This window comes from Macaca thibetana, chromosome 1 (assembly GCF_024542745.1).
Source record: "Macaca thibetana thibetana isolate TM-01 chromosome 1, ASM2454274v1, whole genome shotgun sequence".
In the NCBI taxonomy this organism is placed as follows: domain Eukaryota; kingdom Metazoa; phylum Chordata; class Mammalia; order Primates; family Cercopithecidae; genus Macaca; species Macaca thibetana.
In genome coordinates, this window is record NC_065578.1 from 93,630,115 (window position 1) to 93,691,062 (window position 60,948).

Consider the following 60,948-nt stretch of genomic DNA (forward strand, 5'->3'; position numbering starts at 1 on the left):
AATATTTGTAAATTATAAAATATAACTTTAAAATAACCAATGGGTCAAATTTCCACAAGGGAAATTTTAATATATTTTGAACTGAATGAAAATGAAAACCCATTTCAAAATGTGGAGATTACACAGTAAAAGTCATGGTTAGATAAATACACAGTTTTAGATGCTTTATTGTAAAAGAGAAATGTCTAAAGTCAATGATCTAAGCTTCCATTTTAAGAAGCTAGAAAACAAAGAGCAAATTATACCTAAAGTAAGCTGAAGTAAATAATGATAAGAACATAAATCAATGATTTAGAAAACAGAAAATAGAAAAAAATCAATGTAACCAAAAATTGGTTCTTTGAAAAAAATCAATTAAATTCTTAAATATCTAGCTAGACTGATCAAGAAATAGAGAAAACACAAATCACTAATATGAATGGAAGAAAGAACATCAGCACAGACCCTACAGACGCAAGGATAAAAGAATACAAGGGAATGTTACAAACAATTTTGCCAATAAACTTAAAAACTGAGATGAAATGGAAAAATCTTTGAAAGACACAAATTACTAACCCTGACACAAGAAATAGAAAATGTGAATAGCCCTACATGTATTAAATAACTGATTTCATTATTGAAAATTTCCCACAAAGAAAACTACACCTACATGGGCTTCACTTAAAAAATTCACTGAACCAGATAAAACAATCCTATACAAACTCTTGGAAAATAGAGGAGACAAGAACACTTCCCAACTCATTCTATGAGGCCAACATTACCCTGATACCAAAATCAGACAAAGATATTACACACACACACACACACACACACAAAAAAAAAAAACAAATTTCTTAACACAGTATTAACAAGTCAAATCCAGGCCGGGCGCGGTGGCTCAAGCCTGTAATCCCAGCACTTTGGGAGGCCGAGACGGGCGGATCACGAGGTCGGGAGATCGAGACCATCCTGGCTAACACGGTGAAACCCCGTCTCTACTAAAAAAATACAAAAAACTAGCCGGGCGAGGTGGCGGGCGCCTGTAGTCCCAGCTACTCGGGAGGCTGAGGCAGGAGAATGGCATAAACCCGGGAGGCGGAGCTTGCAGTGAGCTGAGATCCGGCCACTGCACTCTAGCCTGGGCGACAGAGCGAGACTCCGTCTCAAAAAAAAAAAAAAAAAAAAAAAAAAAAAAACAAGTCAAATCCAACAATATATAAAAAGGATAATACATAATGCCCAAGAAGGGTCTGTCCAAGGAATGCAAGCTTAGTTTAACATTCACTAGAAAAAAACCATGTGATCATCTCAAAAGATGCAGAAAAAGCATCTGACAAAATTCCATGGCCACTCATGATTAAAACAGTCAACAAAGTAGGAATAGAAGATAATTTCTTCAATCTGATAAAATCTGATACAAGGCATCTACAAAAAAACCTACAGGTTTTCTCCTTAAGATCAGGATTAATATTGTTACTGTGGGTCTTAGCCAGTACAGTAAGACAAGAGAAACAAATAAAATGCATTCATATTTAAAAAGAAAGAAGTAAAATACTCAGAGACAATATGTTTGTGTACCTAAAAAAAACCTCAAGAAGCCTATAAATTAGCTACTACGTCTAATTAATGAATATTATCAAGGTCACAGAATACAAAGTTAACACACTATAATCAATTTTATTTCTATACACTAACAAAAAAAAATTGAACAAAAAAATTCAAAACTTCTGCTCTTTGAGAGACAGTGTTGAAATAAAATGCAAGTCACAAACTGGGAGAAAACATCTGACGAAGGATTTGTAACCAAATATATCAGGAAGTCTTACAATTCCATAAAAATAAAATAACAATCCAATAAAATAATGAGTAATGAAGTGAACATACGCTGCACAAAAGAAGATGCACAACTGGGCAATAAGCACATGAAATACTGCTCAATACCATTAGTGTCAGGGAAATGCAAATTTCAACTTCTATGAGATACCACTGACTAGTCGCAAGAAATTTTAATTTCAGCTAGACTGAAATACTAACTGTTGGTGAGGATGTAGGGCAACTGTAACTGTAATACATGCTTCTACACAAGGTATACAATCACTTTGTGAAACAGCCTAGCATTTTCTTACACAGGTAAACATACATTTAACATACAACCCAGTAATTCTCATTTTACATGCATCCAAAAGAAATGAAAACATACATTCACCCCTAAACTTGCACATAAATGCATAGCAATTTTTCATGATAGTCAAAACCAAAACAACCCCATCTCCATCCACAGATAAACTGTGGTACAGCCTTATGATGGAATACTATTTAACATAAATATCCATGACATAGCAAAAAATCATAGATGAATCTCACAAGCATTAAGCTAAATGAAAGAAGCCAGGCACACGCACACACTGTATATCTTTGGCATGATTACATTTACATAAAATTCTAGAGAATATGAACCTAATCTTAAATGACAAAAGAATTTCAGCGGTTGCTTAGGAATGCCTTGGTGGTGTAGGTGTGGGGGAAATTGCAAGAAGCCTTTCATTTCCTCCACTAAATATAAAGCATCCCTCTACTTTCCCATAGGACATTCAACATACTTGGGAAACTCATGATATTATACCTTGGGCCCCATCAGTATTGTCTGTTGCTACCCAAGATGCAAAGGTTCTACAGGACTGTCTACCACAAAATGGGATCAGACTAAATTTTCTTCGTGAATGCTGAATGAGTAAGTGGCACAAGAATGAAAATTCTTTAGGGTGACTTCTGGGCATGAAGTTTGTTCAATGTGGTGCTAACCCCCGGGACCAAGAGCAGTGGCTATAAAATATAAAAGCTCATGTTCCTAGGTCAAGAGCCTTAAAAGGCGAGGAAGTGAAGGTGCTTACAACTGAGGTGGATATTCTATTTTAAGGAGGTGAGGGGAGCAGTAATGACCAACCACTATGCATTCTTGAGCAGCGCTTTTCTACATCTCAGCCAAAGTTCTATTTTTGGGGGGACTGAAACATTTTCTACTCAGGCCTATTCTATTTTCTTCAAGTTCACTCTTAAACTCTTCTCAGAATCATGAGACAAGAACTGTATATACCGTAAAGCTCATGAAGCTTAAGCATCAGGGTTGCTCACTTACACAGTTCCTGTAACAAGGAGGCATTTTGAAATGGCATGTCTGGCAAACTGTGTAAAGAAATCACTACAGAAAGGGACCTAATCTCCAAGACTCCCATAATTTTGTCGTGATTCACTCATTCTGAATATTCACTTTCATATCTAATTTTGAAGTATTTTTCTTGAAAAAGGAATCTCCTCTCCCAAACTGAATGAGAAGGAAGTGAAGCTAATTCCCAAAGAATAATAAAGAAAAAGGTAAATGTAGAACAAAAAGCTACTTGGAACTTTCATAAAACACCTCCTAACATTCCCCTCCCCCCTAACCCCTCCACCCCTTGCCCAAAAAAGATCCATCTTTAGAAAATAGAGAATGTCAAAGATCCAAAAAACACAATGTGGAACGCCACCCTCGGTCTTTAAAGAGGGGTGGTGGTGGTGAAAAGGTGAAATAAACTCTGGACCTATGAGAGGGGCTGAAAGACAAGGGAGGAACGTCCTTGACTGCTCTGTTTAAACCAAGGGAAGACCTTCCCCGGGAACACCAAGTTTCTATCACAGACCCGGTCCTGGGACACCTAGGGAAACAAACGCACCGGGGTCCGCTCTCCAGGTGGTAGCTGCAATCTCCCAGCTTGTCCCTTCCGATTTTGCAGAGCACACGACTTGCCCTAGAGCCATGGCTGGGAAAAGGTGGAAGGGCAGTAATGAGCGGGGAGCGAGAACGGGAGGAGTAGGGTGGGAGGGAACGACAGAGACGCTCCAGAAGGGGCACACAGTCAGAATGCGCAAAACGGTGTTTTACAACCTTAGATCTCCCTCCCCTAATAGCCAGGGCCTAGGTGAGGTGAAGTGCAATAAGAAAAAGTAAATATGGAACATGAAATGTCTGTTGTTTTACTCGGCCTTTACATATGTCAGACTGAAATTTCAGAAAACGTCACCAAACTTCCAAAAAGGATCCCAAGTGAGAAAGACGGACTTGAAGACCCCGTGAAGGAAACCAATGGGGGAAGGGTAAAGGAGCCCGTGAATTCCGCAGTGAGGCGATGAGGGCGGGTGGCTAGCGGGGCTGAGACACGCTCGGGGGGTCCTGGAAGGGGAGGAAAGTCCACCCGGCCAGCTTCTCCCCAGCTGCCCGCCGGCTGCCCAACTCGGAACGCACGCACCCGGGGTCCGCGGCGTACCAGCAGCGCCCGCCCGCGTCCTCCCGCTCATCCGCGCCTGCCTCGCCGGGCGCGCCCCTAGCCCCGGCCGGACCCTGGACGGCAACTCGCCGGCGCCCGCGCGGACTACAGCCAGGAGCCACGACCGCCGCGGCCGAAGTGAGCGCCACCTCCTCACACTCACCACGGCGTTCCATCCCGCGTCCCGGACGCGGACGCCCGCCCCACACCTACGGCCGCCTCCACCGCCGAGGGCTGGAGCTCGCCGCCCCCATCCCCCACGGCCCGCGGACGCCCGGCCAAGCCGCAGCCGCAGCCGCAGCCGCAGACACCACCACCACCACCACCACAGCGGCTGCCGCCCCTGCAGCAACCCCCACAGCCGCGCCGGCCGCCCGCCCCGCCCCCTGGAGCCCAGCCCATTGGCCTGGTCTGCGCTCCCGGGGGCGGGGTCTGCGACCGCGGCAGGTGGGGGCGGCTGTAGCTCGCGCGCTGAAGGCAGCGGTCAGCTGTGCCCGGCCTGAAATTGTCCCAGCATCCCGGGCCGCCTAAAGTTACCCTAAAGAATTTTCATTCTTGTACCACTTACTCATTCGGCCGCCCTTTTGACTTGCAGCGGGGCAGGCGGAGCGACTTAGAGGAAAAGTCACCTTTTGTACCCTCCTGCAGGGAGCAGGTTCTCTGTCCTTGTTAAATTAGACATTTCTCAGGTGGACATTTTGAACTCCTTCCAGTCAGGACTCAGGTCTTCAACTTGTTTTGTCGGCCGTCTTCCTCCACCCTTCTTCTCCCATTCAAAACAAAAGTACATTTTGTGCTTAACTTTAAAACTTCCCCCACTCTTTTCTGTCTTCAACTGATTGTCACTTTCAGCAAACTAAATAAATTACTCAAAACATCAGCTATTATACAGTCCGCGGCACATGGCAGGTGCTCAGTAGATGCTAGTTGATTGCACGTCCCTAACCACGCCACCTGCTTCTTACCATTAGGTGCTCCTTGAGTCATGGGACTGTTCAACACGGTGGGGGAAGGCACAACCAAAATAAAGCATTTATCTAGATGTTGGATCACACATCATATCATGTTTGGAGGAAAACAAAACACTGAATTTATATATAATACATGTTAGTAACACTTACCAACTCTACTAAGAATACCTTTCAAACTGTGCTGACACATAAGCACTCCCTGAATATTAGCTGATTAATGGGTAAAATTATGGAAAGGGAGTTTGGAAAAATCACTTAATGTCATCTTCCCTTTAAATATTTTTCAAAAAGATTACATATCTGTCATATTCTTCACCCTTCTTCGTTAGGAGAAATATATTTGAAAACATTCTCAAAGGAAGATGGTAGTTTTTGTTTTTGCTTTGTTTTTAGAGAGAGACAGGGCCTTTCTCTGTGCTCAGGCTGGAGTGCAGTGGCACAGTCATAGCTCACTGAAGCCTGGAACTCCTGGACTGAAGGAATACTCCCACCTCAGCCTCCTGAGTAGCTGGGACTACAGGCTCGTATCACCACACCCAGCTACTTTTATTTTTATGTTTCATAGAGATGGAGTCTGCTGTGTTGCCCAGGCGTCTCAAACTCCTGGCCTCAAGGGATCCTCCTGCCTCATCCTCCCAAAGTGCTGGGATTAGAGGTGCGAGCCACCACACCTGGGTCATTTTTATAAGTAAATATGATTATTAACTGAGAAAGAGTGAATGTCAAACATCTGCTATGTGGGACAAGTGGCTGTGTTTGGCAAAGAAACTAAAAAATAAAGGGCAATATCTCCACCACATCCTCTAACACTGACTCAGCATGTGCCCTGAATCATCCTTATAAGCCAACTAGGTTTTTTACCTTTAAATGTTTCTTCATTAAAGTGGCTTGTGATCATGGTTTTGGAGGATAAGGACTAACAGACACACAAACAAGAAATCAAAGGCATAACTGGATACTGCATTAATGAAGCATATATGACAGATGATGTGGTATTATTTTATAATTACAGTATATATTAACACATATCCACTCTGCTTATTGAAATATTCTTCATTCCTTCCATGATAGAGAATCCTGCCCCTGCTCTGAAGCCGTTCTGTTCTCTCCAGTGAAAATTAGTCATCCGCCGGGCACAGTGGCTCATGCCTGTAATCCCAGCACTTTGGGAGGCCAAGGTGGGTGGATCACCTGAGGTCAGGAGTTTGAGACCAGCCTGGCCAACTTGGAGAAACCCCATCTCTAGTAAAAATACAAAAAATTAGCCAGGTGTAGTGGCGCTTGCCTGTAGCCCCAGCTCTTGGGAGGCGGAGGCAAGAGAATCGCTTGAACCCCAGAGGTGTGGGCTGTGGTGAGCTGAGATTACGCCATTGCACTCCAGCCTGGGCAACAAGAGTGAAACTCCGTCTCAAAAAAAAAAAAAAAAAAAACAGGAAGGAAAGAAAATTAGTCACCCTATTTGACATCATATTGTACATAGGATACTATTCTTGTGGCACTTGTGGTTTTGGTGCCATGGTTTTTGGCAGTGTTTATGCTAATTAGATTGAAAGTTCCACACTACCACATTAGTTAGGTCTGTATCTAATCCAGAATGGGTCCCCACTAAGAATTTTCTGGAGGGATGCTGAGGGAATGATCAGTAGGTCCAGAAGTAAAAATTCTTCCAGTGTGATTTTTTTTTTAATCACAAACTGTGCTAAATTGGTTGTATCTAGTAGAACCAAATATGATGGTCACAAAAACCTCATGTCTAAAGCAAAGTCTATCCCAGATATCCTGTTCCCTGAGGTGAAGGGGCTGATCACAAACGTGCATGTTGCATGTGGCTGGTGGAGGTAGGAGCCCAGCCCCACAGGGGAGCAGAGTGGACAGGTGATCTTCCCTCTGCCACGCTTGAACAGCAGTCTGTATAAGAGGGACCCACATTGTCCATCATGTCTATTGTATTTTTATTGATTCCACAAATATTTACTGAGTACCTCTAATGTGGCCAGACATTGTTCTGAGCACCGGGGATATATCAGGGAATTTTAAATCCACTCTCAGATTCTTCTCAACCATGATGAATAATGCCTGGAAGAGGGGAAGAAATAATGGAAACCTACAATGGTGGCCCCAAGGCAGGCAGTCCTTGGACTCCCTGGACTGCGGCTGTCCTTGACCTCACTGCTGGGGCACGTAAAAAGAACAACTCAGAGCCTGACAGGCCACAGTGAGTACAAAGCCTCCAGATTCCAAGGTGGACAAAACTCACCAAGCAGGTTATTAATCTTGATTCCATGATGGGTGTAATTGAGAAACAAGGCATCAATTCAGACCTCATGCTGGAAATGAATGTGAAAGACATTACCAACATCCAAGAATTCTGTGCTGTCATGAGAACAGGAAACTAAGACTGACAAAAATAAATAAATATTTGAGTATATAGATAAGGATATCATACTCATGTTATGTCCAGATTAAGTTACTACATTTCAAATTCCAACTTTTAATGTATTTTAAACTTTCTTATAAGACTTTGATGATATAAACCTGTGTGCTTGAGCCATCACATACCATAACCCTATCTGATGTCTTAGTAACATGTATAAGGTAACTCCCTTAATAATTTATGGTCAGTGCCAAAAATAATATTAGCCTTAAAAATGCAATTATTGATACTACTGTGAATAAAAAGATTACAGTGGTAGTAATAATAACTAGCCATTTGTAGTGTACTCCATGCTAGTAAACTATAAATGGCTAGTTATTGTGCTAATGATACACTTTTAATTATACTTTACATTTCATAAATTATTCAGTCCTCACAATAACCTATGAAGTGCCATTATTATTATTGTTATTATTATCATTGAGATGAAGTCTGGCTCTGTCGCCCAGGCTGGAGTGCAGTGGCGCGATCTTGGCTTACTGCAAGCTCCGCCTCCCGGGTTCACACCATTCTCCTGCCTCAGCCTCCTGAGTAGCTGGGACTACAGGTGCCCGCCACCACGCCCAGTTAATTTAATGTATTTTTAGTAGAGACGGGGTTTCACCGTGTTATCCAGGATGGTCTCGATCTCCTGAGCTCGTGAGCCGCCCACCTCAGCCCCCCAAAGTGCTCGGATTACAGGCATGAGCCACCGTGCCTGGCCTATCATGCCCATTTTATAAATGAAAAGCTGAGACACAGAAGAAGTTCAATAAAGAATTTCTGCTGGACTTTATAAAAATTGACATTAACATGAAGTTAAGTTTGACTATACCTCTCTTAGAAAAAGATATTAGGAAATGACTCCTCTTCTTCTACTTCTGACTGTCTGTCCTTCTTTCTTTTCCCCAGGTACCCCAAAGTCCCTCTTGCCTCAGGACTTTTGACTTTGCTGTTTCCTCTGCCTGGAATTGGCTTTTCCCATACATCTGTGTGACTTGTTCCTTGCTCCCTTTTCTTTGCTCCCTTCTGGTCTCTCCTCAAATAGTCCAGATTATTGACATCTTCCCTTGACTCCTCCATAAAAATAGCACCCACCTTTTTGATACTCCCTGTCTTCCTTACTCTGCTTAACTTCTGCACTTATCCCTCTACTGACTTGATATAGATTTATTAGTTTATTTACAGATTTTTTAAATGTCCCCTTACTAGTATGGGTATATTAAGTTCTATGAAAGAAGGGACTCTGCCTGCTTTGTTCACTGCTGTGTTTCCAGCCCTTGGAAAAGTACTTGGAATTCATCAACAAATGAAAGATTTAAAGAAAATAACAATACATATACCCAAACATTAGAGTTATCTTTTGGAAAGATTAATTTGTTAACTTTTTGAGAGTTTTAATCAGATAAGAGAACCACATTACTTTGTTTGAGAATGATTTTACTTTAGCTGCTTGTAACCAATATACTAACATATGACAAGTTTCATGACTTCAGCAAATATTTATCTGAAAGAGCCATAAGTAACTCAAGGATCTTACATTATAAAGTCCTACTCATAGCGTGGTTCCCTTTCTTGGATTTCTGGGCTCTGCTAGTTTAGAGGCCTTCGTAACTTAAGGAAGAATGCTTCTTCCAAGGAACACAATTTTATCATAGAAGTAAAAGTGAAGCCTCTGGTCATTTGCCTCTGTTACTTTCAACGGGTAAATAAAGGATAGTTGCAGCGTTGGCTGGGGTGTTTGTCAAAGATCACCCTGTGCTGTAGAGGCAGGAGAAGTAGTCCAGGGAGTCCTAAGGCAAACCTCCTGACATTCAGGGGCAGGTTAGTAGACAATCACAGCCTGACCCTGCCCATGCTACCAAGGGTGTACTTACATCAGTAATAAATGTTGGAATCACGCCAAACAATCAGAACAACCCAATCAGCCAAAGTTTTAGAGTAAGGGAAAGGGAACAAATCCCCATGGCCTTGTAAGTATTCTAATAAGACGTCTCTAATGAAAAAAAAAAAAAAATCTTAAATTATTTCCTTCCTTCTTTAAAGTAGAGGGGTGAACATTTTCTGTGATTGTTTTTTTCTTTCATCGATTCACCAAATGCTGACTAGATAAGAAAACAAATACTGCTCCCCTTAACCTGTGTATTCTATGAACCTCACAAAATACCTATAACAAAATGAGATCTGTTTTTCTGATAAAATCAATCTCTGCCTCCTGGGTTCAAGTGATTCTCCCACCTCAGCCTCCTGAGTAGCTGGGACTATAGGTGCATGCCACCACGCCCAGCTAATTTTTTGTATTTTTAGTAGAGACGGGGTTTCATCATGTTAACCAGGATGGTATAGATCTCCTGAGCTTGTGATCCGCCCACCTTGGCCTCCCAAAGTGCTGGGATTACAGGTGTGAGCCACCGCGCCCGACCCATTCTCTTTTATTTTATAAGGAAATCCCAGCCCAGCTTTCCCAGGGATTACAGTTAGTCATTGGCCTGACTAGACTGGAACCAAGACCAGGGCCCCTTCTACACTAATGTTTTAAAATCTCAATGTTTCAAAATCTCTGTAAACCTATGAAATTAAACGGGAGCACCTGCCTCAATCATTCTTAGTTTAATGAGTAAATATTTGAGCTATACTAAAGTGTTGAAATATGAAATTTGTTCTACAAATTTACTTGTATAATTTTGGAGGTCCAATTTATTGTTACTAAAAATTAATGGCCCTAAACGATGGATGGTTTAACACAGAACCAATGAGGAGCTTGGGTTGCTCTCGAAGTAGAAAGTTGTCTGCAGGCATCTGGAACACACACACACACACGCACACGCACGTGCACACATTAAGGCTTTTCTCTAAGGGAGAAGGCTGGCTGGCTTTAGGAAGGAGTAGAGCCCATTGGAAACACTACTAATCTTTCTTTATCTACCCACTGAGCAAGTACTGCTGAACTCTCTGAGAAACAATGTTACCACTAGTGACTTAGTGACTTCAATGAGTGTTTATCTTTCCAACTACATATTTATGTAGGGGTGGCTGCCTGTGGCATGCTTGCCAGAGAATTGAGAAGTGATTGCTTGTAAAAGTTGGAAAATATTTGGTTTAGAAACCTGTTTTTAAATTCACTCAAGATAACATTACATTTTATAGCATTATAAGAACTATTATCATCCAACCATTTAGATACTCGAATTTAAATGATTTTATTGTGAAATTATCTCAATAGCTGACAACGTGTGGTTTAAACTAGAAGAAGGAAAACACAAGAGAAAGTAGTACTATGAGTTAATAATTCTATAATATTGGTGTCTAGAAATGTCTATAGATGCTTTTACTTCAAAGAGCTTCAAAAATATTGATTGTCACTGATGTATTGACACCCTTTACCTTATTCTTCTTGATGACATATTCAGTTTAGGATACTCATGAATGCAATTAAATTTTGTCTGGAAGCTACATGGTACTAGAATATATGAGGTCACAGACATAACCATATATCCTACTAGCCAAAAAACTGATGAAATACCTGTTACATAATGTCATTGAAACCATCAGCTTAGTAGACTCAGGGTGGAGAACAGATAGAAAGGCAAACAAGGCATGAAGACAGTAAGTTGCCTTGCTTAGGAGTTAGCGCGAATTGGCTGCAAGGTGAGAAGTGCTTTACATCTCTTCTGTGAGTTGATGAAGACAATACTGCTTAGCAATCTGACTTCTAGTAACTTCCTCCTGGGTAATGACTAAGAACCAAGAAGAGGGGAAAAAGATCTCCATTCAGGAAAAATGACTAAAAGGTAAAACAAGCCTACTAAAAAAACAGAATCCAAGGAAATGAGTAGACCAGTAGGCAAGTGGTCTTATCCAGACCTTGGAGTTGCTTAGTGAGTCAAAAAATATAAGCATAGGATGTGGATCGAGGGACAGTGGATTCCAGAAGTACCCTGTGAAGATGTTTCACAGAGAGCTGGCATTTTAATTTACACAGCTTTTCTTGAACACCAACAAGTCAGTGAAACGGAGCTGCCAGATGCCAATAACAATGTTGTATTCATGAATCAGTATCTGAAGTGCTATGAAAACTGAAGGTAGTTTTTGGTAGTGGAGACAGGGCTTTGGGGAAGAGGAAAAGATAAAGGACACAAAGATCACAGCTTACGGAAAATTTCTTGAGAACAAAGTAGACTACTGATTTATCTAACAATGCGTTATAGGTTGAACTGTGTTTGCCACCTCCATTCTACCAAACTCGTATGTTAAAGTCCTAACACCCAGTACCTCAGAATGTGACTATATTGGAAATAGGGGCTTCAAATGGGGTACTTCAATTAAAATGAGGTCATTAGCGCATGCAGCCCCTCGCCAATGACCGGTGTCTTTAAAAGAAGAGGTGATTAGGACGCCAACACACACAGAGGGAAGACCATGTGAAGACACAGGGAGAGATGGCCATCTATCTACAAGTTGAGAGAGTCCTCAGAAGAAACCAACCACGGTGACACCTTGATGTCAGACTTTTAGCCTCTGGAACTGTAAGAATATGAATTTCTGTTGTTTAAGCCACCCAGTCTGCAGTACTGTGTTATGGCAGTCCTAGCAAAGTAACACATAAGGCAACACCATTCAAATTATAGGAATTAAATAATAACAGCACTGATGGGTTCTAGTTGGAACCAAGACCATCCTCTTCCCTTCCCTGTAGAAGTGTTAGTCCAACTGTGGCTGAAAATTGCCATTATCTACCTTGTTAAGTGGGGCATTTCTTCCTAATATTCACAAGTCACAATGAGTCAATATCACTCCTACTCTGGGGTGTGGCCCAGGATAAGGCATCACATCCATTGTAATATTGTCATTAAAATGAGAAGGCAGGATGTTTACAAGCCTAGTGCTCTGTAAGTAAAGAATTTTCAGTGGGAGGAGATTGATTCATTTCTGCTCAGAGTTGAAGGGAGAGGAAGAGTTAGTATGGCAGTTTTAGGGATACTGTTGCTGCCATTGCAATTAGTATTGGTGGCTAGTTAATAATACTAATTCCATCACCCTGCTTAGTTTATAATATGAGCTCAATAAGCATTATTTTTTTTTGGTTCTATAGCATTTCACAGCATACAAAGCTCTGCTACACACATTATCTCAGTCTTCAAAACAAGTCTGTGAAATATGAATTATTGTTATCATCCTTATTCAGCTACTAAGAAACCTGTATTTCAAGGAAGGTGAACTATTTTCTCAAAATTACACAACAAGTTAATAGAAGAGATTGAACTCAAAGCAGGGTCACCTGTCTCCTCACGCAGGACTCTCTCCAACATAACCACCAACTGTAGGTCGTTAGTTCTATTCCTCCCAATACGTTTTAAATAATCCATTTTAATCAAGGAATGACATTTTCTGTATTCATCAAATATTCTTGATAATGAAGAGCTTCGATATTTATTACACAGATTGTGCCTACCCTACAAATATTACATGATAAACACTTTGCACATACAAATGGGCAGAGAAGGAGAATCCCCCAGAACCCCTTCATAAGTTACTTCCCTTCTACTGAACTTGGGTCAGAATTTCTTAAGAATAATTGCTTAGGAGATACTTTCTCTTACATAAATACAGAGTTCCAATTTAACCAATACCCAGAAACAGATTTAACAATATTAATCTTCATATATTCTATGGTTTACTTTTTATTTTACTTTGTGTGTGTTTGTGTGTGGAATAGGGAAGCAACATTGCTTCTATAGGAATATACTTTTCAGGTTTTTTATGCTAGACTTAAAAGCAGACTTTTTGAAACATAATTCATTCATTGGATGGAGACTGAAAATTAAGAATTTTCAAAGAATTGATTTATGATCCTCTCAAACCAATCCTTTTATGATTCAGAAGGCACTTCAAGAATCTTGGCTGGGCCGGGCACAGTGGCTCACACCTGTAATCTCAGCACTTTGGAGGCTGAGGCAGGCAGATCACGAGGTCAGGAGATGGAGATTATCCTTGCCAACATGGTGAAACCCCATCTCTACTAAAAATGCAAAAATTAGCTGGGCGTGGTGGTATGCGCCACCAACTACTCAGGAGGCTGAGGCAGGAAAATCACTTGAACCCTGGAGGCGGAAGTTGCAGTGAGCCGAGATCGCACCACTGCACTCCAGCCTGGCAACAGAGCGAGACTCCATCTCAAAAAAAAAAAAAAAAAAAAAAGAATCCTGGCTGGGCGCAGTAGCTTATGCCTGTAATCTCAGCACTTTGGGAAGCTAAGATGGGAGGAGTGCTTGAACCTAGGATTTTGAGACCAGCCTGGGCAACATAGGGCAACCCTGTCTCCACAAAAGTAAAAAAAAATTAGCTGAGCATAGTGGCACATGCCTGTGGTCCCACCTACTTGGGAAGCTGAAGTAGGAGGATTGCTTGGGCTTGGGAGTTCAAGCTTGCAGTGAGCTGTGATTGTTTCACTGCACTCGTTTCACTGCACTCAAACCTGGGTGACAGAGGGAGATTCCGTCTCAAGAAGAAGGAGAAGAAGGAGAAGGAGATGAAAAGCTTGCAATGTATCTATGACACATGCGACATTATCCCAATGATATATGCCCTATAAGAGCAGCAAGGACTAGTTAATAGGCACTGGATGATGACAGAGTGTTGCCAACATTGCATAGGTAGTCTTGCCCTGTTGGAAATCTCATCAGAACCCCTGAGAGCACCGGAATGAAGTTCAGTATATGCACTGATTTGATAACTCACGCCATACCTTTTCTTTTTTAGAGAAGGAAGATGATGATATAAGCTCCGATCAGGGATGTTGGATTCTGGTGATGGACAACCAAGTGTTAGGTATGATATGACAAAGTATTAAAATAGCAGCTGAAAACTCAAAACCTTAGACAAACAGAGAGACAAGACCTCCTGCAGGAAGCATCCATTCCTACTTAGCTCCATACCACTGTGGTCATGGTTAAAGTGACTGTTCCTAATTTGCCCTGGACAATTTCAGTTAACACTAATCGTTCAGGTAAAATTATTAATAGACCCTCCTCTCAGTCTCAAAAGTGTGCCAATTTGCACAATACAGTAAATGTGTACTCTAGTCATAGGAGAACTTATGCTCAATATTGCCTGGTCTCTCCATTTTTTAAGCCAGAAATTTGGATTTTTATAGAACATTTCTGAATTTTTTAATGTGGTCAATAAATTCCAAATTTTTAAAGTTGTCCAGGCCAAAAAAAAAAAAAAAAAAAATGAGAGGTGGAATCTGGCTTGAGAGCTGCTAGTCTGTCACCTGTAAGTTAGAAACTCTAGCTGATACTACAGTGTTCTTTGCCTTCCCTCTTTGGAGACCTTCTCTCTCATGGGCTAGTGAGAGAGGGTCTTAGGGGGAATCCCACAGGGGAAAGCCTTCTGCTTTAGGCAGTTCCACTGGTAATCACGGCAAGGCCTAGGTGACAACAGGCCTGATAGGGGCAGTTTAGGCCAGTTGTTCAAGGCCTTAGTAATGATTATAGCTAGCACTTCCCATGTGGTAAGGTCTTACATAGATTATCTTATTTACTCTTCACAATTGCCTATAAGGAAGATATTACAATCTCCATTGCTCTGATGAGGAAACTGAGACTTAAAGAGACTAATTAGTTTGAATGAGGTCACCCAGCTAGTAAGTGGCAAAACCAAGGATCTGAACTCATGTCAGATTTGACTCAAAAAACCCACATCTTTATCCTCTGTGTCTGCTGCTTCCCACTGTAGACAGATCAAGTTTTTCTTTCCATTGGGGTGTTTTTCATTTGGGTGAGTCATTTTTGAGCTCTTGTCACCATGGAAAATCATAAAGTCTTGACTCTGAGTCTGCAAGAAGATATTTTCTTGTTTTCATTCAGGTATGTAGAACACAGGCCAAGTGGTTCAGCACAAATCTCTAGAACAAGGCGGGGTGGGGGCAGTCAGTGGGGTTTAGGGCCAAACTCCCAAGTAGTCATAAGCAGTGTTCTTTTACTAGGTGTCTGTTCCTTTGGCCTAGATTCTTTGGAACTCTGCCAGTAATGGGCAGCTGGTCAAAGATTTGAGGTTTCACAGTTTCAGTCATCTCTGTGACCTGTATCCATTTTAGAAATACAATTAATGAATATAACTCATCCAACAGAGACTAGGAAAAGCATAGAATTTTTGTTCTAGTATTAATTTGACCAAAGATTGGACATGTTATAGTGGATCAAGTAATGTCCCCCTAAAATGCATGTCTACCCAGAACTTTAGGATGTGATCTCGTTTGGAAATAGGGTCTTTGCAGATGTAATTAGTTCTAATGAGGTCATAGTGGATTAGGGTGGGACTTAATCCAATGACTGTTGTCCATACAAGAAGAGAAAACAGAGACACAAGGGGAAGTTAGCTGTATAAAGAAAGAGGTAGAAATGGGAGCAATGTACCTGTAAGCCGAGGAACACCAAGGATTGCCGGCAACCACCAGAAGCTAGGCAGAGGCAAGGAAGGATTCATCTCTAGGGACTACAGAGGGAGCATGGGCCTGCCTTGCCTCCAGAACTGTGAGAGAATCCATTTCTGTTGTTTTAAGTGATGCAAGTTTGTGGTAGTTTGTTAAAGCAGCCACAGGAAACTAATACACATGATAAAGAAAAAAAATTAAATACTAAAATGCCCTTTCAAGATGGAATAGAAATCTGTGTTGGAAGTCTAAATTTGAAAGCTCTCAAGTCAAAAGTTCAGAAAGCATTTTCTGACTCACTGTTTGTTGACTGAAGAATAAACTTTCCAGAGAGGAAAAGTGTTCTCCCTGCATAATGCAAAAGTCTCTATGGCGTTTCTGTAGAGGACTAGAGGCATTCCATGTGTTGATTCAAAATGGCTTAGTTCTGATCTAGTCCTGAGTAAGACTTGCTTGTGTTTAGTAAGTCCATCTACCAATATCTACCACCACTTGCCATGTCATCACAAGCCTAAAATCTGTTATGCCTGGGGCGAGCCATGGACATTCAAGTGTGCATTATATGGTAGGCTTTTCCCATTCTCTGCCGTGTTTGCCCTGTCTATCTGAGTGGTTTCTGACTCAGTTTCCCTTTTGAGACTATGATTCTGACAACCAAACCAGCTTTCATTTCTCTAAAAACAGATCCCTTCCTTACTCTTACCCCTGGAGGGGCCCTGCCTCAAATCTGATGGACTCTCTGCATTGGAGAGGGATTTCTTACACTTTCAATTTTGGAATGCCCAGAGCAACTCTGAAGACAGCTAGTCACAAGCTCCTATATCCCAACCTCAGCTGATTCAACCAAATTTGGGTGTCTTGTCCAAAAGCAGCTCATCCGTAAGCCTGTCAGTGTTCTATGGAGTAATCTGGCAAGGAAGCTTTACTTAATGAAGGAAAGAATAATCAATAGCATCAATAGGACCTTCTGTCTTGGAAAGTTTAAATAGAATGCTTTGTTGGGGTATGGGTGCCCAGCTGTTGGTAATAGTTAGAGAGATTGGAAAGACACACAGAGAAAGAAATCATGTGGTAGCACGTGCCATTAGTGAGCTGAGGCCATGAGACAAAAATGAAGGAAGTTGGCTGGTAGTGGCAGGAATAGTAAAACAGAGACAAGAACAGCTGCATCATCATAAAAGTGGCAGAGCATTAGGGCAGCTGATGCTGGTGTCTGAGGGCCACAGGATAACTCAAACTGCATTGTGTTCTAAAGCAGCTTCTATCTTGTAAATGATGTTCTGGTCTCTGTGAGGCATAGCTGTGCAGCTGTTGAGTGCTTCCTGACTTCCTTACATCCTCCTGTGTATCCCTGCAATACCAGCTTCCTAGTTCTGCACCCCCATTAACTAAGGTAAATGCATCTCTGTTCTTGAAACATTGAAAAACCAGGCCATGAAACCACCATCTGCCGCTACCGAATTCCATCCAACTGGACTTCCTGGAAACAATCCAGAGATTCTGAATGTACACTCTCCTCTTAGACATTAACACTTGGAAAGTCCCTTACTATTGCTTGGCCAGACCTTCTTACCTCAGCTCTGTCGCTTCCCCTTTTCCAGTTTGCCTGCTGCAGAAGCTCGGACATGCTTTATAAATCAAGGCACATAGGTTATTATAACACTGATCTCATTTAATGTAATTTTGTCTCCATAATTGAACATAATGAAGTAATAAACACTTATTTGTGTTTACTATAACAAGTTTGGGTCTCATTTGGCTTTACTGTGTTATGCGTGCAGGTCAAGTATAGCTACATCTCAACAAAATTAAGAAGATTTTGTAGTTTAGAAGTAAGGTTAAGATTTGGGATCTTGACATGATCCTATGCCTAGAAAACCCCATAGTCTTGACCTGAAAGCTCCTTAAGCTGATAAACAATTTCAGCAGTCTCAGGATACAAAATCAACATACAAAAATTACTAGCATTCCTATTCGCCAACAACAGTCAAGCTGAGAACCAAATCAGGAATGCAATTCCATTCACAATTGCCACAAAAATAATAAAATACCTAAGAATACAGCTAACAAGGGCGGTGAAAGATCTCTATAAGGAGAACTACACAACATTGCTCAAAGCAATCAGAGATGACAAAAACAAATGGAAAAACGTCCCATGCTCATGGATAAGAAGAATCAAAATAATTTAAAAGGCGATATTGCCTAAAGCAATTTATAGATTCAATTCTATTCTTACCAAACTACTAATGATGTTCTTCACAGAACTAGAAAAAAACTATTTTAAACTTCATATGGAACCATAAAAAAAGCCTTATTAAGCAAGGCAATCCCAAGCAAAAAGAAGAATGCTGGAGGCATCACACTAGCCAACTTCAAACTATACTACAGGGTTACAGTAACCAAAACAGCATGGAACGCGTACAAAAACTGACACATAGACCAATGGAATAAAACAGATTGCTGAGAAAAAAGGCCACACACCTATAACCATCTGATCTTTGACAAAGCAAGCTGACGAAAACAAGCAATGAGGAAAGGACTCCCTAGTGAATAAATGATTCTGGGATAACTGGCTAGCCATATGCAGAAGATTGAAACTGGACCCCTTCTTTATACCATATATAAAAATCAACTAAGGATGGATTAAAGACTTAAATGTAAAACCCAAAACTATGAAAACCCTGGAAGACAATGTAGGCAATACCATTCTAGATATAGGAAAGGGAAAATATTTCATGACGAAGATGACAAAAGCTATTGCAACAAAAGCAAAACTTGACAAATGGAAATTAAACTAAAGAGCTTCTATACAGCAAAACAAACTATCAATAGAGTAAACAGATAACCTACAGAATGGAAGAAAATGTTTGCAAACTATGCATCTGACAAAGGTCTGATATCCAGCATCTATACGGAACTTAAGCAAATTTACAACAAAAAAACCAACAACCCACTTAAAAAGTGAGCAAAGAACATGAACAGACATTTCAGAAGAAGACATATATGCAGCCAATAAGTATATGAAAAAAACTTAACATCACTGATCACTAGAGAAATGCAAATCAAAACCACAATGAGATACCATCTCACACCAGCCAGAATGGCTATTACAAAAAAGTCAAAAAAATGACAGTTGCTGGCAAGGTTGTGGAGAAAAAGAGACACTTACACATTGTTCAGCCATTTTGGAAAACAATTCTATAAGATCTAAAAACAGAACTACCATTCAACCCAGCAATTCCATTACTGGATATACACCCAAAGGAATATAAATCGTTTTACCGTAAAGACACATGCACACATATATTCATATGCAGCACTAATCACAGTAGCAAAGACATGGAATCAACCTAAATGGCCATCAATGGTAATCTGGATAAAGAAAATGTGGTACATATACACCAAGAATACTATGCAGCCATAAAAAAGAACAAGATCATGTCCTTTGTGGGAACATGGATGAAGCTGAAGGCCATTATCCTTAGCAAAGTAACATAGGAACAGAAAATCAAATCCTGCATGTTCTCAGTTATAAGTGGGAACTAAATGATGAGAACACATGGACACATAGAGGAAAACAACAGACACAGGGGCCTATTGGAGGGTGGAGGTTGAGAAGAGGGACAAGATCAGGAAAAATAAATAGGTAGTAGGCTTAATACCTGGGTGACGAAATAATCTGTAAAACAAACCGCTGTGACACAAATTTACCTATATAACAAACCTGCACATGTACTCCTGAACTTAAAAGTTAAAAAAAAAAAAGGTTTGGGGTCTTGTGCATCTGGTTTTTATCTGCAATCAGAAAATGCAGTGCTCTAACAATGTTAGACATCATGCAGACCATGTACTCATGCATAATTATGAAATACCAAATGAGGCAGCAGAGCCCTTCAGTGTAATAAATTACATTCCCTTCCCTATTTCCCCTTGGGTTTTACATAATATGTTTATGTTTTCTGCTTATAATAATACAAGATTCATTTTAGAAAATTGGTTAGAATTCTAAAATAATATATAATATCACTATCTGTGATAGTGACTATTAATACCTTGATATTTTTCCTTTCAGTCAATGTTTCCTCCTGTGTGGATATATGTAAATTTTTCACAAAATTGAAATTATTCCATATATACCACTGTGTACTTTGGTTTGTTCTGTCATTTTTCACTTAGCATTTTATAATATAAACATTTTCCCATGCCATTCAAGAGCATGATTTAACGTGGCCACATAATAGTTCATTTTGTAGAAGTTCCTTACTTTAGCCAGTTAAAAGTTCTCTATCATTGAGTGCTTGTATAGTTCCCAATGTTCTTTGGGTAGAAATAACACAGTGGTGAGCATCCTTATAATAAAGCTGAGCTTGCATCAATCCTATTTCCCTAGTTGAGATCCCTAGAAGTATAAGTTTTGGGTCAAAGGCTGGGTATATTCTTATAACTCTTCGTACGTAATGCCAAATTGATCTCCAGAAAGAACAAACTTATTCACAATCTTGGCAGTAGCATATTGGCAGTAGCTGTAGTGAGATGGCGGTAGAATGGCCATCTGACTACGGCAGCCCTTGATTTCTTCCATGATTTAGCACAATTCTCGTTGAGGCTCAGGAGTTCTTTGGTTCCTCACTGAGTCTTTCTGCATTAGATTCTGTGTTAATTCTCATCTCATCTCCATTATTCATGGTTGGTGCTCAACCATCCAAAGCCTGCACCTTCCGTCCCAAGACTGAGAAGACTCCATTTGGGAAGAACATCAACAGCCCTCCCCTACTAGTCAGTTGGGGTCTGGAAATGGTCTTTGGCTCACAGGCCAAAACTTAAGACAGAGATGCTTCAGTGTGTTCAGGCAGTGGTTCTCCCTAATGCCCCTGGATGCCCATTTATGGCAGCCTTCCACTTGCCTCTTTTGGGCTCTTGAGTTCACTCAGGGGACTTCCATCCTATATTCTGCCATCAAGCTGATATCTGCTTTCTCTGCATCATCTCGGCCTGCCTTATTACCTGGGGCTGGGTCACCTGCTCATCTCTTGCTCTTCTCCATCTCCTACTAGATAGACTTCCCTGGATGATTTAGCTTTGCATGTCACAATCCTCCATCTCACCCCATCTCCGGTCTTTGCCAAGGCCACTGAGGCCATTCCCTTATGCTACTCTCCTGTATTAGTTGTTGCTTTGACTTTGACATCTGTGAAATGGAGCTATATTTTCTATGCATTTGCTTACTCTTGGTCCCTTATTGCCACCCCCTCCTTTAGGTTGCCACTTCTGCCCTAGCTTTGCCCCTGACTCTGGTGACTCCCCTTCACTTTGGTGCAAAGCTTTACTATTCCCAGCATGTCCTGGCCTGTATGTTACAAGCCTGGTGAGAAACTGATACTTCAAGACTTTGCTTCAGAATACAAAAGGAGTGTATTAATTATGCATAGAAGGGCCGTGGCAGTTTGCCAGTTACATCTTAACGAACTCTATGCCACTCCCCAGACATCCCAGCCCTGCCCTACTTCTGTTAGGTCCTTCCTGACTCGCTTCGTTGAAGCTCCATCTCTGGCTTCAGAATCTTAACTTGCCTTCTGACCTCTGGCCCACCATATGGTATCTCAGTGCCCAGTTTGGCTCCCCTTCTGCCTTGGCATTGCTGACCGGGTCTGGCTTCCCTGTGAGCTGAATCTGTAAGCTGCCCTGGCAGGCATGACCTCGCATTCCTGATGGGCTTGCTTCCTCCTTGGCTCTGGCCCTGCTCCAGAAGCCATGTGGATAGGATATTTTAACCCCTCCAATTTCAATTTTCTCTTGAGAACATGGGGCCTAACACGTGAGTATGGGCAGTCCAGTCTCAGACCATCCTTCTTCCAGCAAATCCTTTCCAGGGACATGCCTTGGGAAGGAAAGTGGATAATAGGGGCAGCCACTCAGAACTGAAGAAACTCTAAGAAATAAACCAGCAGTTATTGCCTGGAATGCCCTGATCATCCCTCTATAGTGTGTTCTTACCCAGTTCTACGTTACCAATTTTGAAAAGCTACCAAGGTGCTTTTATCTATCAGTTGCGGGGGGTCTCCCGCCTTGCTACTGCTTCTGCTCCCCAGACTCCAGTGACTTTTTCCTTAGACCTATTGCTGAATGTCTGAATCACCCTGCTTCAAGGGTGGGGGTGCTGGTCACCTTAGTGGGTTCTACAAGGTGAGGGGCTGTGGGGGCTATTTCACCAGAGGGAACGCGGGAGCACAAAATCAGGAGGGTGAGGAAATGTTTCTTGGTTCATGGGAGCCAAAGTCCAAAAATCCATGAGCATCTGGTGCCCCTCCGCTCTAGCAGCTGCTATAGACTTGGCATAGAACAAGCATGTGAATGCAGGGAGACTAGGAAGAAACATTGCTTTTGTTTCTGGCCTATTGTATGAGCCAGCAGGGCAAGGCACATGGTGGTGTTCTTTCTGGTCAAGCTGCATTTGATTAAAGGAAACCAAAACCTACTTAGGGTTCAGACAACTGCAATAAGAGGAAGAACTGGCCCTTCTCTAGCAATGCTGGCAGGAAAATAGAAAATGATAGGTAAATGGACTGTCATGTCCAGAGCAGTGAGTCAGCCAGGCTCAAAAGCCAGGTATTGAATGAACACTGGTCACTGTCATTCTGTTCCTTCTATGGCATGCTTATTCCTTGGTTTCCTCCTGATTACAAAAAGACTAGGAACTCCTGGGGCCCATGCTGGTCCAGAAACTCCTCTCAACAAATGAATATTCTCTCACCTCCAAATCATGTTGGGGAGTTATCAGAGCTTTGAATGAAGTTCTGAGTCTCTCTTCATGATAGACAGGGGCTAACTTTTCCTGAATAGTGTGCTCACTGTGCTAACTGAAGAGCTAACTCCTTACCTCTTCCATCCCTTCTCTCCTTCCCCCTTCATGAACTGAGCCCCTTCAAACTATGGCCTTTGCTTCTTTTCACCTGCATTATTTTGGGGTTCAGGGTGCAGAACACAGAGAGAGGCTGGGAGAACTAACTCATTGCCATAACTCTGGTTCTAAAGAAAACTGTTCAGGTGGAGTACCTGTTAATCCATCCTTATTAAATTCATGGTAACTTACCTCTTAGTATTCATAGCCTCTCTAGCACTGAAGTTTTCCATCCTAAGTGCCTTGAATCAAACTTTCTGATTGCCCTCACGTTCCAGAGACACATACACAAATCAACTATTTGCGAAAACCAATCATTATCTCCTAGAGGAAGCACACCCATTGGCATTCTTAAAGCTTTACAACTTCGGACATCTTACATGTGAGGAAACCAAGACTCAACGAGGCGAAGTGACTTACTTGCCCAAGGTCACATGAGTTAGAGCCAGGACAAGAAGTCAGATCTGCCCTCAATCCAGGGATCTTTCTGTTATGCTATCATGCCTTCCTCAGGATTTTGCTCATCTTTGGCTTATGCAACTCTGTATCTTAAGTTGAAATTACTCCCATAGCTTAGAAATAGGACAATTGCCTCATTAGCATTTTCTTTCTGCCTTTCTACATAGGAGTCTCAAAACACTATGGACTGTTAAAGTAGAAAACTGGGGCCTCTTGGAGCCATCTTAGATCCTCAACAGGTGTGTTAGTAATCCCAAATTCTGGAAAGTCATTGCTGGTGTGTTCTCAGTTAAGATGTGGCCTACAGTTTTGGTTTCCAAAGGCTACAGTGTCACAAGTCTTGCATATGGATTGTGGCCATGAATATACTTGAGTGACCTATGTTAAGTACTGGGATCAGGTAAAAGTGCAATGTGATTGTCAAATCCTATTTTCATTTTTCTTTCTCTCACTCAGTTTTCTCATTCATCAAATGAGTATTATTTGAGATCACTGTATGAAATAATCCAGGAAAAAGGCTTAACACTGAGCATATCTAATAGCCAATGCCTTCCAAATAATAGTTGTGAGTGAAAATTTAACTCACCTATGTTTAATCTTCCATTGTATACATGAATGTAGCAATGAAACATTGTGGAGAGGTAGCATAACATAAATAATGAAATAGTGGACTCCAGTGCCAAACAAATCTGGAATCATATCCTGACCTGGTCACTTGCTAACTGTGTGATCATGGGTAAATTACATAACCTTTCCAAGACTCAGTTTTCTCATTCATAAAATGAGTATTACTTGAGATCACTACATGAAATAATCCAGGAAAAAGGCTTAACACTGAGCATATCTAATAGCCAATGCTTCCCAAATAATAGTTGTATTATTGCATTCCTTTGAACTACCTCAGTCTTCACTACATAGTAAGAGACCTTGGATGGTCAAGCTGCTAGATGAAATAACTACATTTTTTGGCATATTGGTGGTGCTAATATTTATTCTATTACTTTTTTCCCCTTTCTGTAGCTCTCTTCATTACTTTCACACGGTAAACATAAACTTCTTCTGATAAACAAAAAAAAGAACTAGTAAATTTCATTATAGTTCTGTGTAATACATGTATTTTTAAAATTAAGTGTGTCTGTCTTAATTCAGATATCATTTTGAATATAGCTGTTGAAACTCTTAGTTTAATTTAAATATTTGTATTACATGGCAAGACCCATAGACAATATTCAATACATGGTTTTCAAAATATCCACTTTACTAAGTCCCTTCTCTTCTTTAAGTTTTTGTTCAAATCTTACCTTCTTAATGAAGCTTAATTGATCATCCTATTCCGCAAGCTTCTACCTTCTCCTACACCTACCATTCCAGGAACTTTCACCCTCCCCTACTCCTGCCACATCCCCTCAGCACACACACACATTGGCATCTCTGAACCCACTTTATTCTGCTCAATTTTTTTTTCCACAGCACTTATCACTGTCTAATATACTGCATAATTTTTACTGTTTATTGTATTTTTCCACATGGGTAAGGGTTTTTGCCTCTCTCTGTTTCTCTCTCATTAATACTTTCAAGTGCCTAGAGTAGTGCCAGGGACATAGTAAGAGTTCAGTAAGTACAATAAGTATTGGTTGAATGTTTTTTGAATGAATATACTGGCATATTTATTAAACTAGATCTTCTTAAATTATCAAATAACTATCTTCTTCTTCTTTTTAGAAACAGGGTTTTGCTCTGTCATCCAGGCTGATCATAGCTCACTGTAACCTTGAACTTCTGGGCTCAAGAACAGAGAGAGATATATATATATACACACACACACACACACACACACACACACACACACGATATATGATATATATAGAGAGAGACAAATCCCTGAGCCATTAACTTCTATTTGTCTTCCTGCTAAGCCTAACTAAACTTTAGTAATGACTATTTATGTATGCATGTATATATATATACATACATATACATATATAATATGCATATAAAGGTACATCCATATACATATGTAAGAAGGTTATATTTTTTAATGGTGCAATAACTTTTAAATCTCTCAAACTGTATAGTATTTTTTCTTCTTTTCTATTTTGAGGGAAAGTTTATTTCTAAAGAAATAGCTATTTCATCACATATCCTACAGAGTAATGAGTGACCTAGGATTTCTCCATTTTTACCTAAATTAAACTTGTTAGTTGCTGCTTAGCCCTGACTGGATTCATTTGATTGATTGATTTGTGAGCATTCATGTAATTAACTTATTCACATTCCATTATTTGTCAGGCATTGTGCTAGGTTCTGTTTATGTATGATGAAAGGACAAAACTCCTTCCTTTAAAGAATACAATCTAGGGGAAGTAATAGACAAGTTTAAACCGCGATTATAATGTAGTGTAAGTGCCTCATTATAGCTGATGACAGGATGCTAAAGGAACACAAGCAGTTAGGAGATACTGAGAGTCTGTAAGTAATCAAGACCACTGCCAAGTTCACTCTGAGACAGTCAGGTTTTCAGGATAGGACCAGCCATTTTGTCTGCTCTGAGATAGGACCAGCCATTTTGTCTGCTCTGAGATGGTAATTGCTTGTGGTCAGAAACAGAAGGAGCAAAATATATTATTATTATTACTATTAATATATTTGTAATAACAATGATGGTAAGGAAAAGGCAGTTTATAGAATAAGAAATTCAATCTTACTCATAATTGAAGTAATGCAAATTAAAATAATAATGAAATAGAATCATTCAATTATTGAGCACCTACTGGGTGCCAGGCATTGTTAAAGGTGCTGGGGGTATAGTAGAGACTAAAGCTGACAAAATCATGGTTCTCAAAGAGCTGGTATTCTAGTTGGGGAGACATAAAATAAATAAATGAATAAATAATAGGTAAGTGCATGAGCTTATAATTAGAGTCCTGATTGAAGCTCCGTTTACTGGGGGGTCCACTGAGCCCATGAATCCAGATAGAGGTCATTTTCATAGTCCCCAATTATAAAATTGAGATCAACATACATGAAACTTGGAGAAAATCAATGGGATGGACAACAATATTACAGTTTTGCTCCAGGCTATGTTAACTATCCTAATCGTTTATCATAAAATATTCTGAAAAAGAGCTGCACAATCCAGACTTCCCTCAAAACACTATGACATTGATAACTTCATGCTGATCAGGCGAAAAAACAAGAGGCAGTCAGCATGCTGGAGACCTTGGTCAGATACATGCACTCTGGAATGTGGTAAATAAACTCTATCAAGATTCAGGGATCTGACACTTCAATAAAGTTCTTGGAGTCCAGTGATCATATGTGTCCTGGGATTGCCTCCAAAGCAAGAGATAGAGCACTGCATCTTACCTTCTCTACTCATTAGGAAGCACAGAGCCTGATGAGCCTTTTGGGCTCTAGAAGTCACACATTTCACACCTAGGAATATTGCACCACCCATATTCCAGTGTCATAGAAGGCTGCCAGCTTTTACTGGGGTCCAGAGCAGAAAAAAATGCTCTGCAACAGGTCCAGTACAAGCAGCCCTACTGCTTGGCCCATAACTTCTGGCAGAGCTGTAGTGGTGGACATGTTGGTGCTGGGAAAGTGGAGTTGATGGTAAGTCCCAGGAACAGACTCACAATGAAGGCCCCTGAAGTTGCAGAGCATTGCTATGCCATCTGCAGTGAAACATTATGCACTTTTTGAGAAATAACTCTTGATGTGTGTAACTGTGCCCTGGAAGACATAGAATGTGTGACCATGGGATACCAGGTACCCAAAACTACCCATTATGAGTTGGATTATTTTGGTGCTGCCATATCATAAAGTCAGACATTCCCAGCGATAGTCCATTAAAACATGAAACTGGTACATCCAGTATCCAGCCCAAGCAGCACTAGAGGGCCAAATAAACTTCATGAGCAGGTGGCCCAGGACCTCATGGCCACAGCTACATCAGCACCTCTCCCTCAGTTGGCACCCATGCCATACAGGGATCCCTATATGATCAACTTAAACAGAAGGAAAAAGCCTAAGCTTAGGTTATGGACAGATGAGCTTGGCATGTGGGAGCAAGTAAAAAATGGACAGTAGCTTCCTTACTGCTACCCTCAGAGATGAACTAGAAAGACAGCAAAGAAAGCAAATTTCCCCAGTGGGCAGAGCTGCCATGCAGTGTACTTGAATACCCACTTTGCGAAGAAAAGAGAATGGCCCCAAATAGGAATTATCTATTAGTCATCTGTTGCTGCATTACAAATTACTTTAAAATGTAGGGAGTTGAAATAACACAAAACTCACAGTTCCTGTGGGTTAGAAATCCAGGTGTTGCTTGGCTGGACCCCCCAACTCAGGGGCTTTCACAAGGCTGCAACCAAGATGCTGGTTGAGCTGGAGCCACCTCCAGGCTCAACTGAGGGAGAGGATCTGCAACCAAGCTCTCTCATGTGATTGTTAACGGGATTCAGTGTCGCACATGATGTTAGACTGAGAGACTTGGTTCCTTGCTGTCTGTTGGCCAGAGGCCTCCCTCAATTGCTTACCACATGGGTCTCTATAGGACAGTTTGCTATGTGGCAGCTGGTTTCTATGACAGTGAGCAAGAGAATAAGAGAGGGCAAGCAAGATGGAACCAGAGCTATTTTGTAACTAATCTCAGAAGTGATGTCCCATTACCTTTGCTTTGTTCTATTTGTTAGAAGTATGTCACTAAGTCCAGTCCACACTCAAGGGTAGGGGATTACATAAGGACACCAATACTAGTAAGAGAAGATTATTAGGAGCCAGCTTAGAAACTGTGTACCACAAAACAGACTCATAGGCAATGACCAGTAACAGCGGCTTGTTAGAACATTGGAATGGCCTACTGAACATGCAGCTCAAGTGCCAATTGGGTGGCAATATCCTACAGATGGAGTGTCATCATTCAGGACAGAGGACCTCTTTATGAGACTGAATCTCCTCTATTAAGAATATAAAAGGTGGAAGCAGCAGTAGTGTCACTCACCATTACTCCCGATGACTCACTCTGGTAATTTTGGACTCTGCAGGATTCGAAGTTCTGGTCCCCAAAGGAAGTACTCTCTTACTTCCTTTGAAGTAAGGGGACAGAGCAAAGAATTCCATTGAAGTACAAGGTACAGCTTCTACCTGGACACTTTGGAACCTTTGTGTCCAGAGGCAAGTAGGCAAGAAGTGCCACCATTTTGGCAGGAGTAATAAATCCTGATCAGCAAGAGAAATGGAGCTGCTTTTAGACAATGGGGTCAGGGATGAGCCCGGGTTATCTACTTGGGAATCTCTTGATAATCCCTCACTCAACTATAACTGTGAAAGAACACAGACAGCAGTCCTGGTGTAGGAAGGCTATGAATGCCAAAGGCTCAGATCCCTCGGAGAAGAGAGTTAAGGTTAAACCACCAGGAGAGCCACCAACACCTGCTGAAGTAAAGGTTGAGGGTAAGGGAGACTTAGCCTGGATAGTAGAGGAAGGAGAGGGTGAGTGTCACTTTGGCTCTAAGACTAACTGCAGACACGTATGTTTATTGCGGCACTATTCACAATAGCAAAGACTTGGAATCAACCCAAATGTCCATCAGTGACAGATTGGATTAAGAAAATGTGGCACATATATACCATGGAATACTATGCAGCCATAAAAAAGGATGAGTTTGCGTCCTTTGTAGGGACATGGATGCAGCTGGAAACCATCATTCTCAGCAAACTATCACAAGAACAGAAAACCAAACACTGCATGTTCTCACTCATAGGTGGGAATTGAACAATGAGATCACTTGGACACGGGAAGGGGAACATCACACACCGGGGCCTATTGTGGGGAGGGAGGAGGGGGGAGGGATTGCATTGGGAGTTATACCTGATGTAAATGACGAGTTGATGGGTGCTGACGAGTTGATGGGTGCAGCACACCACCATGGCACATGTATACATATGTAACAAACCTGCACATTGTGCACATGTACCCTAGAACTTAAAGTATAATAATTTAAAAAAAGACTAACTGCAGAGATGGGATTATAGTTTGTCCCACTAACCTCCTTTTTCTAAGATTCTTTTCAGGAAGAGAGGACTATGGGAACCATGGTGGAGCTGCTCCTTGAACTTGTGTGGAGAAGGGGATCTGTGAGGTAAAGGCTAGACTGTGGTGACCATGAAAGTGTATTGCTCAGATCTCCCTTCTAGAGAACCAGGTGCAAGGAGGTAGGCAGCCAACAGTCTCCAGCTGCTGCATCTTTGAATACATCCAAGCATTCACTTCAAGGTCACAGTCTACCTAGGCTGGTCCAAGCCAATGATTGAAATGGGAAGTACTACAGCTGGGTCATTTATGGCTAACATGACATTCCTCTGATGAATAATCTCAGCTCTGGAACTCTCCACTGGCCTGGCTGAGACTTGCGGCGAGTTGCATTGCAGTCTGAGGTTCCTTCTTCACAATTCTCCTTCCCCTTCTCTCCTTCCATGGAGGTCAGACCTGCGTCACAGTCTGAAGGCTTTTCCTACCTGCTCCCTTGCCCCTATATCCTTCATGGGCTTTGTTCCCCAGTAAATCTCATGTGTGTCTAATTCCTTTTTGGGGACTGCTTCTTGGAGGACACAAAATGACCCAGAGCAGAGTGACCTTATTTCTTGGAGTTGAAGGTAAAATTCCAGAAAAAAGTATCTTCAATGTAGATAGATTCTAACTCAACATGTAAATGTCCCAATTATACAAATCCAGACTGCAGTGTAACTTTTGGACAATAGATTTATACATTAACGAACACTGTAAATACCTGTTGCTATGGTCAGTTGGACACTGTGACCAAGCAGGTAGCTCCTCAGATGGATATATGAGTGCTTGAAGGAGTGAAAGTAGGAGTTGCCTACTGCTGTCCTTTCCTGTAAGACAGAGTCTTGATTAATGCCAAGACTTTGGAAATCCTGAATACTAAAGGGTAAACTGTAATTCCATTTAAGCTCCATGATCAGAATGAGAAATAAGTAAATAAAATATTAAATGAGTCAGAATGCTCTCCTCCTTTGCATGAGCTACTCTGCAGGACGTTTTTCTGATTAAAGGGCTTAAGCAATTTATTTTAACAGAAGTGATCAGTAAGCTTTCCAGCAATCAAAGTTGCAAGTTAATTAAAAGATCCCTTGGAAATTCTTGGCTTGGTCTCTTATTTATCACTCAGAACTTTCTTGATACAAAAAACCATTTGATATTTTCAGTGTTTCCTCCCACACTACTCCACCCTCTGCATTTTTCAAAGAAATTTAATAGAACTGCTGTGGCTTTTTGGTTTCAGAGGCAATTGAAATAATATGTAAGATAGATACACAATTAGGGGATAAATGTGTAAGAAGTCAAGTCCTACTTATGTCTATTATGACTGAAACTTGTGCAAAACAAACATCTCATATCACAGCATGTTTATTAAACATCTAAAAGATCTTGTCTTGGATTTTTTTTTATAGAACTAGAGAAGTTTTTAGTCTTTTTTTTCTAAGAAACTGAATAGTCACCAAAACCTGATTGAACCCTAAGTTCTTTCAAATGTCAGTGCCTCCATTAAGGCTAGGGAATGCTCTGGCTTTATTTTGATTAAAAATTTGAAGAGCAGATGAGCAGTAGCATTAAAAAAAAAGAGAGACAAGAAAGAATGTAGGCAAAATTTTTAAAGCTATAAAAATAACAGTTAATAGTTACTGAACACTATGGGCAGGTTTATAGAGATTATCCTATTTATTCCAAAAAAGAACCCTGTAAGACAGGATGCCATTATTATCCCCACTATCCAAATAAGAAAACCAAGATTTAGAGAGGCTAAGCAACGTGCCCAACGTGTCACACAGTCAGGTCCACATGATTCTAGGGCAGGAGTTGGTAAACCCTTCTGTAAAAAACCAGATGTAATATTTTCAGCTGTGCAGGTCTTACAGTCTCTGGGTCTTCATTGCAACTACCAACTTTGTTGTCGTATTGTGATAGAAGCTATCAATGATAACATAAATGAATGAGCATGACTGTGTTCCAGTAGGGCTTAATTTACAAAAACAGGCCAGCTAGATTTGGTTAGTGGGCCTAATCACTGTGAATGTTTCTTGTTCTTAGGTGGGACTCTGTTTTAAATTGCAAAGCACATGAGTTGCTTTCAAAGTAAATGTATTTTAAATCCTACAGAGAAAATTCTAACCAAGTTGAATCTAACTAAGCTACAAAACTTATTCATTCGGCAAATACCAGCTGAGTGCTTATTGCTGGGATGTTGGCAATATGGTGGTCACAGAGACCTTAATGGAGTCTAATGTGGAAAAAAGACAAGTAAATAGAGAGTTATTATTTCCATACACTGTGATAAATGCTATTTGATGGGGCAGGGATTGGAATACCAAGAAAACACAGCAAAAGGGCAACAAACCTAGCCTGGGCAATTAGGAAGCCTCTGGCAGAACAGGCCAATGGTCCTTTGCCAACTCTCTGCTCCCACCACCCAGCTCCACTCTCCAGGAGCAAAGGTTATTTAAACAACAACAGCTGGAGCATGGCTTCAGCTAGCTGTCCAGTCTCCATGGGCTTCAAGCTCAGGCCCTTTGTAGTCTCATGAACCAGGGTCTGCCAATGTCACCTGGAGATCTGTTCAAAGAAATCACCAGTTTGTTTTGAAGGGTCTTGGTTTCTCTAGCTTCACCTTGAATCCTGACCCTCTCTAAGAGGCCATAGTGCTCAAACTCAGTTGTCATCTACTCACCCAAAGAGTGGCATTTAGAGCAAGTGGGTAAGCCTGGATTAACCTACCAGGGCTTCTGAAACCTGGCGGTCTATGAACTACTTACTTGAATAGCATTCTAGAACTCTGAGCCTAGCGATTTAGAAAGTACTTGTTAAGTGGATGAGAAGCCAACTTTTAAACAAGCTCCACAAGTATGTCTGGTGTGCATGAACCATGTTTGGAAACTGCTGGCCGGAAGGATTTCTAAAGATGCATTTAACCTTTCCAGCCAACTGTTTATTGCCATGGCTACATTTACAAACATCTTACTAAGAAGGAAGGGAAAATTGAAATGGTTTTAGGGATGTTTACCATGATTTCTACCTTCCCATCACTACCATGTAAGGACAATGGTTTGATAGGCTGATGTGTGGGAGTAAACTTTGTTGCCCTAATATGTTGAAGAATGGTCAGGAGTTCCTCTTTGTTAGGTAACAGAACAAAAATGTGAATCTTGGATGGATGATGCCTGTATGCTTAATTCAGGCATGCTTTACACAGTAAAAGAGCAGTAGCTGTGTATAAATCGAGCCTAGCAAAACACAGGAGAATTCTTCATGCCTTCAGGTTCAGGATGGGTGCTGCTTGGCAGTCTTCTTAGACCCAGAGTTGGTTTAAACTAGTTGGTTTAAACTCAGTAGGGTTACTGAGTTCCAGTTGGCAAATGTCATAAGCAAAGGAAGGAAAAGGGTTAAAAAAGAAAGAAAGAAAGAAGAAAAAAACATACGAGAGAATGTGTTAGAAAGCAACGAGGAAGAAAAGGTATGTTGGAGTGGTAGAAAGTTTCCTATTTCCTGATTATGCTTTAAAAATTAGGTCAATTTTTGGGTTTGGGGTTTTTTGTTACTCCAAAGACCTAGAATTCTCAACTTCTATCACAAATCAGGGCATTTGGGTAGAAACAGAGCTACAAGATTAGCAGGAGGGTTTTCAACTTTAAAAAAAAAGTTTTGGGGCCGGGATGGGTGGCTCATGCCTGTAATCCAACAGTTTGAGAGGGTGAGGCAGGCAGATTACTTGAGGCCAGGAGTTCGAGACCAGCCCAGCCAACATGGCAAAACCCGTCTCTACTAAAAAATACAAAAATTAGCTGGGCATGGTGGCGTGTGTCTGTAGTCCCAGCTACTCAGGAGGCTGAGGTGGGAAGATTGCCTGAGCCCAGGAGTTTGAGGCTACAGTGAGCTATGATGTTGCCACTGCACTCCAGCCTGGGTGACAGAGCCAGATCCTGTCTCAAAAACAAAACAAAACAAAAAAAGTCCTGTGTCCCAATTCTCCATTCACTGTAGTTCCTATTACTAGCATATTGGAAAAAGTTCTCATCCTGTATGTTCCTTAATTTCTTTTTTATAAAATGTGTCACCCGGCTCCTGGGCATTGCAAAGGGCCGGCTTACTTTACCTAACAAATATGACTTAAGTGTCTTCGCACTCTCCAGCCTATGGGTGTAACTCCCCATAGCTATGACCCCCAGATTGTTACTGAGGCCTTTATGAACACTGCAAAGGAAAACAGGCCTGCTTCTAACCAGTTTCGACACAGCAGGAACTTTCCCAAATAGTACATTGGCTCTGGAGCAGAGTGCACTTTTTCATCTTACTTCGGAATGTATTTTTATTCTAACATTTGAATATGGATTCTCTAAAATGCTGGGAATTCAAATGGACTTTAAATAAAATAGTGTTGCCATTCTCGGAAGATCTTGTTCCTAGGAAATTGGAAAGCAGGCCAACTTCTCATTTTTAAAGATGAGTTAAATACGCAGAGGGAGGGAGTAATGTCACAAAGAAACTGAAAGGCAGGTTTGTCATGGATTTGGATGATCAACATTTGGCTGTACTGAATGAGACAGTTCAGACCTTATTTTCCCTCAGATCATGCTCCATTTTAAATATATTATTTTTACCATTTTAAATATATTATGAAAAGTATACGTAAAGAGTGTTTTAAATATATTCCAAAAGTTATTTTTTGAAAGTACCAATTATTTTGTAGGTGGATCAGACTCACCATTAGTGTGGAAGAGAAAAAAAAATAGAGGATTATACTACCCAAGTCTGCCTGGGAATGAGGAAGACCGTTCTATTTTAGCATACGAAGAAGTTAATATTTTAATTTTCCTCTTTCCCTTTCTCTGCAATTCCCTCCTCCTTCTCCATCAAGGTAAATTTTCCATGATGGGATTGGTCTGACACAATGATGGGAGGAAAGAAAGGAAGAAGAATAGGCTAGTGATTTGCTTTTCCCTAAGTCTAAGATCTTTATTGGAGGGAGGCAGATTGGTGAGAGATAGTCTCCATCACTTTCTGATGGGTCCTCCAAGGTATAGCTACTGAAGGGAAAACAATTCAAGCCCTCAGAAGCAAAGGGGCTAAGTAGTTTTTGAAAAATAGACACATCTCAGTAGCTTTGGATTATCTACACATTTTGTTGGTATATTGGCCAGTTAATAAAACCTTTCAAGTAGGTTGGGTGCAGTGGCTCATGGCTGTAATTCCCGAGCTTTGGGAGGCCAAGGTTGGAGAAGTGCTTGAGGCCATGAGTTTGAGACCAGCCTGGACAACATAGCAAAACCCTATCTCTACAAAAATAAAAATTTTAAAAAGCTAAGTGTGGTGGCACACAGTTGTAGTCCTAGCCACCCAGGAGGCTGAGGCATAGAGATAATTTCAGCCTAGGAGATGGAGATTATAGTGGGCTATGATAATGGCGCTGCATTCCAACCTAGGCAACAGAACAAGACCCTTTCTCTAGAAAAAAACAATTATTATTAAATTTTAATTTTAACTTTAAAAAACTCTTTCAAGAAATGTTTCTGCATACTGATAACATACCCAATTCTAATTCTACTACTTGCACAAAGCCATCAGACTGTTTGAGATTCATGAAATGAGATTCATTTAAACATGTTTTTTATGGAGAAGGAAAGAATAACCCAGAGATACTCAGTGATTTTACCAAGGTTACACAGTTAGTACCTGGCAAGCCAAAGATTAAAATCTATAGCTAGTGCACATGCATGCATGTGTGTTTCTCACCACATCTAGGGAAGAAATGTCTTGAGAGACATTCTGAGACTCATTAAAAAATTAACCTAATGGAGGTTAAAGTTGAGGATGTCTTAATTAGTTATTAAATTTATTAAACCAGACTCTCTGCTGAGGTCCCTCAGGATACATTCACATTAAAATATTTCAAGCCATATAAAATCCCGCTTTAATTACTAAGTATGCATGCCAGCCTGGAAAGATGGGGTTTCAACCCGACTGTCAATAAATACAAGCAAATGCTTAACAGCTCCAAGCATTAGGGCTTCTCCCCTGGTATAACTCCTGTTCCTCCTTTGGTTTAGAGAAATGCACAAATGTGATTTCAGTGATGATTAGGAAAAGTACTAACATCTGATGCATAGGAGAATAACCTGGTATTGATCAATTTACACTTGCAAGGAATCAAAGTAGTGACTAACAACTTGTTATTAATCTGGCTAACATTCATCTAGGTGTCAGACGACAGTGTCCTACTTTCTAGCTTCTTTGATCCTTTTGGCTAGATTCACTATAATACTTGTCCATTAACACAGTGGTTCCCAACAAGCAGCTGTGAAGGTCCTCCAGATGGTTAATCTCCAACAGCATTAGTATTTCTGTGCAGATTAGTGGACAGCTGCTTATAGTATGAAGCAATGCTTTACTTGCTGTGCGATTCCATGCCCCTTTGTCTGTGCTAGACCCTCTGCCTGGAATGCCCTGCCTCTCTTCTCTGACTTCTCTGACAAGTTTCTACTTCCAAGAGCAGATTTAAATGTCATCTCCTCTATGAGGTTTCTTCCTGACTCCCAAAAGGTGGAACTAATTTCTCCTTCCAGTATGTTCCATCGCATTTAACACACAATTTCTGTTACAATACTTTTCAGATCATATCAAAATCACTAATTTATCTTTTTACCGTTTCAAGTAGAATGGAGCTCCATGAAGAAGTGACTGCATCTCTTCTTCTATGGCTAAAAGTGGCCTGAGTAGGCCTTTGGCCCATGTTGGTTGAATGCATACTGAAGCTTCATTGTTCTGTGATTCACTAAATAAGTATATTCATAGACTCTCTTCTCTAGCCCAAATTTCTCTGTTTATCCTTGGGCCCCACCTCTACCCCCATTTCCGCTCCAGTGCCCTGAGTAACGCCTTTAGGGGTATGACTTGGGTTTTCACTATGCCTTGAGTTTTTTCCTCAAAGTCTTTCTATTCATTCTGTTGGGACTTTGATGAGCATTGCTCTTTTGGGCCAAGGGTTTCCCTAATCTGGTTCCAACTTTTTTTTTTTTTTACAGCATCTTCCTGAAACAGCCTCCCTTCCTGCTAGTGCCTGCAAGTTATTTGTTCTTTTAGTTTTTTATTTCCCCAACTCCAGAGCAAAATATTTCTGTACTTGTTTTTTCCTGTGATAAAATATACATAACATAATATTTACATTTAACCACTTATAAGTGTACAATTCAGGGGAATTAAATTCTTTACTTCTTAATGGTGAATTCCATGAGTCTGCCACACTCATGATGGCTAGCTTATATGCCCATGGGAGAGATTAACAAGAGGACACAAGTGAGATCCCTGGAAGCCTCCAACCTTTCCATATTCCTCTCCAGGTTCCTTAACAGTTCACTCACTTTTCAATTCAAGAGACTTTTCCAGTGGAAGGTTACCTGCAAAAGGCAGTGCCAGGTTGGGTGGGAGACACAGTGCTTCAGACCATCTTCCTGTCCTCCAAGAACTCCTCTTCAGCGGGAGAAGAAAGCCAGACCAAAAAACTAATTATCAAACAAAATGCAGTAAAAATAAATTAAAAATTTAAAAATCTACCAGAATGCACAAATGCTAAGAGATGGAAGGAGGAGGAAAAATTAGGTCTAACTAGAAGAGACGGACAGATGAATAGAATTTCTAAAGGAGGAGAAGAGTGATCCTGGCAGAACACAGTAAAGAACAGTACCACATGTAGAAAGTGTGCAATAATTTATTGAATGAAATAATAATTTATTGAATGAAATGAAATGCATGGCTGTATAAATGAATACAAGGATGAAAGCCAAATTGTAGCAAAGGCCAGGAATGGTGAGTGCACAAGGGAAATTTGATGTCTGATGTGTAATAGCTGGCTGTGGTCAGGATTTATGGTGGAATGCCCGGAGCTTACCCTGGTTCTTTTCTGCAAATTACAACTCAATTCTCAAACTATTACATGGTCCACATAACTAAGAGGATAGGATGGAGTTGTCAAATGACCTCACAAATGGAATAATGGTGGTGTAAGCAGAAAAGACTGACATCCTCCCTTCTATTCTCTTGTGCCACCTCTGCCATCAATCTTGAATTTCTAGGAGTCACTTCCCAATGGTGGATAATCACTTCCAGTGACACAGAGCCATTTCAACCCTTTCAAGAGCTAATTATATCTCCACAAGTGACAACTGTGATTATTAGATATAGAAATGGTCATAATGCACTTTGGGAGGCCGAGACGGGTGGATCACGAGGTCAGGAGATCAAGACATCCTGGCTAACACGGTGAAACCCCGTCTCTACTAAAAAATACAAAAAACTAGCCGGGCGAGGTGATGGGCACCTGTAGTCCCAGCTACTCCGGAGGCTGAGGCAGGAGAATGCCGTGAACCCGGGAGGCGGAGCTTGCAGTGAGCTGAGATCCGGCCACTGCACTCCCGCCTGGGCGACAGAGTGAGACTCCGTCTCAAAAAAAAAAAAAAAAAAGAAATGGTCATAATGTTGCTCTTTGAGACACAAAAAGCAGTGGAATATTTGCATCTTAAGGTATGTTGGTGTATACATGCACCTTAGTATCACACACACTCCTATAGACATATACCTGTATTCACACATATGTGTTTGTAAAATACTCACATTGGTACAGGTATATAGACATGTAAACTCCCTTTCTAAAACAAAGATTCATAATTTTCTAAGATTTCACTAAGTCTCTGTGTTTGCCAAACATGACAGCATGATAGGGAAGGAATTAAGGCCCTTGTGCTATCATAACTTGCTGGGCAAGCACAAGGCAGGGATGTGCGCTAGAGGCTTCTTTTGCTGGGAACAGCCCAGCACGTAAAGTTAACCCTGAGATCAACACCGTCAGTGAGATGAGTTATAGGACTTCATGGCAGAGCATCACAGAAACTCAGGAACATATCAAAGCATTCGTTACTCTGGTGGCAGGAAATAAGCTGAAAGAATTTAGAGAATTGCAATCACACATAATAGCGTTATCACTGGTGACTAGAATTTGAATTATGTGCACACAGACTTCTCCCCCAGTAGGTACTGCTTACAAGCACTTAAGGAAAATGGGGTTCTGGATAAAATCAATTAGAGAGCAGTTACACGAAGCTGGGCAAATGCTATAAAGTGTAAACAGTAGGACAGAGTGCAGCCAGGGTGGGTGAAATTCAATTCTGAGTAAAAAGTGCAGTTTTGACAGCATTGCTGGTGAATATTTGTTTCCCTTGGGGATGTGATAGTTTAGGACTGTCATTATGATGGACATGCAATCACTGAGACTCCTGCACGGGACATTCTTTGTTTGCACTCCTCAGCATCTACCATAGCATGCTGTAGGTGTGATGGGGCAGTGCAGAGGGGTGGTGGGGAGAGCTACAGTTCTGACCAGATCTCTCTAATTGCCAAAATGACTCAACCTATATAGGTTGAGCCCTTTTATCAAGGGCAGAGATCAAGGCAGCCCACAGCTGGAAATTCTCTCCATAGTCCTTGAAGTTGGCAGACAATCAGAATCACGAAGGAACTTTTTTAAAAACATAGATTCCTGGGCCCTATCACCCAGAATCTGACCTTGTAAGTCTGGGCTGCAGCCCACAACCTTGTCTTTTTTCAAAAAAGTTCCATGGTGGTTCTGTAATCCAATCGTTTGGGGACCACTGGTTTACGTGATAGTGCTTTATTATTCATTTATTTATTTATTTATTTTTGAGACGAAGTCTCCCTCAGTCACCCAGGCCAGAGTGCAGTGGTGCAATTTGGCTTACTGCAACTTTGGCCTCCTGGGCTCAAGTGATCCTTCCACCTCAGCCTCCCAGGCAGCTAGGACTAAAGGTGCATGTCATCAAGCCCAGCTAATGTTTGTAGTTTTTGTAGAGAGAGGATTTTGCCATGTTGCCCAAACTGGTCTCAAACTCCTAGCCTCAAGCAATCCTCTTATCTAGGCCTCTGAAAGGGCTGGGATTACAGACATGAGCCATAGCACATGGTCGAAGTGTATTTTTGCCAGTAAGTAGCAAAAATGGAAGATAAGTAGAAAAGGAGGGAATGAGATTTGAGAGTCCCATAGTATCTGTCAGGGCCTCTAACCCTCTTCTCTTCTGCCTAGAGGTCCACGGCCCTGAGGTTTTCTTCTGGATGATGAGAGGGTAAGCCTGGCAGCTTAGGGAGCTATGGACTGCTTCATACTGCAGAAGAAGGACTAAGAATGGGCTATGCCTAAGCTGATTAAGATGATTCCCCTCTCTATGTGGTTTGTCTGCAGGCAAAAATGAGGACTTTAGATCTCAGTGAATCTAAATAACTCAAGTCTAGTTCAAATTAGTGTTTCTCCCTCTGTTAGTAAGGAAGGATGTCTTTCCCTCCTACTCTCTCGACAGTCTTGGCCCTAGTATTTAGAGCTTTATAGATAAATACCAAGTTATAAAGTTTAGTAAAGACATAGACCAACAGTCAGCAACCTTTTTTTAACCTTAAGGAAAAAAAATACATAAACGCATTATTCTAAACTGCCAACGCCAACTCTGTAAGATTTTTTATTGTTATTGAGTATATTTTAATGAACTTATAAACAGGGTGGCTCTCTCTTTTTGTAGCAAGTAGCCAGCCATTAGTTTGAATGGCCACCTGGGTACCATTGCTTTCTATCTTCTAAACACTGCACAGTCATTAAGGATATTCTGCATGAAATGACATTGCTGAGGGAAAACCTGGTTGCCATACACACGTGGCTACAGGGCTGCTGAGTGGTTTAGAGAAGTCTTGGAAGGTGCTACCCACGTTCCCAAGCACCACTCCTGTCCCTCACTTCAAATGAGGTATACAATAGATTTCAAAGACTTATTTTAAAATGCCCCCAATTGCATAATTATTTTTTAGATAATTATGCATTTGATATTTGATAACTCGAATGGTTACCAAATAGTTAAAAAAAACTAGAATCGATTATCTCACGGAAAGAATGTTCAACTCTGCATCTAGAATTTCTTTTAGTCATTCCAGGGAGAGTAATGAAAAAGCAGTAAATTATTATTGCACTGAGTTTTCAGTGGATGAATCTGGAAGCAATATTACCAGGATCTGTGTAACTCTGTATGTTAAGTCATACCATCATGCTCTTTGCTCTTGCATAATTTGGTAGAAAATGGTATGAAGTTTAACAAACAAATAAGGTGCATTTAAAAATAAATACTGCTAAAATGTAACCATAAATTTAGAAAATCAGTGGATACTATAAAATTATAGCATAAAGTCCCAGTCCCATTTCCAAACATCCTTATTGGTACCCAGAACTTTTCTGGATGGTGAATAGAGCTAGTTTCTAGTGATGCAATAAAGTGTGAAAAATGGTCTTGTACTCAGTTGCTTAGTTGTTTGAAAAACAGATCTTGAACATGAAAAAAATGAATAATAAATCACAGAATTTTCACCCAATCAATTTCTTCATAGGTTATGTTGATTCTGGCAAAAAGTTGAAAGGCAGAAATGGGAAAAAAACATCAAACCAGGGCTAGAAACATAAATCAGACAGTTTAAGTGGGCTTTCAGAGAAAAAATTCAAAGGAAGGGAGAACTAATTTACTTGACTGTTAAGTGCTTAGAGAGCTTTACTTACAGTAATTTCTTATGCTGAATATCAGAATTTTTAAACTTTTAAATAGAATTTAAATTGAAATAGCTACAATTTCCTGACAGATTACAACGTGCCAAACACTTTATATACATTAGTTTGCATCCTTACCTCAGTCTTCATTGCAGAGATTATTATTATCATTTCACAAATGATAAAATGGGGACTTGAACAGGTTAGGTCACATAGTATAGTTGATTATATTACTGTTCACCCTATTTGCCCCTCTTTGTGTGAATCCAGGCATGGTCATAGCACTGACTTCGGCCAATGAAATGTGAGCAGAAATGATGTGTGTTACTTCTGGACAGAAGTTTTAAGAGCCAATGCATGGTTGGCTATGCCTTCTGTCTGCTGTGAAATCAGCAGTGCTCCAGATGGAAGAAGCTTGGGTCCTGGAGTGAAGACTGTGTGGAGTAAAGTCGCATTCAGCCCATGATGGGCATAAAGCATGAATGAGAAACAAAACTAGGAGGTGGTAAGCCACTGATAGTTTGAGATTGCTCATTTCTGTAACAAAATCTAGCCAATCCTGTCTGGTACACACAGTTTAAGTGGCAAAACCCAAGTTTCTTTGATTTCTAAGCCTTGGGCACAGAAGAAAGGTAGTGACATAGATTAGGCACTCCATAAACATTTGTTGAAGGAAGGAATTTTTGGTTGTTGCCCAGCATTGAACACAATACTTCAGATGTGATCTGATCCACGTAAGAGTCATTAGGAGTACAAACACTCTTTTTACACTGAACATCTGTTAATGAAGGTTTAGAGTACATTAGCTTTTTTGTCAACTGTACTTATTTCTTTAACAAAAAAATTATTGTCTACATAACATGTACAAGGCACAGAGTGAGGTGTCATGGCTGATACAAAAACAAAACATAAAAATGATTGTCTTCCAGCTGTTCATAATTTCATGAGTGAGAGTCGCACATTCACAACCAGCTGTGTCAAAAGGCAATGAATAGAGTTGGACAGTGTGTTTTGTTAACTGTAGATTGAGTATGGAACGAGGCGGTCATGAATTTCAGTCATTCATTCCACAAATACATGTTGAGCATCAACAATGAGTTGAGTGCTGTGTTCACTCCTGCAGATACAGGTTAAAAAAAAATACAGTCCCAGTCTCAAAGGTCTCGCAAGCTAGTGCGAGAGACAAATTAGTTAATAGGGAATTATACTAGAGCATGATAAGAGCTGTAATAAAGTTAAGCTCAGGAAGCTATGGATATATGGAGGGAGAATATCAGCCTGGAAGAGTCAAAGAAGGCATTCTGGAGGAAGTGAGTCATAAGTTGATTCCTAAAAGATGAGTGAGTGTTTGCAGATGAAGAAGGAGAGGGAATGTACTGGTGCAGAGAAGAAGTACATTTGCCTGTAATCCCAGCATTTTGGGAGGCCAAGGAGGGTGGATCACAAGGTCAGGAGATGGAGACCATCCTGGCCAACACGGAGAAACCCAGTCTCTGCTAAAAATACAAAAATTAGCTGGGCGTGGTGGCGTGTGCCTGTAATCCCAGCTACTTCAGAGGCTGAGGCAGGAGAATCATTTGAACCCGGGAGACAGAGGTTGCAGTGAGCTAAGATTGCACCACTACACTCCAGCCTGACGACAGAAAAATATTCTGAAAAAAAAAAAAAAAAAAAAAACTACAGTCAAGCCCCAGTGAGCAGTTGGTGGAAAGGCGAGGACACAGAGACAAAATAGTTTGAAAGAACATGACTTGTTCTAGGAGACAGCAAGTAATACACTGTCTTAGTCAGCATGGGCTACCCTAATAAAATATTATGGACTGAGTAGTTTAGAATAGAAATTTAGTTCTTCACAGTTATGAGGGCTGGAAGTCTTACATTAGGGTGCCAGCCTGGTCAGGGTCTGTTGAGGGTCCTCTTCCTGGCTTGCAGATGGCTGCCTTCTTGCTGTGCCCTCACATGGCAGAGAAAGATTTCTTCTTCTTTTTATAAGGCCACCAATCCTACCAGCCCCACTCTTATGACCTCATTTAACTGTAATTAAGGCCTAAAAAAACAATCACATTAGGGGTTTAGGGCTTCAACATATAAATTTGGGAAAGGCACAAATATTCAACCCATAACATATACTAAGGATTGAAAATAAGAAAAAATTTAGTCTGAGCATGGTGGCTCATGCCTATAATCCCAGCACTTTGGGAGGCGAAGGCAGGAGGATCACTTGAGACCAGGAGTTCAAGACCAGCCTGGCAACATGGTGAAACCCTATCTCTACAAAAAATACAAAAATTAGCCAGGCGTGGTGATGCACACCTGTAGTCCCAGCTACTCGAGAGGCTGAAGTGGGAGGATCACCTGACACTGGAAGGTTGAAGCTGCAGTGAATTGAGATCATGCACTGCACTCCAGCCTGGGCGACAGAGTGAGACCCTGTCTCAAAAATAAATAAATTTAAAAAGTGAGGTCAGAAGAAACAGAGAGGATGAATAGATTTCAGAAAAATTAAGAAGGAAATAGAATAAACAAGGTCTTTGGTGATCAAATGAATTGGTACGTTAGGAGTCAAAGATGATCTCAAAAGTTGGGTTCCAGTGACTGAGAAAGTGGAATATGATGTGGTAAATGTGGAAAAACAAACTGAATTTTCCTCTGCTCTCACACAACAATCACAATCCTTGGGTGTCCTCCAATTCAATTCCAACACTATTTTTTTTTTTTTTTTTTTTTTTTTTTTTTTTTTTGAGACGGAGTCTCGCTCTGTCGCCCAGGCTGGAGTGCAGTGGCGCGATCTTGCAAGCTGAGATAGCATTAGATCCCACAGGTTAAGGGCTCAGTCCCCAGGACATCCTGCCACACCTATCAGACAACAGTCACAAGTCCAGGCCTCTGGAACTTCTGATTGACTGGCTCAAGTTGAGGTTTCCACTACCCTCTTTGAGTTTGATTAATTTGCTGGAGTGGCTCCTAGAACTCAGGTAAACACTTTCATTTACTGGTTTATTATAAAGGAGATTACAAAGAATACTGTTATGGTTTGGCTCTGTGGCCCCACCCGAATCTCATCTGGAATCATAATCCCCACATGTTGAGGGAGGGTGATGATTGGATCATGGGGGTGGTTTCCCACATTGTGTTCTCACGATAGTGAGTAAATTCTCATGAGATCTGATGGTTTTATAAGGCAGTTTTCCCTGCTCTTTCTAGCTGGGTCATTCCTGCCACCGTATGAAGAAGTTATTTGCTTCCCCTTTTGCTTCTACCCTGATTTTAAGTTTCCTGAGGCCTCCTCAGCCATCTGGAAATGTGAGTCAATTAAACCTTTTTTACTATTATTATTATTATACTTTAAGTTCTAAGGTACATGTGCACAAGTTGCAGGTTTGTTACACAGGTATACATGTGCCATGTTGGTTTGCAGCACCCATCAACTCATCATTTACATTAGGTATTTCTCATAATGCTATCCCTCCCCTAGCACCCCACCCCACAACAGGCCCTGGTGTGTGATGTTCTGCTGCCTGTGTCCATGTGTTCTCATTGTTCGACTCACACTTATGCATGAGAACATGCGGTGTTTGGTTTTCTGTCCTTGTGATACTTTGCTCAGAATGATGGTTTCCAGCTTCATCCATGTCCCTGCAAAGGACATAAACTCATCCTTTTTTTATGGCTGCATAGTGTTCCATGGTGTATATGTGCCACATTTTCTTTATCCAGTCTATTATTGATGGACATTTGGGTTGGTTCCAAGTCTTTGCTATTGTGAATAGTCCTGCAATAAACATACGTGTACATGTGTCTTTAGAGTAGCATGATTTATAATCCTTTGGGTATATACCCAGTAATGGGATCGCTGTGTCAAATGGTACTTCTAGTTCTAGATCATTGATCCACACTGTCTTCCACAATGGTTGAACTAATTTACACTCCCACCAAGAGTGTAAAAGCGTTCCTATTTCTCCACATCCTCTCCCACATCTGTTGTTTCCTGACTTTTTAATGATCCCCTTTCTAACTGGCGTGAGATGGTATCTCATTGTGGTTTTGATTTGCATTTCTGATTACCAGAGATGATGAGCATTTTTTCATATGTATGTTCGCTGCATAAATGTCTTTTTTTGAGAAGTGTCTCTTCATATCCTTTGCCCACTTTTTGATGGGGTTGTTTGTTTGTTTCTTGTAGATTCTGGATATTAGCCCTCTGTCAGATGGGTAGATTGCAAAAATTTTCTCCCATTCTGTAGGCTGCCTGTTCACTCTGATGGTAGTTTCTTTTGCTGTGCAGATGCTCTTTAGTTTAATTAGATCCTATTTGTCTATTTTGGCTTTCGTTGCGGTTGCTTTTGGTGTTTTAGTCATGAAGTCCTTGTCCATGCCTATGTCCTGAATGATATAGCCTAGGTTTTCTTCTAGGGTTTTTATGGTTTTAGGTCTTACATTTAAGTCTTTAATCCATCTTGAGTTAATTTTTGTATAAGGTGTAAGTAAGGGATCCAATTTCAGCTTTCTACATATGGCTAGCCAGTTTTCCCAGCACCATTTATTAAATAGGGAATCCTTTCCCCATTTCTTGTTTTTGTCAGGTTTGTCAAAGATCAGATGGTTGTAGATGTGTGGTGTTATTTCTGAGGCCTCTGTTCTGTTCCATTGGTCTATATCTCTGCTTTGGTACCAGTACCATGCTGTTTTGGTTACTGTAGCCTTGTAGTATAGTTTGAAGTCAGGTAGTGTGATGCCTCCAGCTTTGTTCTTTTGGCTTAGGATTGTCTTGGCTAAGCAGGCTCTTTTTTGTTTCCATATGAAATTTAAAGTAGTTTTTCCAATTATGTGAAGAAAGACACTGGCAGCTTGATGGGGATAGTATTAAATCTATAAATTACCTTGGGCAGTATGGCCATTTTCACGATACTGATTCTTCCTATCCATGAGTATGGAATGTTCTTCCATTTGTTTGTGTCCTCTTTCATTCCACTGAGCTGTGGTTTGTAGTTCTTCTTGAAGAGGTCCTTCACATCCCTTGTAAGTTGGATTCCTAGGTATTTTATTCTCTTTGTAGTAATTGTGAATGGGAGTTCACTCATGATTTGGCTCTCTGTTTGTCTCTTCTTGGTGTATAGGAATGCTTATAATTTTTGCACATTGATTTTGTATCCTGAGACTGCTGAAGTTGCTTATCAGCTTAAGGAGATTTTGGGCTGAGACGATGGGGTTTTCTAAGTATACAATCATGTCATCTACAAACAGAGACAATTTGACTTCCTCTTTTCCTAACTGAATACCCTTTATTTCTTTCTCCTGCCTGAGTGCCCTGGCCAGAACTTCCAATATTATGTTGAATAGGAATGGTGAGAGGGGGCGTCCTTGTCTGCTGTCAGTTTTCAAAGGGAATGTTTCCAGTTTTTGCCCATTCAGTATGATATTGGCTGTGAGTCTGTAATAAATAGCTCTTATTATTTTGAGACACGTTCCATCAATACCTAGTTTATTGAGAGTTTTCAGCATGAAAGGCTGTTGAATTTTGTCGAAGGCCTTTTCTGCATCTGTTGAGATAATCATGTGGTTTTTGTTGTTGGTTCCGTTTATGTAATGGATTATGTTTATTGATTTGCATATGTTGAACCAGACTTGCATCCCAGAGATGAAGCCAACTTAATTGTGGTGGATAAACTTTTTGATGTGCTGCTGGATTCGGTTTGCCAGTATTTTATTGAGGATTTTCACGTCAATGTTCATCAGGAATATTGGCCTAAAATTATCTTTTTTGTTGTTGTTGTGTCTCTGCCAGGCTTTGGTATCAGGATGATGCTGGCCTCATAAAATGATTTAGGGAAGATTCCCTCTTTTTCTATTGATTGGAATAGTTTCAGAAGGAATGCTACCAGTTCCTCTTTGCACCTCTGGTAGAATTCGTCTGTGAATCCATCTGGTCCTGGACATTTTTGGTTGGTAGGCTATTAATTATTGCCTCAATTTCAGAACCTATTGGTCTATTCAGGTGTTTATAGTATTCTCTGATGGTAGTTTGTATTTCTGTGGGATCAGTGGTGATGTCCCCTTTATTATTTTTTATTGTATCTATTTTATTCTTCCTTCTTTTCTTCTTCATTAGTCTTGCTAGTGGACTATCTATTGTGTTGATCATTTCAAAAAACGAGCTCCTAGATTCATTGATTTTTTGAAGGGTGTTTTGTGTCTCTATCTCCTTCAGTCCTGCTCTGATCTTTGTTATTTCTTGTCTTCTGCTAGCTTTTGAATTTGTTTGCTCTTATTTTTCTAGTTCTTTTAATTGTGATGTCAAGGTGTCAATTTTAGATCCTTCCTCCTTTCTCTTGTGGGCATTTAGTGCTATAAATTTCTCTCTACACACTGCTTTAAATGTGTCCCAGAGATTCTGGTACATTGTGTCTTTGTTCTCATTGGTTTCAAAGAACATCTTTATTTCTGCCTTCATTTTGTCACTTACCCAGTAGTCATTCAGGAGCAGGTTGTTGAGTTTCCATGTAGTTGTGTGGTTTTGAGTGAGTTTCTTAATCCTGAATTCTAATTTGATTGCACTGTGGTCTGAGAGACAGTTTGTTGTGATTTCCATTCTTTTACATTTGCTGAGGAGTGTTTTACTTCCAATTATGTGGTCAGTTTTAGAATAAGTGTGATGTGGCGCTGAGAAGAATGTATATTCTGCTGATTTGGGATGAAGAGTCCTGTAGATGTCTGTTAGGTCCACTTGGTCCAGAGCTGAGTTCAAGTCCTGGATATCCTTGTTAATTTTCTGTCTTGTTGATCTGTCTAATATTGACAGTGAGGTGTTAAAGTTTCCCATTATTGTGTGGGAGTCTAAGTCTCTTTGTAGGTCTCTAAGAACTTGCTTTATGAATCTGGATGCTCCTGTATTGGGTGCATATATATTTAGGATAGTTAGCTCTTCCTGTTGAATTGATCCCTTTGCCATTATGTAGTGGCCTTCTTTATCTCTTTTGATCTTTGTTGGTTTAAAGTCTGTTTTATCAGAGACCCAGGATTGCAACCCTTGCTTTTTTTTTGCTTTTCATTTGCTTCCTCTTTTCCTAATTGAATACCCTTTACAAAGGGAAGCTGGTATCATTCCTTCTGAAACTATTCCAATCAATAGCTGCTCCATCCCTTTATTTTTAGCCTATGTGTGTCTTTGCACATGAGATGGGTCTCCTGAATACAGCACACTGATGGGTCTTGACTCTTTATCCAACTTGCTAGTCTGTGTCTTTTAATTGGGGTATTTAGCCCATTTACATTTAAGGTTAATATTGTTATGTGTGAATTTGATCCTGTCATTATGATGCTAGCTGGTTATTTTGCCTGTTAGTTGACGCAGTTTCTTCATAGCTTCAGTGTCTTTACAATTTGGCGTGTTTTTGCAGTGGCTGGTACCAGTTGTTCCTTTCCATGTTTAGTGCTTCCTTCAGGAGCTCTTGTAAGGCAGGCCTGGTGGTCATAAAATCTCTCAGCATTTGCTTGTCTGTAAATGATTTTTTTTCTCCTTCACTTATGAAGCTTAATTTGGCTGGATATGAAATTCTGGGTTTAAACTTCTTTTCTTTAAGAATGTTGAATATTGGTCCCCACTCTCATCTGGCATGTAGGGTTTCTGCAGAGAGATCCACTGTTAGTCTGATGGGCTCCCCTTTGTGGGTAACCCGACCTTTCTCTTTGGCTGCCCTTAACATTTTTTTCCCTCATTTCAACCTTGGTGAATCTGACAATTATGTTTCTTGGGGTCGCTCTTCTTGAGGAGTATCTTTGTGGTGTTCTCTGTATTTCCTGAATTTGAATGTTGGCCTGCCTTGCTAGGTTGGGGAAGTTCTCCTGGATAATATCCTGAAGAGTGTTTTCCAGCTTGGTTCCATTTTCCCTGTCACTTTCAGGTACATCAATCAAACGTAGATTTGGTCTTTTCACATAGTCCCATATTTCTTGGAGGCTTTGTACATTTCTTTTCATTCTTTTTTCTCTAATCTTGTCTTCTCACTCTATTTCATTAATTTGATCTTCAATCACTGATATCCTTTCTTCTGCTTGATCAATCGGCTATTGAAGATTGTGTATGCTTCACGAAGTTCTCATACTGTGGTTTTCAGCTCCATCAGGTCATTTAAGCTCTTTTCTACACTAGTTATTCTAGTTAGCCATTCATCTAACCTTTTCTCAAGGTTTTTGGCTTTCTTGCAATGGGTTAGAACATGGTCCTTTAGCTTGGAGAAGTTTGTTATTACTGACCTTCTGAAGCCTACTTCAACTCATCAAACTCATTCTCTATCCAGTTTTGTTCGCTTGCTGGCAAGGAGTTGTGTTCCTTTGGAGGAGAAGAGGCGTTCTGGTTTTTGGAATTTTCAGCCTTTCTGCTCTGGTTTCTCCCTATCTTTGTGGTTTTATCTACCTTTGGTCTTTGATATTGGTGACCTACAGATGCGGTTTTGGTATGGATGTCCTTTTTGCTGATGTTGATGCTGTTCCTTTCTGTTTCTTAGTTTTCCTTCTAACAGACAGGCCCCTCAGCTGCAGGTCTGTTGGAGTTTGCTGGAGGTCCACTGCAGACTCTGTTTGCCTGGGTATCACCAGCGGAGGCTGCAGAGCAGCAAATATTGCTGCCTGATCCTTCCTCTGGAAGCTTCATCCCAGAGGGGCACCTGTCTGTATGAGGTGTCTGTTGGTCCCTACTGGGAGGTGTCTCCAGGGACCTACTTGAGGAGGCAGTCTGTCTGTTATTGGAGCTTGAATGACATGCTGGGAGAACCACTGCTCTCTTCAGAGCTGTCAGGCAGGGACATTTAAGTCTGCAAAAGCTGTCTGCTGCCTTTTGTTCAGATATGCCCTGCCCCCAGAGGTGGAATCTAGAGAGGCAGTAGGCCTCGCTGAGCTGTGGTGGGCTCTGCCCAGTTTGAGCTTCCCTGCTGCTTTATTTACACTGTGAGCATAGAACCACCTACTCAAGCCTTAGCAATGGCAGATGTGCCTTCCCCTGCCAAGCTCTAGTGTCCCAGGTTGATCTCAGACTGCTGTGCTGGCAGCGAGCAAGGCTCCGTGGGCGTGGGACCCACCGAGCCAGGCATGGGAGGGGATCTCCTGGTCTGCCAGTTTCAAAGACCATGGGAAAAGCACAGTATTTGGGCAGAAGCGTACTGTTCCTTCAGGTACAGTCCACTCATTGCTTCCCTTGGCTAGGAAAGGGAAATCCTCCAACTCCTTGTGCTTCCCGGGTGAGGCAACACCCTGCCCTGCTTTGGCTCACCCTCCATGGGCTGCACCCACTGTCCAACCGGTCCCAGTGAGATGAACCAGGTACCTCAGTTGTAAATGCAGAAATCACCTGTCTTCTCTGTCAATCTCACTGGGAGCTGTAGACTGGAGCTGTTCCTATTTGGCCATCTTGGAAGCGACCCACCTCTTTTCTTTATAAATTACCCAGTCTCAAGCAGTTCTTTATAGCAATGTGAGAGCAGATGAATACAGATACAGATGAAGCTATGCATAGCGGGAGGTGTGAGGGAAAGGGTGTACAACTTCCATGCCCTTCATGGGTGTGCCACCCTCCAGGAACTTCCATGTGTTCAACTATCTGGAAGCTCCCAAACTTAGTCCTCCAAGGATTTTATGAAGGCTTCATTACATAGGCATGATTTATTAAACCACTGGCCACTTGTGATCAACTTTGCCTTCAGCCCCTCTCCCCTCTCCCAGTTAGAGCGTTAGGCTGAAAGTCCCAATCCTCTAATCGTAGGTTGGTCTTTCTGGTGACCAGCCCCCAACCAGAAGCTATCTAGGGACTGCCAGCCATTGGTCAATCATTACTGTGTAAAAAGATGTCAATGTAGAGTTTCTAAGGATTTTAGGAGTTGTATGCCAAGAAATAGGCTGAAGACCAAATATGTATTTCACATATCACAGGTGCTGTTCAATAAAGGAGAAGGATTTGGGCAGAGTGTGGAATGGATAATATTAATCATTTAATTTGGAACATATTGAGTTGTGGGTATTGGTCAGACATACAGCCAAAAGGATCAGCAATTATATATACATACATGTGCACACACACACACAGATGTGTGTATATGTAATATAAATATATATATGTATATATTTTTTGAGACAGAATCTTGCTCTGTTACCCAGGCTGGAGTGCCACTGTGGCCCACTGTAGCCTCCATCTCCCAGGCTCAAGTGAAGTAGCTCAGACTACAGGCATGTGCCATAGCACCTGGCTAATTTTTTAAATTTATTTTTTGTAGAGACACTGTCTTGCTGTGTTGAGCAGGCTGATCTCGCACTCAGGGGCTCAAGTGATTGTTTGACCTAGGCCTCCCAAAGTGCTGGAATTACAGGTGTGAGCCACCACACCTGGCCAGCAATTGGATATATTACTTTAGAACTTTGGAGCAAAATTTGGCCGCTAGACTTAGCGATGATAGGAGTATAGGTTGTTCATGCTAGTGACCACTGGCAGTGAATAAGAACACCTAGATAAGATGAGCAGAGGGCTAAATGTCAAGATCATTAAATGACAAGATAAGAGGAGGGAAAATGATGGAATCCTGGAAAATACTAATATTCAAGAGATAAGTGCAGTTGAGAAAATAATATTATCCTGGAAGGCAAGAAATGAAGAGTTTTGAGAAGAAAGCAGACAACAGTGTCAAATGCCCTTGAGAGGCCACATAAGGCAAAGGCTGAAAATTCAATTATTTTGAGAAATTAAGAATTTATTGCTAACTGTGGCAAAAGCAACTTCAGTGAACAGAGTGAAACCAAAAGATACTGAAGTGAATTAAGGTGAGAAAAGAGGTGAGAAAGGTAAAATGACAAATGTAGACCCCTCCTTTCAGTTCAAGAAGAAGGTTTGAAACTGTATTGCTAGGGGAAAGGGAGAACATGTTGACTAGGGCCAACTAGAAGGATCGGAGGTAAGGTTGGAGCTCTTAAAAGAATAGTGATACCAATTTGTACAAATGTCTGGTCTACCTTCATCAGTATCAGGTATAGGTTAGAGAAGGTGGGTAGTTGGGTTCACCAGGATTGGGATTTTGCCAAGTGGGTATATAGAAGAATGAGGAAGAATGAAATTGAGAGTGTTAAGCAAGAGAAAGATTGAAAGGATGGGGCTTTGTTTTTAGGCTACCTAGAGAAGGAAATAAAAACTAGAGGAAGCTGAGAAATTGGGGTGAAGTAGAAGAATCATCAAGGGGCTTAGTGACTTTGATGCAGTTAAAAACACACATTGATAAGAAGATTGTACTCAGACATTGTACAATTTAAATTGTAGTTTAAGATTTCAGAAATGGAACAATTCTAATTGATGACAAGATCTAGGAAGTAATTTAGAGTATGGACTAGAAAAAACTAGATATCGGGAAAAGATTAATGATCTGTGAATCTTGGATACTTGCGTGTGCTTATATGTTGACGCAATGAATCCATTGGAGAGGGAGAATGTATCAGCCAGCAGGAAACAGATGAAATACCTACTCTGATTCTAATGTGAAATTCTAACTCCACACATTGTGGAATCTTCTAATTCCACATTGGGATATTTGAGGAAGGAACTACTTACAACAGTGCAGTTACAATATAGAGAACCAACAGGATCGTAGAGAACTCTGAGGCAAGAAACAGTGGAACAATTACCATAGATTTGAAAAGATGAGGGGAAGGAGCAATTACCAGAACCTGGAAGAAGGCTGTCTTGAGAGGACAATGACTTTGGTCAAAAGAAACAGCCAATCCAAGAAGACTTTTCTGGGAAGAAGGCAGAGGAATAAATATAGTAGTTCCCCTTATCCATGGTTTTTCTTTCCAAGGTTTCAGTTACCCATGGTCAACCACAGTCTAAGAATATTAAATGAAAAATTCCAAAAATAAACAATTCATAAGTTTTAAATTGTGCACTATGCCAAGTAGCACAATGAAATCTCGTTCCATCCGGCCTGGGACGTGAATCATCCCATTGTCCGACATATCCAAACTGTATATGCTCCCTGCCCGCTAGTCACTTAGTAGCTCTCTCAGTTAGCAGATCGACTGTTGAGGTGGTATGGCAGTGCTTGTATTCAAGTCACTCTTATTTTACTTAATAATGGCACCAAAGCACAAGAGTGGTGATGCTGGCATATTTTTATAATTGTTCTACTTTATTATTAGTTATTGTTGTTAAAGTCTTACTGTGCCTAATTTATAAGATAAAAGTTATAGGCAAGTACATATAGGAAAAACATAGCATATACAGGGTTTAATGCTATCTTTGCTTTCAGGCATCCACTAGGGGTCTTGGAACATATCCCCTGGATCAGGGGGAACTACTGTACTTTTATTTCACGCTCTTCTTTCTCTCAAGTACCTTGCTGGGGCTTCCCCATAGACAAACCCCACCAGAAAGTAGAGGACAAAGAAGTCTGTTGATACAGTTTATATAGACTTTGGCCTCCCCCAACACAGAGCTGGGTAGACAAGGATGCAAAGTTGCTCTAGAGAGGCAAACAGAGAGACATCCAGCCTAGTGAGATTAGAGACACAAGCTAGAGCAGGGCAAACTGATAATGCATATTTCTAACAAGTTGGGAGAGACTGAGATTCAAGTCTCAGATAGTTGAATGGAACTTAAATAGGAATCATAACTTTGTTATTCTGAGAAGAGAGAAGTAGTAGAAAATGGTTTATATTTGCAGACAGCTTTTTATGGATCTCATTTTGTCTGTGAAGACATCTATTGAGACATAGTGGGGGGAGAATGAGAGTGGCGAAAGTTTTGGCCAGGTCTGATTTGTGTGACCATCCCTGGAGGAAGAGGACACGGAGGAGAGGGAAGTCTTGTAATTGACAGGCTTTCCAGTGTCAAAGGAGTGGGTGAGAGGAAGTTTTCCCAAGCAAAATAGGGATGTTGAGAAGACAGCAGCTGCAGACACCCATCGCAGAGGTGAAGCAACACGCTGAGCCTGGCAGCAGCATGTGACAGCTCATTTGTTCTCTCAGAAAGACTGCTTTATATGACAATACTCATGGTATGTACGTGTTCCAATGAGTTCTTTAAAAGTCTCAGTACTTTTTTGTCGCACATATTATTCAATTCTTAAGATTTTATGTAATGGCTAATAAGCGTTAAAAAGCAGCATTCTAGTGATGCCTCCAAGGGCAACAGCTAACACTTCTTGAGCACTTATGTGAGCTGGGCACTATGCAAACTGCTTTCTATCGTAATGTTATCTGATCCTCATGACTCCTATGAAGTCCCGAACTGGGCAGTCACTTATTGCTGTTCTACTACCCATTCCCCTTTCTTTTTTCTTAGTAGTGCCCAGATTTTCTCTGGGGACAAGGGGATCTTCCATTCTTAGCAACATTGCTAAAGAAGGGCAGATAGTTCCAGTGGGGGTTACGCTAGTCAGTCACCCATCTCCCTTGTCTCAATAACTGATTGGTTAGACTGGGCACGTGACATAGAGTGTCTCGTCAAGAACTTCGGGGTTCTTGTTGGGAATGTTGGGACTCCCTCTTCCTCTGAGTTGCATGTGGTATGAGCACGGGAAGCCTGAACGGCTGCAGCAATGAGGGGAGCTGGCCTGAGGATGTGATGACCACACAGAAAAGGGCAGAGCTGAGAGAACATTAGAGGTGCTGAACTTGGAGCCCAAATAACGTAGTGAACCTCTAAATCCAGCCAGCTGGGGCAGCACTACCTCTAAACTGCAGTTCCATGAGCCAATAAAGCTCCTTCTGAGAAAGCTATCGATTTTGATTTTCTCTGAGATGCCATTTTCAAAATGGTAATGATAAAAAGAATTTTGCTGGCTTATTTTTAGAGTTAAATGAAATAATATTCAGCGGCAAATATTGATACTCTAAATACTTGTCATTCTCATAGATTGTGACAGTGTACCATCCTGAATACACTTTCATGGGATTGATTAGTGTGTATCTCTTTCTAACTTATGTACATATACTTTAGAAAGTTTTATACTGCACAAGTATAAAGAGGCAAAATTATTTTAAATAATGTGCCTTTAATTTTTTCTATTACCATATTATACTCATTATAGAAAATATAAATGGTCTACATAATTTATAGCTGTACTAAGTGTTTATGGTCTTTCTATAGAGATAGAGCACTGGGTCTTTGCTCAGCGTCTAAATTCTTCATTACTTATTGTTCCATGGGAAATTGCCTCGGCTTTGACCATTTTCAACTTTTAACGATTGCAGGAGCATTGGATGTGACAGACATGAGGATTACCTGTATTAAAGTGGTCTCTCAATTTCTCTCTTTTTGTTTCTTACATTCTGTCCTTACGTTTGTGTTTATAGCATTTTACACAAAACAAGATAGGCATGATCCTTAAAAGTTGTTTTTGGTTTTGTTTTTGCCTGCAATATATTCATTAAAACACTTACCAAAGAGAAATGAGATACATTTCTGTTCTTACGCTTAAGGACCTATAATGCTTAAGGACACAAAAATAGAAAGATGGAAAAGTAGAAGAGTAAATATGTATATAACGAGTACATTTATATGGTTTCACACGTTTAATCTTGCAAACCCAACTCATGGCAATAAATTTATGGAAACAAAACATTAAAAAACTTAGAAAGTAATAATAAACTATAAACACAATGCTACTGAAGCTCAGCTATAACACCACATTCTCAGCTCTAGTTTGGATGGAACACAAGTGTTTTAAATTGCATTGGGTGGAGGCCCTGGCAGGAAGGAAGCATCGGATATTGCTGGAACATATCTTTGTTTGAGCAACAGCTAATGAGAAAGGTCACCATTATGCTTTGCTTCCAAACACGGGGTCTGTTTTGAAATTAGTACTGCACATTTCATCACAAATGCTGGTTTATAATCATCAAGGTAAATAATCCTGCAGTATTAATGTTTTTTTCTCATAAGTGGCAAGTAAAATCCAAAGCTTATGTTCTCACCACTGTTTTGATCAGCATATCATTTTGTCAGTAAAAGATAAAATGACTTTCTATTTATGGACTCTGGGATTCCTGATTATTTACAAAATTCCAATCGTGAATTTAGAGGAAATTCAGCCTTCTAATTTTTTTCCTTCAGTTGTAGTGTTACTTGTACTCTTGTTAAACTCGTCGCTGGCATTTGAAATGCAAGGCTTTCTGGACTTTGTTCCCTAACATTTATTGCATTTGTTTAGTGGATTATGTGAGTGGCACAGAAATCCTAAGAAAGAGCTTAACTTTTCTCTGTGAAGTGTTTGCTGACAAATGCGATAAACTTTAGAAGACCACCTCCTAGGAAGGGCTGACATATCAAGGACAGTAAAAACAGTAGTACCAGACATTTCTGCCACAATTTTTTCGGTAGTTGGGGGGGGGAACAGAAATCTATTAAATATCTCAGTTTATGTTTTTGGTTCTCCCTTTTGGCTAGGCTGTTGTATTCCCATGTCCACAGCACGTTCCACTGTGGGAGCCTGGAGCTCTCAGAATAAACTTTGGGAAAGGCTGGGTCCACCCTCTGGGGATAAGGGAGCCAGAGGGAGGAAGGGGAGGGGGTAAAGGAAAAGGGAAGGGGGCGGCTGTCTTCCTGTGTTTGGATGACCTTTCATTATGTTTATCTGGAGGGACTGGGCAGCCACGCTGTGTTTGGTGTCAGCCTGCCATGTTGTCCCATGTGATCTCTTTCTTAGCTTTATGTGTCGAGAGGACCTTTGCCTCTACTGGGAGAACTAGATTTAACTCTCTGAATTATAAAAGAAAAAAGTGTACAAGTCTTTTAGGCATTGGGGCCTAGAGATAGAAGTCTTATAAAGCATGCACATATGCCAGTGTGCAACAGATTCCCTAAGGGAAAGACTTAGCATCTCTTGGAGCTATCTGAAGGTGGGCCCACCTGTACTTCTTCCTTCTTGCTGAGAGCTGGGCTGGAGCTGTCTTGCTTCTCCTGAAGCCTCATCATTTAGTACAATGCCCTTCACTTGTGGGTATTCCATAACTATTTCTTGAACACATGAGTGAATGGATGAATACATGAGCAGAGTCACAGAGAGGTGACTGGGCAACAGGCAGTGAGGTTCCTACAATACTTAATTTATTTGCCAGTCCCTGCTCTAAGAGCCTTAAGCAGCTCCACTTTAGAGAAACCAGTTTCAAGCCTCTCCGTCTCACATTCCTGGTGGGTGAATCACTTGTTTCTTATGGGTGGGTGAGAACAACACCTCTGGTTTCCACCTTTCTTTTTCATTTTAGTGCTGACCTCATCTGACCTGACCTTAGCTTGAATGTTATTTTCCCAGAGAAGCTATCCCTTAATCATCCTACTCTCCTCCACCTGAATTAGATCCCCCCCGTACACCTCTTATTAAACGCTATTACTTTCATAGAATGTAATACAATTTTTAATCATATTCGTGTGGGTGATAATCCATCCTATGTCTGATTTCTCCACTAGATTACAAACTTCTTGAAGATAGGGGACCATATGTATTTTCTCATCATTCTGTTCTTAGTACCTGTCATAATACCTGGCATATAGCTACCATGGCATATAGGCTTAATACCTGGCATATAGGTCCTCTGTACACATAAGCAAGCATGTGTTCAATTGATGAATGAGCAGATAAATAAATACATTATATTTGGAAGGAGAATTCATACCAGGTTACTGAGCAGAGTTGGGGATAAAGACCAGAGTCCAAAAGCCCTATCCCAATCAGACCTTGGACACACTAATGAGTTTGAGATTCTGGAAGAGGATGAAGTGCTTAGCAGACATAAGTGAGATTGGGCATTTTACCTTTGGAAACTAACTAGTAGTCTGGACTCCTGGGAGTATCAGAAACTTTCTCTTTTAGCTCTACCCAAAGTAGCAACTTCTTCCACCTTCTCAGTAATAGCGGTATTCTTGGTTACCAGGTATCTGAATCTCAGAAAGACTCTCGATGTTTTCCTCTTTTTCACGTCACACAGCTTCACAATACCTCTTGTTAGTTTTTTCCTTTCCATTCCCATGAGGGCCTTTTGATCTAGTGAATTAGTTAGATTTCTTTCTTTTGCAAGTTCCAGGCACACAATTCCAATTAGCTTAAAAGCAAAAACCGGGAATCATGTTGTAGGGAAGTTAATGGGGACAACTGGCTTCAGACGTGTCTAGATCAGATGTTGCTCAGGACTCCACCTTTCTTGCCAACTCCCTGCTAAGTTTTTGAAATGAACACCTACAACCCCTGACTCGCAATCTCCTCATAGCACCAGGGAGGACTCTGATTGCACCCATGTGACTATTCCTGAATCTGTCACTGCAATGGGGAGGGAAGGAAGGCTCTGATTTCTTAGCCTGGGCAACATATTCAGCTTTCTGCCCCTTGTATGGGGGGGATGAGGGTACAATCATAGACAGAGTTTCTCAAGGAAAAGAGGAATTGTGTTACCAGGATAAGCTGTGGAAGAGCTGCTGGATAATCAAAAACAATAGAATGCCTTTCTGCAACAGCCATCCTGATCCAGGTGCAGTGTTGGGTCCTTAACCTACATGCATCGGGATATGCAAGGGAAATGAGGGTGCACTGTGGAATCAGATTGCTTTGGCCCAAATCCTAGCTCTTCCTCTTACTAATTCTGTTATTTTGGATGAGTTAACCTCTTTAAATCCAGTTTTCTCATGATAAAACAGTGATGTAAAGTATTCAGTAGAATATTATTCAGCCTTAAAGAGGAAGGAAATTCAGCCTCTTAGCTCCTCCCGTCAACTGATGCCCCAGTCTTCAGTGAGGCACCAGCCAGTCCCTGAAACAAGTAAATGGATTTGGCCATACTGGGCGCCTGGTCACCACAGCTGGTTTTAATTCTGGCAAAATAGGTATCATCACTATCAATGACCTCAACTACATGGTCTACTATGGAATCATATGGTTCCAGTATGATTCCACCCACAGCAAATTCCACAGCACCATCAAGGCTGAAAACAGAAACCCCATCACCATCTTCCAGGAGTGAGATCCCACCAAAATCAAACAGGATGATGCTGGTGCTGATTATGTTATGGAGTCCATTGGCATCTTCACTATCATGGAGAAGGCTGGGGCTCACTTAGAGGGTGGAGCCAAAAGGGTTATCACCTCTGCCCCCTCTGCTGATGCCCCCATGTTTGTGATGGACATGAGCCATAAGAAGTATAAAAACCTCAAGATCATCAGCAATGCCTCCTTCACCACCAGCTGCCTAACCCCCAGGCCAAGGTCATCCATGACAACTCTGGCATCATGAAGCAACTCAGGATCACAGTCCATGCCATCACTGCCACCCAGAAGACTGTCATGGCCCCTCTGGGAAACTGTGGTGTGATGGCCATGAGTATCTCCATTATGTCATCCCTGCATGTGTCTACCGGTGCTGCCAAGGCTGTGGGCAAGGTCATCCCCAAGCAGAACAGGAAGTTCACTGGCATGGCCTTCCATGTCCCCACCGCCAATGTGTCAGTCATGGACCTGACCTGCTCTCTGGAGAAACCAGCCAAATATGATGACATCAAGGAAGTGGTGAAGCGACATCGGAGGGGGCCCTCAGGGGCATCGTGGGCCACGCTGAGCACCAGGCTGTCTCCTTCAGCTTTAACAGTGACAGCCACTCTTCCACCTTCAACACTGGGGCTGGCATTGCCCTTAACGTCCTCTTTGCCAGGCTTATTTCCTGGTATGACAATGAATTTGGCTACAGCAACAAAGTGATAACCTTCATGATCCACATGGCTTCCAAGAAGTAAGAGCCCTCAGACCACCAGCCCCAGCAGGAGCATCAGAGGAAGAGAGAAGCCTTTAGTTGCTGGGAAGTCCCTGCCACGCAGTACTCCACCACACTGAGAATCTCCCCTCCTCATCGTTTCTACACCAGACACCCTGAAAAGGGAAGAACCTAGGGAGCCTGACCTTGTCAGACAACATTAATAAATTCCCGTGTACCCAGCCAAAAAAAGGGAAGGAAATTCTGACATATGCTGTAACATGGATGAGCCTTGAGGACATTATGCTAAGTGAAATAAGCTAGTCACAAAAGGACAAATACTATATAATGCAACTCATATGAAATGCCCAGAGAAGTGAACTTCATAGAGACAGAAAGTGAAATGGTGGTGCCAGGGGCTGGGGAGTGGGGTGAACGGGGAGTTGGTGTTTAATGGGTACCGAGTTCCAGATTTGCAAGATGAAAGAGTTCTGGAGATGGATGGTGGTGATGGTTGTACAACAGTGCGAATATACTTAAAACCCCTGAACTATACACTTAAAAATGGTGAAAACGGTAAATTTTATGTTACGTATATTTTACCACAATTTTTAAAGAAGTGACATAAGGGTTAAATGAGACCACAGATGTAAAGTATTTAGTGCAGTGTGAGTGAATACATAGTAAGTGCTCATAAATGTGAAATATTATTCTCATAACAGCCCTACAGATATTATTATCTTCATGTTTATAGTTGAGTGAGTGGAGATTTGGGGGTTAAGTAAGTGGTCCAAGCCCACCCAGCTAGAAAGTGGTGAAGCCAGACTCAAACCCACTGCTTGACCACTAAGGCTCTGCTATTTTCTATTATGCTGTGTTACTTCCCAGCACTCTGCTTGCCAGCTGCCACTGCCTAATATTTTTAAATATTGCTTTGATTATGTTAAGCTTCTGCCTAACAAAACTTAAGGGATCTACCTGTGGTCTAAAACACAAATGCCTCTTCCTGATACAATTCTTTTTGCAGTCTGACCCCAGTTACTTTTCTAACCTCATTTTGATGTCAAGGCTCTGCTTTACCTTGCTTTGTGTTTTCTAAGCTTGTAGCATATGTTAGTTACTCTG

At 41.0% G+C, this 60,948-nt stretch overlaps 1 pseudogene; it reads left to right on the top strand.

Annotated features, from left to right (window-relative positions):
* The first annotated feature begins 7,360 nt into the window (after positions 1-7,360).
* LOC126949980 (glyceraldehyde-3-phosphate dehydrogenase-like) lies at positions 7,361-59,866 on the top strand (annotated as a pseudogene).
* The last annotated feature ends 1,082 nt before the right edge of the window (positions 59,867-60,948 follow it).